Source organism: Theropithecus gelada, chromosome 1, assembly GCF_003255815.1.
Source record: "Theropithecus gelada isolate Dixy chromosome 1, Tgel_1.0, whole genome shotgun sequence".
Lineage (NCBI taxonomy): Eukaryota > Metazoa > Chordata > Mammalia > Primates > Cercopithecidae > Theropithecus > Theropithecus gelada.
In genome coordinates this window covers 204,648,701-204,718,584 of record NC_037668.1, presented here as the reverse complement: position 1 = coordinate 204,718,584, position 69,884 = coordinate 204,648,701, and the positions used below count along the sequence as shown (strand labels likewise).

At 47.2% G+C, this 69,884-nt stretch overlaps 1 protein-coding gene and 1 long non-coding RNA gene across 4 annotated transcripts; one reads left to right on the top strand and one right to left on the bottom strand.

The window, feature by feature from the left end:
- Positions 1-14,794: 14,794 nt before the first annotated feature.
- LOC112608497 lies at positions 14,795-19,011 on the bottom strand. Its single transcript, XR_003116001.1, has 3 exons — positions 18,704-19,011; positions 18,292-18,552; positions 14,795-15,019 (listed from the first exon to the last, which is right to left on the bottom strand). It is a non-coding gene; the product is annotated as an uncharacterized LOC112608497 (long non-coding RNA).
- A 5,172-nt stretch (positions 19,012-24,183) lies between these two features.
- C1H1orf198 (chromosome 1 C1orf198 homolog) lies at positions 24,184-54,853 on the top strand. Of its 3 annotated transcripts, none has more exons than XM_025355578.1 (4): positions 24,184-25,563; positions 37,989-38,039; positions 49,351-49,893; positions 53,385-54,853. In XM_025355578.1, exons 1-4 carry the CDS (start codon positions 25,231-25,233, stop codon positions 53,439-53,441), a joined length of 984 nt encoding a protein of 327 aa, XP_025211363.1. In that variant the 5' UTR covers positions 24,184-25,230; the 3' UTR covers positions 53,442-54,853. The 3 variants fall into 3 exon arrangements, with proteins under 3 accessions (XP_025211363.1, XP_025211353.1, XP_025211370.1); XM_025355585.1 differs by lacking the exon at positions 24,184-25,563 and adding an exon at positions 37,669-37,829; XM_025355568.1 differs by lacking the exon at positions 53,385-54,853 and having other exon boundaries at positions 49,351-50,368.
- Positions 54,854-69,884: the final 15,031 nt, after the last annotated feature.

The window sequence follows — 69,884 nt, the reverse complement described above, 5'->3', positions numbered from 1 at the left end:
GGAAAAAGCATATTGGTGACTGGCAAAAAGATGATTCTCAGACCATCACATAGGAGACAGGAGTCATGGTGTCTATGTAACAGAGATGAGAAACAGATTCTGCTATGAAAACCTTTCTCTACACTCTTTTTTCAATGTTACAAGTGTCTTTCCAATCCAAGAAAAAGAAGAAGGAATGAGACGGTATACGGAGCACTGACTACATAAGCCTGTCTGTTTCCAGCTCATTCATTCATCCCATCTATCCAACTAACAAATGTTTATGGAGAACCCACCATAAGTGCCTGGTGCTGAGCTAAATGCTGGGGAACAAGAATGAGAAAGACACAGTCTCTGCCCACTCATAGCCAAATTAGGAAACAGACAAATAATAATAATGAAAACAATAATGATAGCTCCTGGTTGGTGAGCACTTACTATTTGCCAGGCACTTGCTAAGCATTTATTTATGTTATCTCGTTGAATCTTCGTGTGATATGCATGGAATGGGAAATAAAACAATACCTGTGGGCAAATGGAGGAAGAGAAAACATAAGAAAATGACCTGAGGTTGAATGGTGGGGCTGGGATTTGAACCTAGGCAGTCCGACTCCAGAGCCTGGGTCTTTACCAGCTTCACCTACTGCAGAAGAAATGAATAATTATGAACGAGTGAGATAAGAGCTGGGACACAGGGGCAGAGGGACTGCGGGGCACTGACATCCTGCAATCCTTCTTTGAAAGTGCAATCTTAGCTCCCTGCAGCCTCGAACTTCTGGGCTCAAGCAATCCTCCCGCGTCAGCCTCCCGAGTAGGGAGGACTACAGGCATGCACCACCATGCCAGGCTAAATTAAAATTTTTTTTTTGAATACAGATGAGGCTTGTCATGTTGTCCAGGATGGTTTTGAACTCCTAGGCTCAAGCTATCCTCCTACCTCGGCCTCCCAGAGTGCTTGGATTATAGGTATAAGCCACCATGCCTAGCTTAGTATACTTTTGTTAGTTTTGTGTTAGAGCATTATAAATAAGCTAGTCATAAAACCTGGGGGAAAAGGCATCCACCAACTTGGTAACTTAGGGCCACAGAGAGATCACTGATGTCAAATAGGGTGGTTCTTTGCCAGGTGTCACTTGGCGGATCCCTGAGGGGCTGCAGAGCGACAGAGGAATTTCTCTTTTCAAAATGACGTGAGGGGCCAGGTGTGGTGGCTCACGCCTCTAATCCCAGCACTTTGGGAGGCCAAGGCGAGTGGATCCCTTGAGGTCAGGAGTTGGAGACCCACATGGGCAACACGGCAACACTCCGTCTTCTACTAAAAATACAAAAATTAGCCAGGCGTGGTGGCACGCACCTGTAATCCCACCCAGCTACTTGGGAGGCTGAGGCACAAGAATCGCTGGAACCCAGGAGGCAGAGGTTGCAGTGAGCCGAGATCGTGCCACTGAATTCCAGCCTGGGTGACACAGCAAGACTTCGTCTCAAAAAAAACCAAAACAAAACAAGACAAAAAAACCAAAAAGTGACTTGAGGAAAGCAGCCAGAGTTGTATGGTCCAGCCAGACTTTAGGACTATTGCCTTGGTGTAGTGTCAAAGTGCCCAGCTTCTCAACAAACAGCTGGTTAGAAATCATGAGAAGCTAAAGATGGCAAATTAACAAAAGAGCAAATCATGGAAGGTTTGAGCATGAGGACTTGTGAACAATGGGGAAATAACTTCTGTCATCCATACTATGGGGTGTGGCTACGAACCCCTCAGAAAAAGAATGAGGATAAACTTCCTGCAGAAACCCCCTTCCACTTTCTTCATGCTTCAGTCCTTTTCTGGACAGACCTCTTACCAGGAAGTAAGGATTTAACATTTAGTTGCTGACATGAGTTTAGATGATGGCAACAGATCCCTAAGTCTACCTCCTCCTCACAAATGGGCTTGGATTACTGCAATTTACAGGAACTGTTCTCTGTTTCAAATTAGTCAGAAAAATTACCCTAGCCTCAGCCTCTCAAAAGGAAAATTGCACTTGTACTCAGGTCCTGTGCCTATGCGCATCAACTATGATGGACAGCACGCACCCAGCCCTGTAAATCCAAGTTAAGTCTCTGCTGATACCTGGCAAATACTTGTTGATACACTTGCTTCTTTCCCTTTGGTAGCAATCAACATTAAACAGTGGACTCTCTTCCAAGCAGAAACTATATCCAGAAGGCTCCTCTGTGCCAAAATTCAAGACGTTTAAAATGCAGAGATGATTTTTCTGGAAATAGGTTTCAAAATCCTTAAAAATGTTCACTCCTTTATTATTAGGTAGAACTCTTTGGATGGCAAGAAACCTATTCAAGCTAACTTAGGCAAAAGGAGTGCATTTCCTGCAATGGCACAGCCTGGCCTCAAGCAAGGACAGGAAGTGGATGTCTGTGGAGAAGCCAGGAACTTTGAGTCTCTCCCTCAAAATCACGTTTCAAAAGAATAGGATTCTCTTTTTCTCTTTCAATCCCTGCTGCGTAGAGATTGTCTGGCCTGTGTCTGAGTCGCAGTTTCAGGTTCCTAAGTAAAGTCCTCTAATTGGCCCTGGCCTGTTCCAAGGGAGACAGGGTTGCATGGTACAAAACCAGCCCCGGTCACACACCGAGGAGAGGGAGGTAGAGTTCCAGGAAAGGTGGGTTTTCCTAAGGGTCTTCCTTCTGGTGTCTGTAAAAGCCCCCAAATATAGGTTTCATTAAATAAATTATGTATCCTTTTATTTGGAATACTATATGGCATTTAAGTAGAATATTTAACAAAGTTAGAAAAATGTTCATAATATTGTTGATTGAAAGGGGAAAGTTATAGTGTAATATTTATTTTTATTATAGAAGGATAACTTTCTTATATAAAAAGAATTTTATTATTATTTTTTGTATGTATACAAGCATGTGGAGAAAAGACCAGAGTGTATATAACAGAACGTTTGCAAAATTATATTTTATTTGTGTCTTCTCCATTTTGCACTTTTTTTTTTTTGAGATGGAGTCTCGCTCTGTCACCCAGCTGGAGTGCAGTGGCGCAATCTGAGCTCATTGCAAACTCCGCCTCCCAGGTTCAAGTGATTCTCCTGCCTCAGCTTCCTGATTAGCCCACCACCACACCCGGCTAATTTTTGTATTTTTAGTAGAGACGGGGTTTCACCATGTTGGGCAGGATGGTCTCGATCTCTTGACCTGGTGATCCACCCACCTCAGCCTCCCAAAGTGCTGAGATTACAGGTGTGAGCCACCATGCCCGGCCTATTTTCTGCATTTTTAATGACGTTTATTATTTTGATCATCAGAACAAAGTTAATTTTTAAATTAACTGACAAAATTATCTGAGATGGAAGAAAACTCATAATTTATGTTCTGAATTTGATATTTTATAATTTTTGTTTTTATTCTGAAGAGACAGGATCTTGCTGTCACTCAGGCTGGAGTGCAGTGGCACGATCACCGCTCACTTCAGCCTCCAACTCCTGGGCTCAAGTGATCCTCTTGCCTCAGCCTCCCAAAGTGCTGGGATTACAAGTGTGAGCCACCGCACCTGGCAAGTACTTTAATTTCTGAAGACAACATGCAAACGAATGCAATAAAGGTTACCTAACTAAGTGCCTCTTTTTAGAAATAGTTTGGAGAAAATAATTCAATACCTCTTATTTATAGTTTTGTAATGTTCTTTTTAAATGCTTCTTACAATATATTGAAAGTTAAGATCTTTCAAGGAAAGATTTTGAAAAGTGTCCTGGTCTGAAGTCATTATGTTTTAGAAATCACGTTTTTAAAACATCTTAAAAAGCCGTGTCTTTAGTATTCGGTGCAAAATTTAAACATTGCCTGCAATTGTGGAATAACAATAATCCTAATGATAGACATGATTGAAAAAGGTGGCCGGGTCCAAAAGAGAAACTTCTTTCGGGGAAAATGGCCATCCCATCGTTCTACATAAACTGCCAGTTTTTCTTTAGCGTGAAGTGAGAGGCTTGAGGACAGGGAAGCATCCGAAGGGAATTTCTTAGTTGGTCATTTCCTAGCAGAGAGGTTGAGTTAGGTGCTTCTCCCTTGATATGGTTCGGATCTGTGACCCTGTCCGAATCTCATGTTGAGTTGTAACCCGTGTTGGAGGTGGGTGGGCTCTGGTGAGCGGTGATTGGCTCATGGGGACCGTTTCCCGGGGTTTAGCACTACCCCGCCTCTTGTTACTGACATCCGGCTGTTTGAAGATGCGTGGCCCCTCCTCCTTTTCTCTGCTTGCTCCGGGTCTGGCCTGACTTGCTTCACCTTCCATTACTTTCCTGAGGCCTCCCCCAACCATGCTTCCCGGGCAGCCTGCAGATCCATGAGCCAATTCAGCCTCTTTTCTTTGTAAATTACCCAGGCTCAGGCGTTTATTTATAGCTGTTTGAGAATGGACTAATAAATACATCCCCTTACTTAGCCAGCCCTTGAAGTTTCAAAAACGAGGATCAAGCCGTGCCTAGGAGCATCCTTTAAGACGTTTGGACACAGGTTTTACTTGGAGTCTGGGAGATATGACCGAATCTGGAAGTCAAAGGAAAAAAAGCCAAGGTGAATCAGACAATTATGTTATCAAATCTCAGGAGAGACGACTAGCGTGTCAACACCAGGGCAGAGCTTCCAGATGCTTCTAGAAGCCTTTCCCACCAGCTACCATCAGTTTCACTCAAGCTGTTACCCATTCCCATGTCTACTGGTAGTGGAACCTGCTCCGGCATTGCCTTCCGCTCATTTCTACCTTAGCCTCTGATCTGACCCCTCCCTCTCCTCTGTCCATGGACCTAGCCTTCCCCTGGCTTCTGCTCTCTTCTGGCTGCTTTTTTGTTGACTGTCTTTTTTTTTTTTTCTTGCTTCCCTGCTCTGGATTGCTTGATCTCAGGCTTGATTCAGAAAGAAGTCATACGTAATAAGACAAAGTGATAACGATTTTAAAAAGCAACATCAAAGTTGCTTTAGGAAAGCCAAAAGGCCCCAATTATTTCCACCCGAGGTGGATAGCTGTGCGGCGGCTATACAGAGGAGGTGTGGAGAATGTGGGACCGCAGAGGCGGAGTAGAAATGTGCCAGGTAGCAAAGGACCTTCCCAGCAGAGGCAAAGTTGGTAGAAAATGTTCAGAGAGGTGAAAGTGCCTAGTGTGCTTGGGATGGCTTGCAGATGCGACTGGAAAGGGAGTGTGGGGCAGAGGGGCTGGTCTTGCCTTCATCCTCAGGAATTTGGACTTCATTCTCTGTATGTAGATTGTAAAGCATAGGAATGACTTGACTAGAATTAGGAAGATCATTTGCCTTCAACACCAAGGATGGCTTAAAAGAAGGCAGGTTTTGCTCCTGCCCCTGATGTGGTTCCTCTCTGCAGCCTTAGCCCTCTCATGCCTCAGTACCATCCTTAACTGGGACCGCATTCCATGGTTCTGTTCTAGGTCTCTCTCTCTCTCTCTTTTTGAGACAGTCTCGCTCTTGTCGCCCACGCTGGAGTGCAATGGCGTGATCTCGGCTGACTGCAAACTCCGCCTCCCGGGTTCAAGTAATTCTCCTGCCTCAGCCTCCCAAGTAGCTGGGATTACAGGCTCCTGTGATCATGCCCGGCTAATTTTTTGTATTTTTAGCAGAGACAGGGTTTCACCATGTTGGCCCAGCTGGCCTCAAACTCCTGACCTCAGGTGATCCACCTGCCTTAGCATCCCAAAGTGCTGGGATTATAGGCATGAGCCATCAAGCCTGGCCAGGTCTCTCTTGTTTCAATTCTTTCACTGACTGTATCTGTTCTCATGGTTTCAACCATCATCCCTGCACCATTTCTAATGCTGTCCTCCCTGCCAGCTCTAGCATTACATTTCTAGTTGGCTTCGAATCCTCTGTACCTACATGGATCACCAGCTCCTCAAACTCAAATTGTGTGCAGCTAGACTCTTCAAATCCTTCCCTCCAAAATCAGTTCTTCCTCCCGACTCATTTCTGCTCTTTGTTTCACCATTCTTCAAGTTATCCAAGCTTAAAACTTGACACGGTGACCTCTTCCCTTTCTTGGACTCTCATCGTTAACCCATGTCCAAGCTCTGTCAAGTATTTCTTTGTGGTATCTGACACCTGCACGTTCCCAGACCTACAACCACCATCCTACTTGAGACCTGTTCCTTGTTATAGAAGCAACAGCCTCTTACCTGGTCTCCTGTCCCTGGTAGCTCTCCTGGGTCATCCTATTTTGGTATAGTTTCTAAAAATCTGTTCTGATTATATAGGGCCATGTATAAGGTAATATTGAGCATAATCAAAATTACCCTTAAAAGTCTCTTAAGGAAGGCTGGGCATGGTGGCTCATGCCTGTAATCCCAGCACTTTGGGAGGCCGAGGTGGGCTGATCACTTGAACCTGGGAGGTGGAGGCTGTAGTGAGCTGAGATCGTGCCATTGCACTCCAGTCTGGGGGACAGAGTGACTCCGTCTCCAAAAAAAAAAAAAAGAAAAAGAAAAAGAAAAATCTCTTAAGAAGATGCTATATTAAAATCTAACAAACTATGTCTCCTGAAATCCCACAACAACAAAATGCATTTCTTAGCTGAGCACGGTGGCATGTACCTGCCCTGCAGTCCAAGCTGCTCAGGGGGCTGAGGTAGGAGGACAGCTTGAGGCCAGGAGTTCCAGGCTGTAGTGTGCTATGTTTGGACCTGTGAATAGCCACTGTGCTCCAGCATGGACAACACAGCACGACCTCATCTCTAAGAAAAAACAAAAAAGACACATTCATTGTCTCCAGCAGGGGAATAGACTGTGCTTTCTTCTGTTAAATGCCAGATAATGTAATTGACTTGCATTTAGAAGGCATTTTTGGAAAAAAAGATGTATTTTAACACTCCCTCCATGTAAGGCAAACAAGAGCTGAAATCGACGAAGAGACTAACAGCAGATTTGTATGTCCTTACCCATGCTCACCTCAGGCATGAGCTTTTGCAAACTTCTTCTGTCCCTCTCCTTTAAAAAACGATTATCAGGCCGGGCACAGTGGGGCTCGCACCTGTAATCCCAGCAATTTGGGAGGCTGAGGTGGGTGAATCACCTGAGGTCAGGAGTTCGAGACCAGCCTGGCCAACATGGTGAAACGCTGTCTCTACTAAAAATACAAAAACTAGCCAGGTGTGCTGTCAGGCACCTGTAATCCCAGCTACTCAGGAGGCTGAAGCAGGATAATCGCCTGAACCAGGGCGGTAGAAGTTGCAGTGAGCCGAGATTGGCCACCAGACTCCAGCCTGGGTAACACAGCAAGATTCCGTCTCAAAACAACAAAACAAAAACCAATAATCATTATTATTATTATGTTTGCTTTTGCTGAATGTATGTAATCCAATGGGTGGAATTAAGTGCAGATACGACAACATTTCTCTGGTGGTTCAGCTGTTTGGGCTGGGGTATCCACATGTCCATACTGAGGCCCTCTTCAGTGCCAGTCAGGGCTGGGTGGGAAGAAAAGGAACCTGGGGCCTGTCCCCCTGAATCCTCAATTCAGTTGAAAGTCCAAGGATTCAGAAGCTTCTCAGTTCAATCCAGGACACCCAGGTCTCTGTGAAGGTGTATTTTTCAAGTCAAGTTGGTAACTTCTGGATATTTAGAGACATGGTATAGGACCCTCTGTTTGTATTCTTGCTTTGGTCCTACACTGAATACGTAGAATGTTTTCTTGAATTGGAGGGAGAAGCAGCAGTGGGGGCTTTCCCACACACCTGCACAGTGCAAACAATTTCAAATTGTTGGGAAGGCTCGCAGCCATTCTCACTGTCTCTCCCCAAGTCTCCTGGGCTCCTGCTGTCTCCTTCTCCCAGGCAGTCTCATACTGTACTACAAGTAAATCCCAAATGCTTCTTACTTTCTGAGGTAGAGAATTCCGATGCCTGCATGGCACCTGTTTTCTAGAACCTGCTACTTAAAGTGTGGATCACAGGCCACAATAGCAGCAGAATCAGGAAGCCTGGTGGAAATGCAGCCTCTCAACTGCCTGTGAGGCAGCATTTCCTATTCCTTGGAGCCCTAAGGAACATAGTGGGGAAATGCTGGCAGAGAAGCAGTGGATGCTATAGGAAAATGTGGGACAGGGCAGGCGAAGAGAGGAGCAAAGGTGGGGCCTCCAACCTTGAAGAAGAATAAGAAAATGGAAAAGAAATGGTGAGAAAAGCAAAAACAAATCCAGGACAACAACAAAAGCCTGAATGAAGAGAGTTTTCTCCAGGGGACCAGAACCACCGCAGCCTCCTGTCTCATTCAGCAGAGGGGCTGACGAGGGTGAGAACAAGAGAAAGACCCTACCTAGACTTGACAATCAGGAGGCAGAGTGAAACATGGGAGTGTGTTGAGGGGAGGGCCTTGGCTTGTAGGGATGGAGGGTGGGAGGAGAGGACCAGAGTCTGGAGGTGGTGAGAAAATGGAATGGAGGGGAATCTGTCCACTTTGGAGAGACAGAGGAAACAGGCAGGAAATGCCCCATGTGCATTTGGATGACAAATGGACAATACTGGTTTCTTTCCAGCCAAGCTGCCCCAGAGAGGCAGAAGGAGAAAACACAGCCAGGCAGCTCTGGGCAGAGGGAGAGAACACAGTCTAGTGGTGGAGGGGTAGCTTTGGTCTCTTCCAAGGCATAAGGACCTGACCCTCCTAAAATAGCCCAAAGCCACCCCACACCCCTCTGCATCAGGCTGCAGTGTCCACTGCTGGCTTCTGTCCTGCTGGGCCACATCTCTGATCCTTCAGAGGTGCCCCTAGCTAAGCCACAGGAAGCCCCCAGAGCACCTTCCTTCCTTTTCAGCCTTCCCGGGCTAAGTAAGGACATGCTCATATTTGGAGGAAGATAGGACAAACCCCAGGGCAAGAGGTAGGTGCCATGTGAGGGCCTCTCTGGTGCCATCTCTCTTGCCTAAGGTGCTGAGACCATAAGAGTCCTGGGGAAGTAGCAACTCTCAGGGCAAGCCTGGTCACTTCCAACCCAGCATTCTTGGAACCCAGCCCCTTTTACTGTTGTCTGATGGGTTTTTCTTGCCCGAAGCACAGATAGAGCCAATTTACCAAGACAGCAATATTGTAACAGAGAAATAGTTGAATAAATGGAGCTGGCTAAGCAGAAGACTGGGGTTTATTACTCAAATCAGTCTCCTCCAAAATTCAGAGACTGAGATTTTTAAAGAATTATTTGGTGGGCAGGGGGTGAGGGAATGGGTGCTGCTAATTGATTAGGGATAAAATCACAAGGGTGTGGTCTTCATGCCCCTCTAGGTGGGGGCGAGAGGACCCAGTGGGGTCAGTTAGTTGTCAGAAATGCAAGTTAGAAAAACACCTTAAAAAAAAAATCTTAGGTTCTACAATAGTGGTGTTATCTACGGGAGTAATTGGGGATGCTACAAATTTTTTGACTTCCAGAACAGTGCTGGTTCCATTTAACTATGCCTACGTCCCTCTCATGACCCTAACCTTGTGGACTTTCATTAGTTTTACAAAGGCAGTTTAGTTTTGGGAAGGGTTATTATCATCCTTGCTTTAAGGTTAAACCATAAACTAAATTCCTTTCAAAGTTAGGTTGGTCTATACCCAGGAATAAACAAGAAAAGCTTGAAGGTTAGAAGCAAGATAGAGTTAGGTATGTTAGATTTCTCTTACTGTCATTATTTTGCAAAGGCGGATTCATTGCCTCCAGGCACTCAGCTCTGCTCTGCACTCCCTCCCTGTTGCTTGGGCTGGCGGGCTCTCACCCTCCCACTCTCAGCCTCCCTTCCAACTATTTCCCTGGACTGCTCGCTCCTTCTCCTCACACAGCTGGCTTCAAATCTAAATTTAAAAACTTAACCTAAATAAAAAAATCCTGCAGTGGTTTTTTTTTGGAATTACTATCACATTTGACGTACGCAGAAACTGAGGCACAGGAGGTAGTCTGTTGGCGTCACACTCCAGAACACTGGTGCTGGGGTTGGAATGCAGGTGGCCAGGCTCCAGGGCCCCCTCTGTGCCTCTTTGAGGAGACAATTTCCTCCTCAGCCTGAGACCTCCTCCACCACGCTCAGGCAAAAACCTTCATGGCCAGGGAATCATTTGCCCAGGGGAGGGAGTGTACAGGGGTGCCCAGCAGAACGCAGAGGTCAGCTGTCCTTTTCAACACATTTCTAAACTTGGCCACAGCAGCGAAGTGGCCACCCAGCATACTTTGGACTTACATGTGCTTGGCTCTGTGTCTGTAGGAGAAAGAGAGGTGGTTTTGCTTTTGTTTTATTTTTAATTTTTTTTTTTTTTTTTGAGATGGAGTCTCACTCTGTCGCCCAGGCTGGAGTGCAGTGGCGCAATCTACACTCACTGCAAGCTCCGCCTCCTGGGTTCACGCCATTCTCCTGCCTCAGCCTCCCCAGTAGCTGGGACTACAGGCACCCGCCACCTTGCCCGGCTAATTTTTTGTATTTTTAGTAGGGACGGGGTTTCACCACATTAGCCAGGGTGGTCTCGATCTCCTGACCTCGTGATCCATCCGCCTCGGCCTCCCAAAGTGCTGGGATTACAGGCTTGAGCCACCGCGCCCGGCCCGCTTTTGGTTTTTAAGTTCCACAAGCTTAGCTGTGACCATCGTGAGGCAAATACAGGAGAGGCAGAAGACAGTGTGGTGAGATAAAGCCAGTTCTTCACCCCAAAAGGAGTGGAGCCAGGGAAGCAGACGAGGAAGCAATAGAGGCAGCTTCTGATGTAATGTGGACCCTCCAGGTCTCCACCACTCCACCTTCCCGGCCCACACTTCCTCTCCTTTAAGCGCCCTGTCCAGGCGGTCGGAGTGATCCCTGGCCCCGTGCTTTGTCTCTTCTCAGGACTGAGAGACTCTGTCGTCTCTTTCTCACCATGCTTCCCCTACCTGTGTGCCAGGTGAACCTCCTTATCCTTCACCCTCTGTTCTTTTTCTCCTACAAGAAAGTTATGGATTTCCTCTGCAGAGCCCACTGTGGCTTCTGCTTATTTCCACTGTAGCCTTTATCTGCCTTGTTATCATGCTACCCAGGGCAGAGAGAATGTCTTTCCATCCTAGGGTATGGTCCCTGGCTAGGGCTCTATCCTCAGACCCGTGGTCACAGACCTAGGTGAAGACAGGGATTTTTATTCTCCTCCCAAACGTTGCATTTCCCAAGACCACCTTGGCCTGCTACGTCCCCATCCTGTGCCTATAAAAACCCCGAGACCCTAGCAGGTAAACACACAGGCGGCTGGACGTTAAGGGCATATTCACAGGCACCGGCAGGCCGGCAGGCCATTGACCAGCAGAACAACTTGGAGTTTAGCTGGGGTGGTCAGAGAAGAGTTGGCCGCTCAGTAGCCTGACTTCAGGGGAAAACCTTCCCACTCCATCACCTTCTGGCTTCCCCCATCTGCCAAGAGCTATTTCCACTCGATAAAACCCTGAACTCATTCCCCAAGTGCAGGTGTGGTCTGATTCTTCCAGTACATGAAAGCAAGAATCCCAGGATACAGAAAGCCCTCTGTCCTTGTGATAAGGCAGGGGTCCAACTGAGCTGACTAACACAAGCCGCCTACGGACGGCTAAACTAAAAGAGCATCCTGTAACACATGCCCACTGGGGCTTCAGCTGTAAACCCTCACCCCTCGATACTGCCGTGGGGTCAGAGCCCCACAGCCTGCCCATCTGTATGCTTTGAGGTTTGAGCAGCGGGGCACTGAAGAAGCGAGCCATATCCCATTGCATGCCCTGTGAGGGACAAGGGAACCTTTCCCGTTTCAGAGGCACCTGCTAATGCTGCTGCTTTTTTTCTTTTTGTTTTTCTTTTTTTTTTGAATCTCATTGTGTCACCCAGGCTGGAGTGTAGTGGTGCGATCTTGGCTCATTGCCACCTCCGCCTCCCGGGTTCAAGTCATTCTCCTGCCTCAGCCTCCCGAGTAGCTGGGACTACAGGCATGCACCACCATGCCCAGCTAATTTTTGTATTTTTAGTAGAGACAGGGTTTCAACATGTTGGCCAGGCTGGTCTCAAACTCCTGATCTCAAGTAATCCACCCACCTCAGCCTCCCAAAGTGCTGGGGTTACAGGTGTGAGCCACCACACTGGCCCCTACTAAAGCTTCTTAACTCTGCTGTGTATATACTGCTTAGAATGGGCATATTCTTTGGAGCTGGAGTTTGGAGAATGTCTCAAAGCTTCCTAAGCGTTGAAGACAGACACCATTCCTTCCTTAGGCTGTGCTGCCCACCAGCCTCTTCTCCTTGATGAACAGGGAAGAAGAGACACAACACTAGAAGGAAAAGGGAGTTCTGGCACAGTCCTGGTGTTTGTCTGTCCTTCCGAGATTGGCTCTGGGAGTGTGTGGACGCATTTTGGCTCCATGGTGAATGGCTGTTGGAGGGAAAGGATAGTGTGTTTAGATTCCTGCTCTGTCACTTGTGAGTGGTGAGGCCTTGGGCAAGCACCTGACCTTGTAGAGATTCTGCTTTTTTACTTGTAAAAATACTTTCTTCATAGGGATGCTATAAGAACAAATGACAGGCACCGTAAGGATTCAATGGATGCTTGTTTCCTTCATAGCACTTAGCACAGCCTAGCGCTTTTGTCTGTGCGCTTGCTTTTCATTCTCTTCCTCATCTATTAGATGACAAGCTTGATAAGAGCTGGGTCTTATGCTCATTGTTCCTGGGAGCCTAGCACAGTGTCTGGCACACAATGAATGAATGAATGAATGAATGAGTGTGCACTGAATAACATACAGTGATAGCACACTAGTTTGAGATTCCAGCCTCTGAGTTTTATTCTCATCACTAACACTGAGATATTCCCTGAGCTTGAGTAGATCACTTTTTCTCTGTCTCTAGACTAGTTTCCCCAACCATTAGGTGAAGTAAATTTAACCTCTTTCTTCTTAATAGGAATATTATTAGGACCTACGTGCTAACGTGTCCAAAGTACTTAGTTCTTCTCAGATGAAGGTTTCTATTAAGTAGGTACGATTAATCTCAGGGAGTTCCTTGATTTTCCCCCAAATACAGGATGCATGGCAAGGGTGGTTTTTGCTTTTTCTGAGGAGATTGGGAGATTTTGCAATAGTGGATCCCATATAGCGATTGTTTATTGATATAGGAACATAACTAATGTTTCTGAAATGTAGCTTCCTTGATTTGATCTCTATTTTATGATGTTTTCAAAAGAGCTTAATCAGAACCCTCCATATTTCTTTTTTTGGCAATAGGAATGCCCTGTTGCTAGGAAGTTCACATGGGCATTGCGGAAGGTGACAGCCACTGTAGGTGCCAGACCCAAAGGGAGAAGGGGGATGGGGACAACATGCGGCAAGGAGGTTCTCTGGGGACTGCTTGTCCATGTGGGCACACTGCCACCTGTGTCATCAGGTGACCTCCTTGCAGCAACTGCTCAGGGGTTGCCAGAGCTGCGTGACTGTTGTCCTTATGTGGCAGTCAGTACCCACAGTCTGCTTCCCGCTGTGGCCATGGCAGCAACAGTGGCCATAGCATAGAGGAGAGGGGATGTGGCAAAGGTCGGTGAGATGGCATTTAATCCAGATCTTCAGAAATTGGTAGAACTTGGACAGGCGGGCCTGAGGAAGAGCAGCTTTCTAACCAAATGGTCTGATGCAAACCAAAGCACAAAGGTCACAATGAGGATGGTCTGTACCCAGGGCTTTGGTGATGCGCTGTCACTGGTGACGGCTGGTGAAGGCCAGAAGGAGCTGCTATCTAAAGTAATAACAAAAATAGAGACACCCAACCGGAGGGTCTGTGAAAGAGGAGGAGGTCAGCAGAGGGACACAGGGTGATTGTAGAGGAGGAGGCCTGCAGAGGGGTGCAGGGTGATTGAGGAGGGGGAGGCCTGCAGAGGGGTGCAGGGTGATTGAGGAGGGGGAGGCCGGCAGAGGGGGGCAGGGTGATTGAGGAGGGGGAGGCCGGCAGAGGCGGGCAGGGTGATTGAGGAGGGGGAGGCTGGCAGAGGTGGGCAGGGTGATTGGAGAGGGGGAGGCCAGCAGAGGGGGGCAGACTGATTAAGGAGGGGGAGGCCGGCAGGAGGGGGTAGGGTGACTGAGGAAGGGGAGGCCAGTGTGGGGAGGGCAGGGTGATTGAGGAGGGGGAGGCCGGAGTGGGGTGGGGGCAGGGTGATTGGAGACGGGGAGGCCTGCAGAAGGGTGCAGGGTGATTGAGGAGGGGGAGGCGGGCAGAGGCGGGCAGGGTGATTGGAGAGGGGGAGGCCAGGGGGGGGGGGGCAGGGGGGGGGGGGGGGGCAGGGTGATTGAGGGCGGGGAGGCCAGCAGAGGGGTGCAGGGTGGTTGGAGAGGGAGTAACCTGGAGTTGGGAAGACCAGGCACTCCAGATAGACAATTCGACCTGGAGTATGCTAGTGGCAGTGGAAGAGGAAAGAAAAGGACGGCATACTTTGAAGACCATTGCAAGCATGACATAACTTTTTCCTTGAGTAGACCTGCAGTATGAAGCCATGAGCTGAATTACTAATACAACATGACATTTGGGGGCCAACTTGTAGGCAAGATGCCCTCCTCCATCCACCTCTCATTTAAAAAGGATTAACTGAAGGCTCCCCTGAGGCTCTGGCCAGTGATTTTCATGGACCCGAAGGTGGGGAGCGGTCTGAGAGGGAAGGCTGTCCTCCCTTACTTCTCATCTTGCAGAAACTTCACAGACAACTGTTTTCACTTTTCTATATTTGTTCCCATTCTTCATAACATCTTGGTATTTTGATATATTTCAGGTTAATGGAATTCAAGAACATAAATTCAAGCGGATAATATAATGAAAATACTACTATTTCCATAAGTCAGTCTTTTTAACTGCCTAAAGTTTTAACCAAGTCCCAGAGCTTTGGCTAATGATGAAAGAGGTAACAGAACAAACTCAAGTCTCTCGTCGAGCAGATGGAGCTGGTGGATTCCAGGACACTCCCCAAGGGGAGCCAGGGGTGACCATCTACGGATCTCAAAGTGGTGACATTTGCAAACCAGGACCCAGGAGCCCATTTAACAAATGTCAGGGCGGCCTGCAGAGAGGAATGGAAGGAAGAAACATGCATTCCACATCTGGGAGTGTTTAGAAGTTGGAAACCGATCATTTAGAAGAAGAGAGGAATTCCCTTTACTTCTCAATCAATAAATCATTGCCACATAGTTTAATAGCCTCCTCTCCGTTGGCCTCTTATTTTTAAATCTCCCTCATCCTCCCTCTCTCTCTAACTGCATTTATACACGGTTATTAAACCAAAGATTTATATGAGTTTAAAGCCATTTCCACATGTATAATGTGGAAATGTTGGCATTATTCTTTCCAGGCCACCAAAATTTATATGAGGTCAAACTATAAAGGAGACAAACTGTCTCTTTTGTGCCTGCCCTCCCTCTGTCTCCAGGGAAGAGCTCTTTTGGGTGGAGGTGATCATGAGCTCTTTTGGGTGGAGGTGATCATGAGGACTTCCTGGAGGAGGGGGCATTTGAGCAAGGTCCTAAGGACAGGATTACTGTAGTTGGAGATAACCAGGTAGGAATTCCAGGTGAAGGGAAAAAAGAGTAAATAACTGATTCTAGAGTTATTTACAGGTATACCTTGTTTTATTGCATTTCACTTTATTGTGCTTCACAGATACTGTTTTTTACAAATTGAAGATTCACGGCAACCCTGTATCGAATGAGTCTATCGGTGCCATTTTCCCAACAGCATATGCTCGCTTTGTGTCTCTGTCAGCATTTTTTGTCAATAAGGTCTTTTTAAAATAATGTATGTACTTTTTTTAAAGACATAATATCATTGCACACTTAAGAGGCTATAGTATAGTGCAAACACAGCTTTGATAAGCTCTGGGGAACCACAACATTTATGTGACTTGCTTTATTGTGATATCTGCTTTATTGCAGTGGTCTGGAACTGAACTTGAATTATCTCTGAGGTATGCCTGTATATTTTTATAGAGGCTAATAATCTTAAAGGCCTGCCTAAATGTAAACATTCAGGTAGGTAGGAGATGTTTATTGCTTCTGAGAAGTTGTTTAGCATTTTTCACAGAGCAGTTAAGCCTGTTGTCTTTGCTAAGTATGGTATAGACAGAAAGAAGGGTCCAGTTTTGAGTCTCATGTGAGTCACGTGGTTTTGCCCAGAGAAGATGATTCTGTTCCAGGCTGTAGGTGCAGAGAGCACCCCAGACCCAGCATCACTTGCCTTGGTGACAAATCAGTGTCTCAGGGAAAACTCTCCCTACAGTTGGAAAAAATAGCCCAAAATATTCAAAGCACACTTTATGCCGAGAGTAGTTTGGAACATCATCTTCTCGTCTTCCCTCACTCGCGCTGGCCCTCCTTTGTCTTGCCCATGAACACTGCTCTCCAATTACGCAGTGACTCCCCTAAAGAAACCAAAGCTCACTCTCATGCACTCCCATGCTGTACCGGTGCCGGGGGTCAGGAGAGCAGAGAACAGTCCCATTGCAGGGCAGCATCTGGAATAACCAGCCACAGATGCAGGCATGAGTCATCGTCCTCTGGGAGCCTCGCCCGCATCCCTGCTGAAGGCCCACGCGGGGCAGGCCAGCTTGATCTACTGCCCATTGCCCTGCCAGGGCTCAAGGCGTCAGAAGATTTCCCTCCCCAGGCTGCCATGTGTTTGCCACAGCGCACGGCACTTCACCAGCAGTTTGGCAATGGGCTCACGCAATGTTGGAGCTGGTCTCTCAGCTGTAAGAAGCAGGCTAGGACGCTGCCTGTGGCTTCTCCATGGCCGTGCGGGACATCTCCACAGAGAAGAACAGGCTCACAGATGACTGTTTTGAGACAGCAAGTTCACTGGACACCCATTTGTACCAAGGGCATAATTGGCATTCAGCTGTGTAGCAGGCACTTTGGGATGGGTGACAGAAAAAGAACCCTGCCCTTATCTTCAGCTAAGGTAAAAGACCTGAAATAGCCATAGATAACACTGAGGGACCGTACATGCAGGCAGACATGACAAATACAACAGCTGTAAGTGTCGAGTGGACACAGAGTCAGGGACGCTGGGGTGGCTGGTGTGTGCTGAGGGAGGGGCCTTCGCATATGTCACTTCTGTCATTTGACGCTACCCTAGAACGTGGATAGTTACCCCATCTTAAAGAGGAAGAAACTGAGGCCCAGACAGGTATTTAGCAGAAGATTTTTGTGAGCCATACGTCACCCCTTCGCCCACCTCTGTGGTGGGCAGGTGAGTGATGACGGCGCTCCACCTCCAACACAACTCACTTCACTGTCTCAGGGCCTTTCTCCAAAGCCTTTGGGTCTTGTCAGCCCCCAGGGGTGCGCCTAGGGCAACCTTCAACCATGGGGGATAGGAGTTGAGTCAACAGATAAAGATCCCAGCCTCCTATTCTTTGGGGGGCCAATTCTGAGGGGCTTGTAACACGGTTCACAGAGACTGCCCCGTGTGACTGATCTCCAGTAGCCCACAGTGGCAGTGGGCTCAATGACACATAATTGTTTGATTTTTCCTACTTCCCATCCCTCATTCCGGCTTCCCTGGATCACTTCCCAAATTAACTACACATATCCAAGTCCATATCATAGTCTCTGCTTTTAGGGTAGCCCAAAGTAAGATAACAGGCTAAGGAGCTTGTTTAATGTCATCTATGAGGCTAAGGAGCTTGTTTAATGTCATCTGTGAGGCTGCAAAGTGTCTGAACCAGGACATAAACAAACCTAGGGCTTCTGCCTCCCACCTAGGTTCTCTGTGCCCTGTGTGACCCTGTCTCCCTGGAGGGGAAATTTCCCAAGAATGCTGAGTTTTTTTTTTTTTTTTTTTTTTTGAGACGGAGTCTCGCTCTGTTGCCCAGGCTGGAGTGCGGTGGCGCGATCTCGGCTCTGCCTCCCAGGTTCACGCCATTCTCCTGCCTCAGCCTCCCGAGTAGCTGGGACTACAGGCACCCCCCACCACGCCCGGCTAATTTTTTGTATTTTTAGTAGAGACAGGGTTTCACTGTGTTAGCCAGGATGGTCTCGATCTCCTGACCTCGTGATCTGCCCGCCTCGGCCTCTCAAAGTGCTGGGATTACAGGCGTGAGCTACTGTGCCTGGCCGAGTGCTGAGTTTTGAGCCAGACCTTGAAGAAAGTAATGGATGTCACTGGCATGGGAGAAAGAGACAGTGTTCTGGGCAGCATGAAAGACCTGATCAAAGGCACAGAAGAGAGACCCAGAAAGCTTTGAAAGGGACAGCAAGAGGCAGGCTCCCTGGATGTTGGCTGCACAGAGGTGAGGGGAGGAGGTGACAGATGAGACAGCGACTGCTCTACTCTTACCAAAGTCACCCGCAGCTCCTGAGTCATGAAATGACATGACACTAACAATATCCGGGATATGATGAGGTGGTAGAGTGCAGAAAATGGATTTGAGTAGGTTGGGACTCAAAGGCAGTGATGCTGGCTCTTGTCCTTATGAACAGTTGTCTACCAGGCCATTTTGATTTCCTATGAGGCAGCGAAGGGTACCCTGGACACAAGTTTTGTTTTAAGGCATCCTTGTTTGTGCTCCTGGATTGCTGGAGGCTCCGGTCTGGTAACCTGTCCTTGAGTCATGACGGGGAGCAACGCTGTATTCAAGGGTGGTGACATGTTACCCTAGAACACTGGTATAGTTACCCCCATCTTAAAGAGGAAGAAATGGAGGCACAGACAGGTACTTAGCAGAAGATTTTTGTGAGCCACGCCTTACCTTTGAGCCCACCTCTGTGGTGGGTAGGTGGGTGATGGCAGTGCCCCACTTCAAGCACAGCCCACTTCCCTGTCTTGGGACTTTCCACCAAAACGTTTGAATCTTGTCAGTCTCCAGCCTTCCCAGGGAAGACCCTAGGACAACTTTCAACCATAGGGAAAGGGAGTTGAGTCAATGGATAAAGATCCCAGCCTCCTATCCACCAATTTCAGAGTGTGGTCTCAGGACCAGTAGACCAGCATCATTTGGAAACTTGTTAAAAACTAAAGTTCTTGGCCAGGCACGGTGGCTTATGCCTGGAATTCCAGTGCTTTGGGAGGTCGAGGTGGGAGGATTGCTTCAGTTTGAGACCCATGTGGGCAACATAGCAAGACCCTGACTCTATTAAAAAGAAAAAGAAAAAAAAAAGATTCTTGGTCCCTACTGGGGACCTACTGAATCAGAAACTGCCGGGGTGGCGCCCTGAATTTAACAAGGCCACTCTGCCATGCTTGAGCTTCGGAAGCACAGCTCGAGGATATGAACGTCTCTGCCAGTGTGTTCTACTTTAGCTGCTGTTTTCATCCTGTTGTTCTTAGTCCTAAAGTACTCCTTTAAGCCAAGCTGGGAAAGAAAACAGAAGTTAGTTCTTTGATAGCAGGTTCTCATTAAAACATAGACAAAACATCTAATAGAAAAATGTCTGACTAATGGACGACATCTGACTAATGTGATTTCACAGTGCCTGTTGCAGAGGAGATGCTCAATAATGTCAATTTCACTTTTCTAAGCAGGCAGATAAGATAAACATGAGAATATGGTAAGCAAATGCCAAAGAAACAAATATATAATGAATTCTTTTAAATGATAAAGTGAATTTCTACTGGAAGACACCAGAAAGACATGAGTAGAACAGACAGCATTTCCCTGTTGTTGTGCTCTGTGAACAGCCAGGAGTGCAGACAGAAGGGGGAAGACCGTCATTCTGTCTTTGAGGGTGAACAGGTTGGGCTCAAACAGGGTGTGGCAGTTTTCTTGTAGAGGTTTATTTCTCTTCCTCGAGACCAGCCGGCCTTGCTGTCTCTCTCTCTCAATAAATTTTTTTTGTTTTTTAGAGACAGGGTCTTGCTTTGTCACCCAGGCTAGAGTGCAATGACATGATCATAGCTCACTGTAGCCTCAAACTCATGGGCTCAGGCAATCTTCCTGCCTCAGTCTCCCGAGTAGCTAGGAGTACAGGTGTGTGCCACCATACCTGGCTAATTATTTTATTTTATTTTTGTAGAGATGGGGTCTCACTATGTTGTCCCGGCAGGTCTCAAACTCCTGGCCTCAAGCCATAGTCCTGCCTTGGCCTCTCAAAGCTCTGGGATTAATAGATTTTTTACATGGGACTGTTCTAGGGAGTAGAGTTCCAGGGCCATGACTGTGAGCCAAGATGTCAGACGTGTAATGGGAATGTTGGCCATCACTTTGGGTATTCGATTGTTACACTGAAAAATTAGTGCTATGTTTGACTTGACTTCCAAATGAGTGACTTGGAAACTTTAATACATCGTGCCGTTAGGGTCAGTTTTTAATATCATTATTATTATATCCAATGGTTAACCTTAGACACATCAATCCAATGTTACAGATTTAACAAAAGACAAAGGAACCCCTGTTCCGTGATCTCAATTCCGCCCCAAACTATGAGGTGAGCGGGTGGTCGCGGACAAGCTTAGGTGGGTCTCTTCTGTTGATGCCTCAGTTTTCTGTAGACAGGGAATTAATGATGCCAATTATGGAATACTTATTCATTCCTTCATAATTCATAATTCCTTCACTATGAATAAGGCATTATTGTTTACAACAGTAAACAAGACAGATAAGGTTCTCCTTATTGTAAAGTTTGCATTCTAGTGGTCACTCAAGAACATTTCTGAGGAAAATGACTGAAATGGCACTACACAAGGAAGAACTCCACAGCTCAGGACACCAGAGACAGTTTGACTCAGTTAAAGCACTTGTTGCTATGTCTCCCTAATTTTTTTTCTTTTTTTTGAGTGGGGGAGGCGGTGGGGACAGCTCTGTCACTGAGGCTGGAGTGCAGTGGTGTGATTTTGGCTCACAACAGCCTTGACCTTCCTGGGTTCAAGTGATCCTCCCACCTCAGCCTCCCAAGTAGCTGGGACTACAGGTGCACGCTACCACACCTGGCTAATTTTTATATTTTTTGTAGAGACGGGGTTTCGTCATGCTTCCCAGAGTGGTCTCAAACTCCTGGGTTCTAGTGATCCACCTGCTTTGACCACTCAAAGTGCTGGTATTACAAGCGTGGGCCACCATATCTGGCCTCCCTAATTGCTTAGAAAAGCATTCCAGGAACGAATACCATGTTGTCTTAGTCCATTTTCTGGTTAAAACAGTACACTTGAAACTAGATAATTTGTAAAGAAAAAAAAGGTGGGAGGGGGTAAGTGATAAGAAATTCTTAATGGGTGCAATGTACCTTTTTCAGGGAATGCTCATCACTAGGCGATATATCCATGTAACAAAATTGCACTTGTACCCCCTGAATTTATACAAAAAGAAAAAGAAAAGGAATTCATTTCTTACAATTATGGAGGCTGACAAGTCCAAGTTTGAGTGGCTGCATTTGGAGAGGTCTTTCTTGCTGGTGGGGACTCTCTGCAGAGTCCCCAGATGGTGCAGGGCATCCCATGGTGAAGGGCTGAGCATGATTGTTCATATTTTTCTGCTCTTATAAAACCACCAGTTGGTTGGGTGCAGTGCCTCACGCCTGTAATCCCAAGACTTTGGGAGCCCAAGGCGGGTGCATCACGAGGTCAGGAGATTGAGACCATCCTGGCTAACACAGTGAAACTGTCTCTACTAAAAATACAAAAAATTAGCTGGGCATGGTGGCAGCCCCAGCTACTCGAGAGGCTGAAGCAGGAGAATCGCTTGAACACAGGAGGCGGAGGTTGCAGTGAGCCGAGATCGCGCCACTGCACTCCAGCCTGGGCGACAGAGAGAGACTCTGTCTCAACAAAACAAAACAAAACAAAACAACCCCCCCAAAAAAACCCCACAAAAAACAAAAATACAAAAAAGCAACCAGTCCCACTTCTATAACCCATTAATCCATTAACCCAGTATTGGTCCATGAATGGATTAATCCATTCATGAGAGCAGAGCCTTCATAACCCAATCAGTTGTTAAGGGCTCCACCTCTCAATACTGCCACACTGAGGATTTAATTTCAACACGAGTTTTGGAGGAGACAAATATGAAACCAGAGCACTTATGAAAACCTGAGGCTGCTTACACAGACCTGGTAGAGTGTGCTCAAAGCCCTGGAAAGCCGATCTTGTGTGGGACCCTGATCACTGAACTAATGCTGTTCCCACACCCTTTTCATCTCCCCCCATACTGCTTAACAGAAAGTAGCAAATGCCTCAGTAAAATGCTAATGATTAAAGGAATGCTCTTTGGACCACTGCAAGGTTTGAAAGCATTTCCATGGGTCCGGGACCACGTGTTAGCCTCTTCATTTTGTGAACAGAGAGAGTCTACTGGCCAAACCACATTCACAAAGAAAGATCATTTAGGCGGCCTCCATCCAAATTCTTACCTAAGAAGATGTTACAGACTAAACACTTGTGTCCCCTCAAAATTCTTACGTTGAAACCCCACCTAATACCAATGTGATGGTATTAGGAGGTGAGGCCTGAAGAAAGTAATTAGGACTAGATGAGGTTATGAGAATGGAGTCTTTAGGAAAGGGATTTGTGCCCTACAGGAGTCATAAGAGAGCTTGCTGTATCCCTTTTCCCACCATGTGAGGATATAACAAGAAGCTGGCAGTCTGCAACCCAGAAGAGGGCTCTTACCAGAATCTGATCACGCTGGCATGCTAATGTCAGACGTCCAGCCTCCAGAACTGTAAGAAATACATATTTGTTGCTGAAGTCACCCAGTCTATGATACCATGTCCCAAAGGGACTGAGACAGGTTCTTAGTACTACAGCAATCCCGCACTATTTTACTTGAAGTCTTGGTCTATTCGGGCCACTATAACAAAATACTATAAACGGAGTGGCTTATCATTAATAGGAATTTATTTCTCACAGACCTGGAAGCTGGGAAGTCTGAGATCAAGGCATCCGCAGACTTGGGGTCTGGCTCTGCTTCCTGGCTCATAGGTTGTGCCTTCTGATGGCACCTTCTTGCTGTCTGGTCACACGGTGGATGGGGCAAGTGAGCTCCTTTGAGTCTCTTATAGGGGAACCAGTCTCACTCATGAGGGCTCTGCCCTCCTGACCTAAACATCTCCCCAAAGGCTCCACATCATCTTACCAGTTAGGATTTGAACATATGAATTTTGGGGGATGTAAACATTCAGATCATATCACTTAATTACATATTTGGAATTTGGGTTTTTTTTGTTTTTGTTTTTTTGAGACTAAGTCTCCCTCTGTCGCCAGGCTAGAGTGTTGTGGTGCGATCTTGGCTCACTGCAACCTCCGACTTCCCGGTTCAAGCGATTCTCCTGACTCAGCCTCCCGAGTAGCTGGGATTACAGGCACATGCCACCACGCCCAGCTAATTTTTGTATTTTTAGTAGAGATGGGGTTTCACCATGTTAGGCAGGATGGTCTCAATCTCCGGACCTCGTGATCCGCCCACCTCGGCCTCCCAAACTGCTGGGATTACAGGCGTGAGCCACCGTTCCTGGCTGGAGTTTGGCTATTTTTATTCCCTCCAGGAGTAGATAAAGATATATGTAAAAAAAAATGTTTCTAATTTCAGCCAAGTCATCTGTTAGAGCCATATTTTAATTCCCCTGGGTTTCTTCTTATAATCTGGAAGAATTTTTCTTTTAGTTACCCCCTTATCATTCAGATCACAGACTTTACATACTTTGGCCAATGTCCCTGAATTATCTCACGCTTTTATTATCTTGAAAACGTCTTTGACAATCAATTATTGCCAGACCCAGAACACCTCATGGGGTTGTGTTTTTTTCTTTTTGAAAGCAACAATTATCTCTACAACTGCTTTGAAAACATCATGAGACCAAGTTTCTAAGGGTACAGGCAGCTTCTCATGTGAATATCAAAGCAAGCCTGGGGATGTTAATTAAATTTCAAGAATACATCTTTAAATATTACCTACATTATTAAACAAGGATTAGAGGAGAGAAATCAGTGGGGTTCAGGTCAGTGTACTGAGTCTCTGTAGCATCAACTTAAACAGAAGATCATACCCCAAAAAACTGTCCTTAAACTTCCGGTCTCATAAACAACCCGCCCCTTACTGTGGAGGCTATATTTGGTGGTTCTTGCCTTTCCCTGCTTCAATATATTATGTTGTGAACACTGTTGATAATAATGTCTTTAACTGTAGAGCCTGCCACATTCATGACATTCCAAAAATATTCTGAGGATTTCTGGGCCGGAAGATGAGGCCATCTCACATTTAAAATAGGACTTTGCAAGTTATTTCTACTCTGTGTTCAGAATTATCCAAGCAAAGACTCTAAGTAACAGCTGAAATGCTGTTTTTTAATTTTTTTTATTTTACGAGTGGACACAATTCTCACCTGAGTCCTGTTAGTCTTGTTAAAATCAGTCAGACGGAGAGAGGGGGCTGGGGGAAGTAGGGGCTCTCTATAATTTTAATTTTGTGGTCTGGGACACACCTCAAAATTACAAACCCCGGCCCCCTACTGTTGGGATGTCGCCTCTGAGTCTAAAAACTTTCTGCTCCTCTTTGGTTTGTTTGCGAACATCGAACTGCCAAGAGTTCTGAGCTCCTTGGGTTGGGGAAAGGCACCTGGGCTACCGGCTACTTCATGCACACTCCCGGCCCTGAGGGGGGAGGCGAGGACCAGACGCCCCGCACGGGTCTAGCCTTCCACGTCTCCCTCCCGCCTCCGGGCTGCCCTGCGGCCCCGGCTATCTGCAGCTCACCGCGCCAGGCCCCGGGCCCAGCATCCCGGACTGGCCCAGAGAAAGCAGAGAAGGTGTGGCTCGTCCGGGAAAGGGACAGAAGGAAAGGAGTAAAAACAGAAGCCAGGCAGCCAGCGGCTCGGCCCGAAATGCTGGGGCTTTCTTAGGCTCACTGGAGGTTGAAAAAAGTTTCCTTTGTCAAGCAGTGGCCACGTGGCGCTATGGCGGTCACTACCGGGAATTAACCACGGCCACACTCTCAGGGCGCCAAGCGCCGGCTCGGGGACACGCCGGCCACCACCTCAGCCGGCTAAGGGGAACCCGAAACCTGCTGGCACCGCGGGAATCCACTATGGAGGCGTAAAGGGGGACCCATTGGGGTCCGCGAGGGGGTGGCAGGGGGAGGGGAGCGGAGGGAGGAGCTCCCGGGGAGGGGGCCGCGGAGGGCCGGGGTCCCGGGGCTTGGGGAGATGGGTTGGCTTGGAGACCCGGGTCCGCGGCTGTGCAGGGCGGGGTTCCCGGAGGGGGCGGGGCTCTGGGCGGCGCGGGGCGGGGCGGGGGCGGGCACAGCGCGGGGCGGGGCGCGGGCCGGGAGCGGCAGGCAGGCCGGGCATGGCGTCCATGGCGGCGGCTATCGCGGCCTCGCGCTCGGCGGTCATGAGCGGGAACCGGCCTCTTGACGACCGGGAGCGAAAGCGCTTCACTTACTTCTCGTCGCTGAGCCCCATGGCCAGGAAGATCATGCAGGACAAGGAGAAGATCCGCGAGAAGTACGGGCCCGAGTGGGCGCGGCTGCCGCCCGCGCAGCAGGACGAGATCATCGACCGGTGCCTGGTGGGGCCGCGCGCTCCGGCGCCCCGAGACCCCGGGGACTCGGAGGAGCTCACGCGCTTCCCCGGCCTGCGCGGGCCCACGGGCCAGAAGGTGGTGCGCTTCGGGGACGAGGTAGGTGCGGGCCTGGCCGCGGACCCTCTTCCCCGCCTGGCGCCCCGAGGCGCCCCGGCCCGGGGGGCACATGCCGGCGTGAGGCCGCCCCAGCTGGTAGGGGCTGGAAAGGAAAAGGCAGGAATGGCAGTGGGTGGGAGGGGAGCCCCAGAGCCGAAGGTCGGGGAATGGGAGTTCCGCTGGGGGAGTTGGTTAAGAGATCGCCGAGAGGTGGGGTCGTTAAAGAACCTCCATCTAGACCTGATCCGCCGGCTCGCACGGACTCCAGAGACTTCTCCCGGAGCTGTCGTAAGCGAGGCTGACCAAAGTGGAAACAACAAGCAGTTTTAAACCAGACAAGCCTGGGTTTTAATCCAGCTCTGCTACTTACTACCTGTATGGCGGTGGGTGAATTAACTTCTTAGAGCCTCAGTTTCCACTGTGTAAAACAGGGATAATAACGCCCATCCCGTGCCTGCCCGTGAAGGCACTCAGCATATGATATATACTAACATGAATACTTGTGATGAGATGTATGGGGAAAGTAAAATTGCCAAGCCAGGCAACAGGAAAGAAAAGGTGTCTTCCAAGCTAAGGAGGGAAACCCATCCATCACCCTAAGATGTTTTCCAAGTGAGCACGATGTCCAGGGTATGTTTTAGGGGTGAGCATGGTGACCCTGTTTTCCACCAAAAAACTAAGGGATGATAAGCTTAAATGAGCTCCAGTAAGTCTTGGCCACATAACAGGGCATGTTTAGGTCTCAGATCTAGGCACCGTCCAGACTGCTGGAGGGGCAGTAGAAACGCCGAATCTGTTCCAGAAAAAGCTCAGGGATGACCCACACTTAGACACAAAGGCCTGAATCTTCTGTGGGGTTCAGAAACTTGGTCTTCTTTTTCTTAGAAATGTGTTTAACCGAAGCTTGTTTGGTGCCATTAGAATTTGCACTGTGGCTCTTTGGCCTTTCAAACTCAACTTTTGCCATGAGGAGCAAAGTCAAGCAGAGCAAAAAGTATGAGAATGAAATCGCTCGCTGTTAAGGCTGTTTCTTGGGCTAGAGGGGAGAGAAGCTGGAAGAGTTTTTTTTCTGAAGAAGTTGTGGATTATGGATGGAATTCAAGTTAAGGAGGTTTAGATCAGATTTTCAGGCTTGGGTGTGCTGAGACATTTGTTAATACGAAGTGTTCGTGGTCATAAACCCACTTTAACCTGAGGGAAATGTGAAATGACTGAAGGATGATGCCAATGTTGCTCTATTCTGATGGAATCAAAAGGAAATTCTCTACTGGACTTCAAATTCTGATGGCTTTGCCAGGAAAAACAGGGTGTGGTAAACTGGGGAGGGGAAAATATAGGTTTTAAAATGTATTCCTAGAGCCGAAACATTTTCAGTGGGAAAATATGCGTATTTATAAAGACATGTGTGCAGTGTTTGCGCCCAGATTTGGGGGATGAAAAAGCAGGCAGCACTCCTTTGGAAGAGTCACGAATAAATATGAGAGGAAGTAAACTTCTAAGTACTTACAAATGTTGGAGAGTGACTGTCATTTTCCCTTAGCTTGGTGTCCAGCTAAGAATATCTACACGCCTACTCATGATCAAAAAGCCCATGTCATAGAAGAGCCCAGTATCACTGACGAGGAAGAATATGGCCAAGTTAATTTTTTATTCTCATTCCTTATCTGGTGCCAGACTGAGCTGTTTCTTAATTTGTAAACTCAATGTGATTTCAAAGCAAGTGGGACTGTACTGTGCTGTGGTGCCTGCATGTCCTTCCAGGAGCAACTCAGGAGAATTGAATCTCAGCTTTGCAAAACCAGCTGAGAGCATGTTCTGAAATGCTTCTGACCAGCCTCAGCTCAGACGGCAGAGGGGCAGATAGACCCTGTATTTTAACAGAGGTACATAGGAATGTGGCCCAGGGTAAGTTTTTGCCTGCAGTGGCTGTGTAGGTTAATAGCAGTAGGGAATTTAAATTCCCCTGGACTGGGCCAGAGGTTGGCACCGAAGTGGAGTCAGTTGTCTCATTGTTGTCCCCACGAGATCATTCATGGAGGAGGGCCAGCTCCTAGGCACAGGGATGATGGATAAGGACAGGGTAGGCTGCTGAACAGAGGTACCCACCAAATAGGTGACCCCAAGTTTGTCTTAAAGGACTGTAAACTAGATAGAGTGGGGCCCTGTGTCCCTTCCCACTTGATCAGTCTTCTGATGTGGTCCTGGGGCCTCCACAGCCCTTTCTGCTGCCCTGAAGGACACTGACTATTTCTTTGAATGGTGTCTTCTCCCCCATTGCCAGTAGTGTTTTTCTATCTCACATAGCAACATTTTAAGTCAGAGCATGCAAATATAGCCTCCAAATGTGGTGACCATCTTCTAGACATTTCTTGTGTGTTGCAGGAACAAATAGAAATTGATTGTATGATGCTGATCACAGATCTTCATGGTTTTGAATGTGGTCAGGGGCTCAGTTCACTCACTGAAGTTGCCTGTGCATCTGACAGGTGTGGCGTCCGTGTATGTTTTCATCCTCATCCTCTTGCCTGAGGCCCAGATGGCCCTTTGCCTTGATGACTTAACCTGGTTCTCCTCAGGGAAGGAGGCTGCTGCCTTTGAGTACTGAAGCCGTGAAGGGCCCTATCAGTCTTTAGGTTCTTGCTTCCTTGGAAATCAGCTGAGCAAATATTTCTCAAAGCCTGTTATATTAGAGACAAGGCATTCTAGCTTAGGGTACTTCATCCTCCCATAGTCTTTACCAACTCCTTTAAAAATCCCCCCATGTGAACAAATGATCTCAGTAAAAAAGCACAGAAGTATAGCTTCAACCTAGGTCCTAACCCCTTCCCACAGCCACCCAACCCCCTTTTGTGGAATATCTGGAGCTGCTGCTGGAAGAACGTGTCCCAACCAGCAAAAGGAGAGAAGCCTGCAAAGCCCCAAGTCCTGGATTCTTGTCCTGACCATGCCACCAGCAAGGTGTCGTCCCTCTTAAGGGGTAGTTTGCCCCTCTGTGAAGTCTGGTGGCAGAACCAATGGCTCACAGAGTTTCAAACTCGCTGGCCTGGCTTGGAGCAGGCACAGACATTGAGGACATGCACTTTGGGTCCAGTATTTTGGTAAGAACATTAAGGCAGGTTTGCAAATGGATGCTTTTGACGGTCTTTCACCCGCGCTGCTTGATGGCTGCGTTCTTCCTCCAGCAGTAGGGTTTCAGGAATGGCTTACTTTGGAGGGGAAAGTTTTTCATTTTAGAAGGATCACCCTGTCTGCTTCTGCTGTTTCCTGTTATCCCAAAGGAGAAAACCCCACACACCTCTGAATTGTTAAGAATGTGTTGCTCCCTGCTCCTGCCCCCAATCTCCTTGTCACTGATCTAGCGAGATGTGAGTACATGGTGAGAATTACAGGGTTCCACATTCTGTGAGACATTCTTGACTCCAGATGGTCCCTAAGCAGATGACTGGGGAGCTTGGGGCAGCTGGTGCGTCTTGTTTGTGTGGACCTACTTGCCTCTTCCATCTCTCCATACGGTGGAGCTGGGCACGAAGGGTGTTTCAATATCCCTAATTGGGGTTTCACATGTTGTGGAATGTGGATTTTTAGACCCCGGAGCCAGACAGCTCTGTCCCCTCTTCAACAGCTTGGCATGATCCACTGCCGTGTCCTTCCAGCGCCTTCATGTCTGCCCCTCCTACGGGAACCTGGGGACTTGCTGTTGCTCTCTTACTACTCTTGGCCTTAGCTTCCTTTTCTGAAGCTGTTTTTGCCTCCCTATATCTCCTTCATTGCCTGTGGCCTCTTAGTCCTTAGGCTAGAGGACTCCACAGGTGCTGTGGCTATGGGTACCTATGTTTAGCAAACTGCTGAGCTGCTGCACCCGTTCTGTGTGGTTAGGGCTATCTACAGAAGACCCTTGTGCAAACCTAGGAGCCTGTGTGCTGGCCAACCTAGAGGTTTGCTTGCTAAAATAAACCAATTTATTATAAAAGTTTTTACCTGTACATTAATGTTAAAAGTTTCAAACCAGGCAGAAGCAGCATTATAAAACAGCTGGTAGAATCAATCGCTTCAGAACTTTCCTTGAGCATTACATGTTTGTTAGATTTGAGTTTGGCTGCTGTGTCTCCTCATCCTCTTTGCCTTTAGTAGACTGGCCTTTTCGTTTTGAAATCTGACATTAAGAAAAAAAGAAAGAAAGAAAGAAAAAGAAAATTAGGGAGTTGCTTTCTCAGCATTTTGGACTCCTTTTTTAAGGAAGGTGGAATGTTTGATTTATGATTCCTACCTTTTGCCTGGTGTATCCATGGATGTTTTAGAAAGGATGGCAGGGTTTTCTGAGTCCCTCTACCTGGGGCCCTGGGCAGGAGTTGAGATGACCCTGCTTCAAATCCAGTTCCACGGGCTGAGAGGAGAGGGCGGTCGGGCCTGTTCGGTGAGCTTCCCTTTCATGCTGTGGGTTCTCTGCCCCCAGTAGCACCTGGCCTGATTCCCTGGGAGCTAAGGCCTCTCCTCCCCAGGCACCTCTGCTAGCTCCTGTGGGAGGGTGGCCCAGTGGCAGCCAGGGAACAGGTTTAGCAAAGAAATGAAGTGACTTGGTCACTGACATGCAGGGAGGGAGGGCAGGAAGCATGGCGACAGGTGTAGAGTCATCTTTTAATTGACAAGAGTCACTTCTACACTCTAAGCAAGGGATTCCCATAGTACTGGAGAAAATATCTATTTCTTCTTCTGAATGAATGAATGAAGGAAGATGAGACCATTTGTTTAGACTTCCTGTCATATTTTGCTCATTTCCTTAGAATTTCCTCCACCTACTCTGTATCCTGTTCCCATTACCATGCTCGTGCTGAGTTTTTGTTTTGCTGTAATCTATGGAGAACTGAGTTTCTGGATTCGTATTCATGGCGGAAAACATGCCCGGTGGTGAAATCAGGACTCTTTTTCTGTCTTTGGAACTGCAGTGTTGTATTTCCAGTTATGGAAACCCCCTTATCTCAGCAGAGTTAAAAATATTACAAGTCAAAGGGAAAAGCATGGATTCCATAAATATGTAAACAATACATCCTAAAAATAAGCAGTTGGTAAAAAAAAGAACATATTTTAATCATTCTTCCGTACTCTCCTCTTTTTAAATAGACTTAATTTTTTAGAGCAGTTGTAGATTCACAGCAAAATTGAGCAGAAAGTACAAAGCTCTCATTACTTCTCTGGCTCCCCCACTGTCAGCATCCACGCCACAGTGGTGCATTTGTGACAGCTGATGAATGTACATTGACACATTGTTACCACCCAAAGTCCATAGTTTGGGGTTCACTCTTGGGTTGTTCACTGTATGGATCTTGACAAATGAATAATGACATGTACCCACCACTATAATATCACACGGGGGAGTTTCACTGCCCTAAAAATTCTCTGTGTTCCACTTATTTATCCTTCCCTCCCCCCAACCCCTGGCAGCCAACGATGTTTTAACTGTCTCCATGGTTTTGCCTTTTCCAGAATGTAATAAGATTGGATTCATACAGTATGCAGCCTTTTGAGATTGGCTTCTTTTACTTAGTGATACTCATTTAAGGTTCTTCCATGTCTTTCTGTGACTTGGTAGCTCATTTCTTTTTCTTGCTAAATAATGTTCCATTGTCTGGATGTATCACAGTTTACTTATCCAATAACTGAAACACATCTTGGTTGCTTCTAAGTTTTGGCAATTATGAGTAAAACATCTGTGTGTAGGTTTTTTGTGTGGACCGAAGTCTTCAGTTCATCTGGGTAAATACCAAGGAGTGTGATTATCTCACTCCTGTAACATATTTATTTGTGGAAAAATAAATATAGAAATAACTACAGCAGAAGCACTGTTGAATTTGTGCATGGAGCTGTGGTTGGGAGGCTCTCAGTTGGTCAACATGTCCAGGGTGCTGTCATTATCAGTGACAACAACCAGTGTTGTCACCTGGTAATTAAGCCTTACAGTTGATCCACAGGACAGGCTCTGGCATCTCTGAGGGAGTGATGGGCACGACACAGCTCACCAGGAACAATGTGTTCCACCCTGGGTGAGCCAAGATACCCAGGCCACCTGGCATCACTACAGGGTGACACACTCTGCAACCTATGGGACTTTCTGTCCTGCTCACATGCTCTGCTGTCTAAACCTTATTTCTCTAGCTTATAGAATTTCTCAGTTTACATTTCTTACCTTCAAGCCAAGATGCCACAGGTGTCAACCAGAAACTCTCCTTATTTATGGACTTCAGGCAGACGAGGACCATTTCTGGCGTCAATATGTGTGTTGTCGTGTTCCCAGATCTTGATGCTGTTTTAGAATCACCCCAGAAAGCCTCACTCCCTGCCCAGCTGTTTTTCCTGGAACAGCTTGTGGAGGCCCTAAGGGAGCCCCCATGCTGGACAGCGCCCTCTGCAGGCGCTATCCATCCACACAGCAGAAAGAAACACTTGCGGAATGTGATGAAATATCAGGATGTTTGTTATGGTTGTAGCCTGTGGTGTGCTGGTAAATATTTAACAGCCGGCTCTGGCGGAGTGAGGCGGACTAGCCCTGACTTCTAGCATTTGCCAGTTGCCATGACCAGATACTCCACCGTGGCCTGTTCCATGCTCTTGGCGTGACTAACGGGATGCACAACTGGGCACCGCGCTATGTGGTATTTCCACCTTATACATACAATGGCTGCAAATAACCTCAAGACCATGGATAATAGTAACTGTATTGAAATGTTGAGTTTCTAGTGTTTGTTACTTTTTTTTTGGTGGGGGGGCACACTTTAAAAAAACATTGAGTTTTTAGAGTAGTTTTAGGTTCCAGCAAAATTGAACAGAAGGTACAGAGAGTTCCCACGCAGACCTTTCCCAAAATGTGCACACAGACATGCATATGCGTGCAGCCTTCCCCACCATCGACATCCTAAACCAGAGTGGTGCATTGATTGCAATCAATGAACCTGCATTGTTTTTATCATTGTCACGCGAAGTCTCTGGTTTACACTAGGGGTCGCTCTTGGAGGTGTACACCATGATGGTATCATACGGAGGGGAGCCACTGCCTTAACAGAAATCCTCTGTGCGCCACCTGCTCATGCCTCCCGCCCCCCAGGCTCTGGCAGCCACTGATCTTTTTACTGTCTCTGTAGTTTTGCCTTTTCCAGAATATCATATAGCTGGAATCATACAATATGTAGCCTTTTTAGATTGGCTTCTTTCCACTTAATAATATTCATTTGAGGTTCCTCCGTGTCTTTCCACGACTTTTTATTGTGGTAAAATACGTATAACATAAAATTCACCATTTTAACCACTTTTCTGTGTGTAGTCCCAGGCATTTAGTATAGTCACAATGTTGTGCAATCATCATCACCATCCATTTCCAGAACTCGTGTATTATTTGAAGTGAAATTATATCCTTTAAAGAATTAAACTCTGTATATATTAAACAATAACTCCCCATTTCCTGGCCTCAGTCCCTGATAACCTCTGTTCTACTTTCTGTCTCTATGATTTTGCCTACTTACTCTAGGTACCTTATATAAGTGGGATCATATGATTTTTTGTCCTTGTGTCTGGCTTAGTTCACTAAGCATAATGTCTTCAAGGTTCATTCATGTTGAAGCCTGTATCAGAATTTCCTTCCTTTTTAAGACTGAATAATATTCCATTGTATGGATAAACCACATTTTGTTTATGCATTCATCTGTCAGCGGATACCTGGTTGCTTTCATCTTTTGGTTATTGTGAATGGCGCAGTTACAAACATTGGGGTATAAGGGTCTCTGAGCCCCTGCTTCCAGTTCTTTTGGGTGTATACCTAGGAATGAAATTGCTGGAACAAATGGTAATTGTATGTGTAATTTTTTGAGGAACTGCTGAAGTGTTTTATATAATGGCTACTTTATTTACATTCCCACCAAAAGTGCACAAGGGTTCCAGTGCCTCCACATCCTCACCAATATTTGCTATTTTCTGCTTTTTGATAGTAGCCATCCTTGTGGTGTGAAGTATATCACCTTTATTTTTAATACAATGGATTTAATTTCAAGTTTATATAATTCACCTTTTTAATCACGCAGTTAAACAACAGGTTCAAGAAAGTCCTCAAAATTTTACAATCAGCTCTCGTTAGTTGGTGCAAGCCTGCTCCAACACACCTCTGCTTGCAGCCTTGCAGCCTCCAAAAATAAAAGTGTCTAGGAACCACAGAGTTCTTAAGCCCTCCAGTATCCATTTTTTATCAACAAATAAAGAAGTAAATGCTGGCGATACGATTCAAACATGTATTCCAGCACTATGGAAAAAAAAATGCTTTATTATTATTATTTTTAAAATTCTGTTTCATTTAGAGTTTAGGAGGTACACACTGAATTGGATGAACATTTCCCAGAGAAGAGCAAATACTCAAGGTCTCTGGGATGTTAGGGGAAAAGATTGTTTGTGTGTGTGTTTATCCCAGAGTTCTTGGAGCTGCGTGGGGACTGGCAGAGCCTTTTACGTGTAGTGCTGGCCTCTGATAATTGCCAAGTGCTCTGTGTTTCTGGTGGCTTTCTATAGCTTCCCCTCTGCTTTTTGGCTTTCTCCTCTGGGATTTGGTGATCCGAGGCATCTTTCTGCCCTACACTCCAAAGAAGACATTGTTTCTGGAGAGATTCAGTGCTGCCTTTGGTATGGATGCCTCTTACGGAATTTGACTCTGAGGATAAGTCCTGGCCAACAATGAAGCCCACTCTCTTGTCGTGTGGCCTAAGTAACAGATGTGTTTTGGCACTTAGATGATTTCAGATCCTAGGCGCCAGAGAAGGGGGTGGGAAAGCCTTCCAGGCAGTCCTAGAAAAAGCATATGTGATTGGTCCAAGAGCATGTGCCTGGCCTCATTTTGGTTGCCTGCTGGTCACCATGGGAGTAGAAGAAAGGATAGCATTGTATACGTGTGAGTGGGTGCCACCACTTTGCAATTCTGATCCCATTTGCATCTAACAGCCTAGGGAGCCTGTTCTTGCCACCAGTGCTTTTTGTGGCTAGAGCGTGCAGTTGAAGGCTGACATCAGAGCTTCCATCACATTTTTGTTTGGCATGTTTATTTTTGTTAAGCACTTTATTGTTTTTTATGAGCTCAGAATTACAGAAACCCAAGGAATCTGCCCCTTGACTTCATTTCTTGCTGGAGCAAACAAAAGACTATTGACTCGACACTAAGTTAGGGAGAAATCACAGTGTGACCCTTTCTCCTCCTGCGACCCCCTTGGAATTTCAGCTAATATGGGTTGCCGTCACTAGAGAGTTGGCTGTCTCCAAGCTCTGGGCTAAGTCTTTGTTCCTCAGAGTCTTATATACTGAGCCACCTTCCAAAGCCAAAAGCCTTATTATTTTAATCTTTGCAGATTTCAAAGGGACTCAAGGTATATAATTAATATTTAGAATCATGTCAAGTAACAGGGGAGTCCAGCTACATCATGCCCCGCCCTGGCCAGCGTTCCTGCCCTCTGCCTGTCCCGCAGGTGTTCATACACTTCATCTTTCCATTTGGGTGGCCAGCGGCCTGTTCAATTCTGGATGGAAGGAGCACCTTTGCCAGTTGATTTCCATTTACCTTCTTCCAAAGATCCAAAGCCGGGTCTCTACTCTACCCTGTGGATGGCTGGCCATTCCTCCTGGGACTAAGAGCTGTGAAGAGCCGGTGAAGTCTTAGAGGGAGTGTGAGTGTGGGGTGTGGAGGCTGGGGAGGAAAATCAACCTGTGAAAATATACAGGCTTGTGCAGAGATCATTTATTCACGAAGAGTTAATGAATGATTAACTAGAATAAATGATACTTATTCCATCGGCCCCTTTTATTTTTCCCATGTGAAAACAAAGCCCTTCTTGGTTTGATTACTTCTAAAAGGAACTCAGAGGGTTCTGAGGATTTTAGGGACTTTGGTTATTTAGCTTAACTGTACCCCTAGCATACACACAGAGACATGGACCAGGAGCCCCCTACAGCTGAAGGCTGGCCTTCTCCCTCTGCTAGGAGACATCTAATCGCAAAGCCTTGGTAACTCACATTCCTTCAGGCATCCATTTCCATTTTTGGAGGAACGAAGTTTGTGCATTGGGAAGTAACTTGAGTGTAACTGAAATTCCAAACAAAATGAGGTTCCTCTCATTTTTAAAGGTTTTGCTTGACAGCCATGAGGCAGTGCATACCAACCAGTTCAGAAGTCAGGATCATAAGCAAATACCATTACAGGAGAATGACTGTAACACTTTGAGGATGGGGGTCACCTTACTGTGCACACGGTCATCAATTGCACACACTACATGGTTCTCAGAACTGACTGATACACTTTAATGCAGCTTGACCCAGTTTGTAGGGCTTTCCCCCCACTTTTGTAATTCTTAATATTTATAACTAGTATCTTTGTTAGTGGTGTTTTTTTCCTGATATAAATATGTTTAGTCCTTTTATATACACTCCTGGGAAAATAAAGACCTAATTCTGGCCTTTCACACTGCCTCCTCTCTGGGTTTTCCTTGCTCTTTACCCCCAGTATATGTGAAGTATTTGTGCCACAAATGTGCCAGTCCCTACTGCACAGAACCAAGGCACACAGCACAGCCATCAGGACACAGAACCGGATCTCTACCCTGTCGATGGCCAGCTCTTCCTCCTGGGGCCAAGAGCTGTAAGGAGCCTGTGCCCCCACATTGGGAAGTCTTAGGGGAGTGTGAGTGTTGGGAGGGGGAGATTGTGGGGGAAAATCAACCTGTGAAAGGATCTGGGCTTGTGCAGAGTTTGTTTATTCACATATTCTCAAAGAGTGAGTGAGCGTCCGCTACGGGCAGTCACTGAGTCTTCCAGGCACTGGGGATAGAGGAGTGGACAAAGGCCCTGCTCTGTCACCGTTGTCATCTAGGGTTGGCCGTGCTTGGGTTGTGCTGGAGAGTCATCACACACTTCCTTCCCCATCCCTCCTTCTTGGGAATAGGCCTTTAGCTGCCCAGACCCTGGCATGCCTTCGTTATTCGAGTTCAAAGACTGGCCTCCCACTGGCCGTTCATGTTAGGAGGTTTTCTGCAGAGAGAATGCACGCTCAGGGTCTGGAAGGCTGAACGTGTACACTTACATGTTGGTGAGGCACTCCCCCTGCGTGGGCCCTGGCATTTGCCCCCAGTGTCTGAGGCTAAGCTGGGGTGGCAGAGGCTCTGTCAGAAGCTGAAAGAAGAGGGTCTGTGGGCAGAACTGGTTTGCCCTGTAGATGAGAGGGAAGCCAGACCACTTGACTTAGGGGCACAGTGTCAGTGTATCTCTGGGTGGGAAGAAAACAGTTATCCAGGGATACTTAGGGAAGGACATAAATCACCTGGAGTTTTGGGGAGATGTGGATATGATCTCAGTTTAAAATATTTTATCCCATTTTCGCCTGTATCACCCAGTGTGTCCTGATTTTTCATTCTGAAAATAGTTCCCAGTAGAAGCAGTCAGACCTGGTGCACACCTGTAGTCCCAGCTGCTCTGGACACCAAGGCAGGAGCATCGCTTGAGCCCAGGAGTTTGCGTCCAGCCTGGCCAACATACTGAGACCCCATCTTTTAGAACAAACAAACAAACAAACAAACAAAAGTTACCCAATTGAAGCTGGACACAGATGAGACATTTGCTAGCACAGGAATAACTGCAGACAGAGGGTGGGACCTAAGGAAAGGTGACTTCTCCAAGTTATTTGTGCAGGCCAGTGAACAAAACATACTGGATCCAAGGTCAAATTCCTAGTGATTGTTCTGTAGGGCTCTTTCTGTCCTGCTCTGTTTGGTGGGGGTGGGGCGTGATTTCAGAGTTCTTGTTATAATTAGTCACATGGATTACATTGGCGTTTTTCTTCATTGATTCTGCTGATCCATGCCCTTGAGCTCTCCGGTAGGCCTGTTGGGGAGGAGGGGAGCTCCTGTGTTGGCATTGACTGGCAGATTATGGCCTGGCATTATTTTCCCAGATTACCTCATTTAATCCTTATAACAGCCCTGCAAGGGAAGTATCATTCTACTTTTACAAATGAGAAAACTGAGGCTCAAAAAGGCTAAATCATCTTCCCATGGCCACACAGCTAATCATTGTTCAGGGCTGAGTCTGTGCCTGATTCTGCTGAGACCATCAAGCCTTGGTCCACTCCTACTCAGCTCATCTGTCTGAGTCCACTGGGGGGACTCACCGGCATATACCCTGTTGTCTGTTTGGCTGGGGAGGGGAGTGTCTGGCAGCCTCGGCGGGAAAGGTGAGGGAGCAATCTGGCCAAGATGGTCAGCACGTTATATTGAGAGTGTCAAAGCATCAGGCTCGTTTAGAGCCAGCAGTTGGGATTATTCCTAAGTTTTGGTTCCCTCGTGGTCCTGGGTGGATGTTTGCATGGGATATGTCTAGGTTTGGATTTCAGATTTATTCTTGAATTTTTATTTCAGGATCTAACTTGGCAAGATGAGCACTCTGCCCCTTTCTCCTGGGAAACAAGGGTAAGTTGGATTAAATTTAGATCTATTTGTTCCTTTAAAAATAATTGAATAATTGTATATTTTTCTTTCAACATTTGATGGACTCAGAAGACAGCCCCCTGACTGCCAGGCTGCAGGGGATGTGCCCATTGTTGGTAGAAAAGGAGGGGATGGGAGGAGCATGGTGAGGAACTAGGAAACTATTGTGTGTGGTTTGGTGATAGAGTTCAAAGTAGTAGTGCTTTAGCCAGGGTCCAGTGAGGCCCCATGATGCCCATTGATTAAGGGGGCCAGCCCTCTTGGGGGCCCTTTCTCTGCTCATGCCTCTAGTCCCCAGCACTTAGCACCTTGGTGAGAGATGCCCATAAGACAAAGTTTTGAGCAAATGGGAGGCGAAGAGCCGGTTGACAGACATAGACATGCATTTAGCTAATTCATCCCAACTTGGATCACTATTCTGTCTCCCAGCCATTCTTCTTCATCATTATCATCATCATTGCCAGAGCTGCTTAAAAGCATCAAGCTTCACTGATGTTAATTCATTTTCCCCTCTCCTAAGTTGCCCCAGTAGAAGTACATTCATAAGCAAAATGACTAAAAGACAGGTGTCTTTAACCCAAGGAACAGAAATAAAAGACCAAGATTTTCTGGATTCTAGAACAATTTGGTGGTGTGTGTTGGAGGGTTCTTTACATCATGAGAGTGTGTTACAGACAGAGACAGTGGTGAGCCTGGAATAGGGCCTGGACTCCTGGGCAGATCAGGGTTTTTAAATACTGAAACTTCAAAGTTTTTTGTGGTTTTTCACTTGTCCACATCATTGCTGATCAGAGCCCTCATCCCAGCAGGAGGCCTATGAGCAGGGTGGGCCCGAGTGAAGGACCCTGAGAGGCCCTTATGTAAGCGACTGTGTCTTAAAATGAGATGTTGCCCAAGGGTTCAGATGGACAAGGACCGCTGGCACTGTTCTCGGTACACAGACAGTATTTAGTAACCTATTGCCAATTGCCCTGAGTGAAGCGAGCTGGCCTCAGGGAATGGGAGCATGGGACAGTTGAGATGATTGTTAGAGTTAAGAGGTGATTTTGGGAAAGACATGGCATTAATTTAGTCTCCCTAGGGATCTGGGTACTGGTTGCAGGGGTGACCAACATTGTCTTGGGAGAGAGCACAAGATGTTAAGGAGCCACCTGCAATTGGAATAGCTCCTAAATCCAACACTGGATCCTGTGTCTACTGACATTGCAAAGGAAGTCATAGGTGGGTAAAAAGTGCATCATTACATGGATTCTCAGCCGGGGCCCTCAATATTCCTTTTCTATGGGCTCCCAAAATGGGTAATTGTGAGAAACACTAATCCTATAGATGGTATCTAGTGGTAATAGCCAGATAGATTCTCTGTGTGTTGGAAATGAGCAACCTTGGGTGTGGTGGCCCAGAAAGCAGTGCAGATTTTCCTGGACTGGGTCTGTAGTTGATGATATCACAGTGATAAAGGCAGAGGAAAGTAAAAAATAGTTAAAGTGTCCTAAGACCTAAGCTCATCATGTTCCCCATAAGAATATCTATTCTCTTAAGAATTTACCTTGTTAAATGTTCCCGAATCAGCTATTTGTGGGACAGGACATTTCATCTTTTATTAACTTGGCATAAAAGACATTCTGGGACAAGGTAGTGCAGCTCCTGAAGTGGCCACTGATACAGACACAGCTGCTGGGGCCAGAGTGGGAAACAGGTGCCCGGAGAAGTTCTCGAGAACAGAAAGAGCAAGTACAGTCCACTTGGATCACACTTGTGCTGAGAGACTCATTGTCCACAGATGCCAGCATATCTGGTCCCTTAGGAACCAGTGTAAATTGAGGAAGCTTGCTAAAATCCGGTTAACATGTGTCACCCATCATAACTTGCATGCTTTTAGTAAAGTGTAGTCTTCGTTGCTCAGAGTTTGCAGTTTCATTTCATGTTCCTGTTAGATGAGAGTTCCAGTTTGTTTCACAAACTGTTGGGCCCACTCTGTGTCCTCACCTTCCTCTTTGATCTCTTGAGGTCAGACTTACTATAGTTTGCTATTAGAAATGTCTAGGGGCAAAATAGAGGGTATCTCAGAGAGCAAGGGAGCTGTCCCTTCCTCCTTCTTCACTAGGCAGTGCCGAGTTTTAGAAGCCCATCACTCATTCCTCTTTAGTCTTAACCCTGGAGTGCCCTGCCACCCTGCTTGAAGAGATTTGCCAAACTCTTCTTAAGACTTCAAGGCTTATAAGATCCTCATTGGAGAGCCACAAACAGGAAGTGGCTTTAGTGAAGGTAGGACCCCTCAATCTCCAGTTGCAGGAATGGAGGGAGACTTGGACCCCATTTCTTGTTACCTCTCAATTGATGCCTTCCTAACTCTATCAGTTCTCTATAGATGCATAACAAACTTAATGGCTTGAAGCAGCATTTTATGTGTTGATGATTGTGTGGGTCAGTGGTTGGAGCAGGGCTCAGCTGGACTGTTCTTCTGTCGGCCTTGCCTGGGATCACTCATGTGTCATCTGATCTCCTGATGGGAACTCGATGCTCTGAGAACCTTGCTCATGTATCTGGTTGGTGCTGGGTGTTAGCTGGGCCCCATGTCTCCAGCAGCCAGCCTGGACTTCTTCACACAGAGGTGGAGAGATTCGTGTGCAGGAACAGAAGTGTACGAGGACTCTTTTTGAAGCTTAGGCTGGGCAATTGCATAGTATCACTTCTGCTCTGTTCTGCTGGTCAAATCAAGGCACAAGCCAGGCCAGATTCAATGTGTGAGGGAAGAGATTGCACCTCTTGATAGAAGAGCTGCGGTGAGTTTGCACCCATTTTAAATCTAAGATTCCATGCCCTAGTAGCTATGTCATTCATTCCATGCTTAACCTTGGTTATTTCTTTCCATTTTTAATTAATCACTCATCGATTTTTTTAAGTTTTATTTTTAATTGTGGCAAAATACACACAAGATAAAATTTTCCATCTTAATCATGTTTAAGTGTATAGTCTGGTGGCATTAAGTACGTTCACATTTCTGTGCAAACATCATCATCCATCTTGAGAACTCTTTTCTAAAATTATTTTTAATTGACAAATGAAAAATTATATATATTTATGATGTATGACAAGATGTTTTGATATGTGTACACATCGTGGAATGATTAATCCACACCTCCAGAACTCATCTCACAAAACTGAAACTCTGTTCCCACTAGAGAATGACTTCCCCCGACTCCCACTAGCCTGCGGCAGCCACCATCTATTTTCTGTCTCTGAAATCATTCATTGATTTTTTTTTCCAGTAGACATTTATTGTGTACCCTGTTTATGTCAGACATTATGCCGCAGGCCCAGAGTTGAGCATATGCCACTTCTGTGCTCGAAAAACAGCTCAGTGAGTGGACAGCTGTGTTTGGTGGCAAATCTCACTTAGGACAAAAGCTATAGCCACCAAGTCACTCCAGTCATTTTCCCCATTCATTTAACCCATATTTGTACACATGTTGGGTAGATGTAACCTCATGCCCTCCTTCAGCTATTCAGTTCAATAGGCATTTAACGGATGCCAGCAGAGTGCCCAGCTCTGACTTCTCCATCCTCTGACAAACCTACCTACACAAGGGTAAGCCTGACCCAAGGTCACAGCCATGGGCAGAATTAAGAATCACAGGGATTTTTGGTTTCTCACCCAACTTTTGCACCTCCGTATGGGTTCCTTTCTCTTGGCCAGCCCATGACCGTTCCACCTCCACAGAATGAGCTGCAGTTGTGCTTGGGACTGGTGGTCGCTGCCCCCATGCAACGCAGCTTTGATCAGGAGAGCTCACTGTGGCCTCACTGTAGCAGCTGTGCGCCTGCCTCATTTTCCAGCCTGTCCCCCATGCCTCAGTTGCCTCCTCTGAGGCTGATGCTGGCTGTGGTGCCTCTGTTGCCCAGACTTCTTCCATCATGGAAGGGAGGCCTGCCGGTCCCAGAAGTGGTGGGGGTGGTCGTGATTGTCATCTTTTCCACTCATCTATCAGCTTGACAGGCGTGCAGGTGGAGAGGGGGCCAGTGGGGACCTAATGTTGCATTCCTATCTCATGCTACTGCTGTTTTGAGAGGAAAAAACTCAGCACTTAGAAGGCTTCAGACGGGATGAGGAGGCAGGGAGTGGAGAGAGGATTCTTTACATTCCCCAGGCGGCCTGGGCTGGAGAATTCAGAGGAGAAAATGCCTTTGGGGCAGGTCAGGCCCTGTCTCAAAGTTGGCTGGGCTCTTGGGACCCCATCCCCAGCCTTGGTTGGCTGGGCTCTTGGCTGGCTGGGCTCTTGGTTGGCTGGGCTCTTGGTTGGCTGGGCGTTTTGACCCTGTCCCCAGCCTTGCCCCTCCTCCAAGCTGTCTGTCTGCTTCTCCTTTCTGGCTACCCCATTCCTTCACCTGATGTCCAGCTGCCTATTAGGACAGTAAGTAGGTTGGGCTGGGGATCGGTTTCTTGATTTGATGGATATCAAAAGATCTCAGGGGGCCAGTATAGATCATTCCCAGAGTAGGGAAGCCTTCCAGAGCCCTCCTTGGGAAGACATGTAAACATTTATGAGCACAGGCCCTTCCTCCGTGCTGTGCCCATGATAGGGATGTGTGTGCACTTTGAATTCTTTCACTCTCGGGAGGCTGGTGTCCCTGTTCACGCTGTGGATCAGGACACCAGGATGCAGGGGGTCAGGTGCCTGGCAGGTCGAGTGGACGAAGAGCAATTGGAGCTCAGGTCTATCTGTGGCTTGCAGGGCTTTGCTGCCTGTGGTGGGACAGAAGGGCTGTTTCAGCAGGATGTTCCTGGACATAGAGGATTCACTGGCTCTGCTCGGTGGTTCCTCCTCACTACCAGTCACAAGGTTTCTGAGAGGCAGGGCACCCTGGGGTGGCACCCACCCACCCGCAGCTTGGTCTCTGCGCTCCTCACCGAGACCCCCATCTCTGCCCAGCAGTCCCCTCCCTCCCTCCTGCCCTTCCTCTGGGCTGTGCCTCACCCCTTCCTGAGACAACAGTGGACCCCTGTGGGCCTCTGCTCTCGACCTTTCCCTGCTCTCCATGTGTGTGGGGTGATGTATCACTCGCTCAGCCCTGCCCTCACCCTGCACTACCATCCCACAGGCTCTGTTCTCGCCCACCTCAGGGACCATGTTCCCTTGAACCTCAGTGTTTTGCTTAGTCCCTTGACCCCCATCCACCTGAGAAGGCCCCACCTGCCCTCCAGACTCAGCACAAAGCCTCTTTTCACACTTGTCCCAATCAGGAATCTCACCACGTGCCGGGTGTGTGCTGAGCACCCTCCCTGCATTGCAGCATGTAATCCTCACAACAATCCACTTTACAGATGAGGAAAGCAAGGCATAATGTGAGGATGTGAACCAGGCAGTCGTAAGCCCAGGGCTGGGCTCTTCACCCCTGTGCAGCTTCCAGAGTTGCCCTCTTCCTTGTTACCGTTAGGAAGCACTGTGATAGAGGAAAAACAGGGATCGTGCTGATGAATTCCTTGTTGGTGCATCTTCGTCCCTGTGAGATGATGAGCCCAGAATGGCAGACACAGTTATTTGTCCCTTAACCTTGACATCCCTGGGGCCTGGTGCACCTCTGCACCCATGCCCTGTTGGGCCTCCGCTGAGTTCTCCCTGGCTGGTGTTTGTTGCCTTAGAGGCTGACGGGGCGGGTGTTTGTTTGCTTACATTCATTGCCCCGTCTCTTTGGGCCCCTGGGTTTGTCTCTGCCAGCTGCCACTTCTACTGAATTTGTGATTTGAAGGTTTTGAGTGTCCTCCCGCTCATCTTCCTCCTCTTCCCTCTTTGGAGGGGAGGTGGCAAGAATAGGTGTTAAGTGGTTAGTGAATGTATTAGGATTTGCTCCATTAAATGGTGATCTTTTCTGACAAGGCTTCTGTAGCCTTTGTCTCAACAATTTAGATCTGTCCAAGGCTGCCAAGCCAAACAGTTAGTTTTGGCAGCCTGCCCTCGTCTTTTACTGAAATATTACACATTCCTCTTCAGTGAGTGGGACGTTAAAAATAGACACTGGGCTCAGTTGTGGTCCTTCTGTTTTTAGAACAGACATGGCCAACTGAGACCCAGCTCCCCGCATGGGACGACTGACGCCCAGCCCTGGCCTGGCTGGAGGGAGTCCGCCCAGCAGAGCCTCCGTGGGCACTTGGGACATTGAGGCTGGGCTGTCAGTGTTACTGTTAGGAGGGACGGTTTCCTTGTGGGCTCTCCTATCTCCCCTGTCCCACTAAGTTGAATCCCCAAACCCCAGCTTTCTGTCTGTGGCCAGTGCCCATGAGTTGGCGTTCCGTGGCCCATGGGTTCCTCCCCTTCATGAGCCTCATCCTCCCGCCAGCCCTGGCTCCCTGTTGCTCAGTGCCGTGGGAGAGGGCTGACATGACCTCCTTTCTCAAGAGCCCAGCTCTTTCCACACCTGTAGAAAACGGATTTTTGTCCTAGGAAAGTCTAGGACGTGCCCTGGACTGGAAGACGGGGAACGGCCAACAGTGTGGAGTCACCGAAGCAAAAAGCAGTAAAACTTACTTTGAAATGGCAAAAGGGGCTCTGCCTTCCTGTGGCCTGCATGTCGGTGTGTCTTTGAAAATGAGCTTGGAGCCACTTTTCGCTCTGTCCTGGTGCTGCGTGCACAGACACCAGGACAGGTCCCGCCCGGGTAGAATGAGGTCCCTGGGCGGGATGGGCTGCAGTACCTGAGAGATGGGCTTCATCTCCCCAGGGCCCCCACCTGGCCCTGCTGGAGTCTGTTTTTATTATAGTTCCTGGAGTTTTTAGAGCTGAGCAGAGTTGATCTAGACAGGAAAAAAGATTCTTCCCCTACCCCAAGAGGTTTGTGTCTAGAAATTCTAGATGACAAACCCGTTTCCTTTGGGGAAAGCAGTGGGGAAGAGGCCTAGCACCCAGCAGGGTGATGGATGAGGGCAGGTTTTTTTTTTTTATATATAGTTGTTTGAAATATTGATGGGGTACATGTGATATTTCGTGAAATCATAGACTGTATGTTCACGTTGGGGTATTTGGGGCATCCATCACTTCGAGTATTTATCATTTCTATGTGTTGGGAGCATTTTACATCCTCTCTTATAGCTATTTCAAAATACACAGCACACTTCACTATAGTCACCCCTCTCTGCTATTGAACACTAGAGCAAACGCTTACTCCTTCTATCTCCTTAACCAACCTCTCTTCATCCCCTTCCTACCCACACACCCTTCGTAGCCTGCAGTATCTATTTCTTCTACTCCCTGTCCTCATGAGATCATCAGGGCTGTTTTGTTAAAGGAGATTGTGGTTATACGTTATTTGCAAAATTATGAACAGCATACACATACATAGGGAAAAAGACTTAGAAGCAAATGCATTGGAACTTTTTTCTTCTCTAAGTTCTTGTCTTCCCCATAGTCACCTCCAGACCCCCTAAACTAGGTAGCTGCTTCTGCCAGCAAAGCCGTCTCCTCTAGCCAGATGACACCCTCCTCTGAAGAGCTGTTGCCAGGTTTCCAGGTCTCCTGTTACCCAAGCAGGGATGGGAGCAACCTCTGTCATTCTGTTTGAGGAGGTCACACCCAGCTAAGTGCTGCCTGGTTCCCTTCCCGCAGCACCCCTGCAGCAGCCCAGGAACCACTGTGATGGGCGTCTCCCCCCAGCATCCCTGGCTCTGCCCACTGCTGCCCTCCACGTACACAGGAAGTTCTGTCTCACCTTCTAGAGGCTTCTGAGCAAAGACACCCATGGGAGAAGTTGCTGATCCTAAAAAAGCCTGGGGTTTGACGAAGTGCTCGGTTTTAAGTGCCGTCCTTACACTACAATTTCCAGAGCAAAGTCAACTCTGTCCCCTGAGCTGGGCCCCACTTCTGAGCCATTTTTAGTGATTCGCCTATTTCAAGAAACCGTCCCCTCTATCCCACAGTTTTTCTGTATTCTGTTGTGGAATTTGGAAATACGCAGAGTATTCAGAATGCATCACTCAGAAACAGTCCTTTAAAATCAAATTAGATCACACACATACATAAAGAAATCCTACTGTGTCCACTGCTCCTGGTGGCTTCCATGGGTGTCGTACCTGGTGTTATTTTGTAATGCAGGATGCCCAGCCATGGATTCAGGCTTGGAATCTCTCGATCCAGGTTGAAATCCCAGCTGCCGATCTCCTATTGGGCTGGTGACCTAGGACAATTCTCCATTTTCTCATTTGTAGAATGAAAATAATAATAATTTGGAAACAACATTCCTGACACATCAGGCACACTGAGTAATCTACATTGTCTTTAACCAGAGCTCCTGGAAGAACCAGTGCTTTGATGGCTGTCGCCCAGGCTGGAGTGCAGTGGCACGGTCTTGGCTCACTGCAACCTCTGCCTCCTGAGTTCAAGCGATTCTCCTGCCTCAGCCTCCGGAGTGGCTGGGATTACAGGCGTGCATCACCATGCCCGCCTAATTTCTGTATTTTTAGTAGAGACAGGGTTTCACCATGTTGGTCAGACTGGTCTCAAACTTCTGACCTCGTGATCTGCCCACCTCGGCCTCCCAAAGTGCTGGGATTACAGGCGTGAGCCACCGCGCCCGGCCCTTGGGTTTTCTTTCCAATAACATTGAGCTTCAGGGCAGCCTAGGCTTGCGTTTTAAAGTTGAATTCTTCATGGCCTCATGATCTCATCTCCCAAGCCTGGAGGGAAGACGTCTGGCCGTCAGAAGCTGGGCTTTTAGAAGTCTCAGACTCAAGAGAGCGTGTGCAGCTCTCTCTGTTCAGGGCCTGCAGTTCACACAGGAAAAGCAGTATTTCCATCCTTGCCCTGACAAATACGCCCCTGCCTGTTGGCGAGAATCCTGGGAGAGTGCTGCTGTCTGCAGAGACTTAAAGAACTGAACAGACCATTGATTACGTGAAAGACTGTGCATGAAAGGCACGAAGAACCATGTTGTGTATCTTAAGTTAGCACAGGCAGTTTCAAATTATTATACTCAGTGACTGAAAATGCTACTGTGATGTACATCTGGTGGCATTAGAAATTGGGGCAGCTGCTAGAAAGCAGATTTGATAGTATGCATCCAAACCATAAAAAGGAAAGGTTTAAATTGTTTGTATTTTGATATTTCACTTCTAGAAATCTGTCTAAAAAATTAACCCAAAATGAGGAAGAGATTGTATGCATGAAGATGTTTATGGCAACCTTAATTATAACAATAAGACCTAGAAATAGCAAATTGTCTGATAATAAGAAAATGGTTAAGTAGGTGGTGTGACAGCTACTGAAATATTTTTACAACCATTAAAAATAATGGTTATAATGACTATAAACAACATAGATGATGCTTATGATTAAGTGGAAAAGCAATACCCCAAATCACATGCCCAGCAGAACTACAGCCTCATTAAACACATATATGAAAATGGTTACATAGAAATAACAAAAAGCAGTAGTGATTATGGGAGGAGGGAAGGATTGTGACTGATTCTTCTTCTTTTTTCTATTTCCCAAACTTTTTGTCATGTAGTTTTATTAGTTTTATTTATTTTTAGTATATATTTTCTTTTTTCTTTCTTTTTTTTTTTTTTATTTGAGATGGAGTTTCACTCTTGTTGCCCAGGCTGGAGTGCAATGGCGCGATCTCGGCTCACCACAACCTCTGCCTCCTGGGTTCAAGCGATTCTCCTGCCTCAGCCTTCCTGAGTAGCTGGGATTACAGGCATGCGCCACCATGCCTGGCTAATTTTGTATTTTTAGTAGAAATGGGATTTCTCCATGTTGGTCAGGCTGGTCTCGAACTCCTGACCTCAGATGATCCACCCGCCTCGGCCTCCCTAAGTGCTGGGATTACAGGCGTGAGCCATACCGTGCCCGGCCTATTTTTAATATATTTTTTGAGACAGGATCTTGCTCTGTTGCCCAGGCTGGAATGCAGTGGTGCAATTGTGGCTCACTGCAGCCTTGGCCTCCCAGGCTCAAGCAATCCTCCCACCTCAGCCAACTGAGTAGCTGGGGACCACAGGCATGTGTCACCATGGCAATTTTTTAAAAAAAATTTTAGCAGAGAAGGGGTCTCACTTGTTGCCCAGGCTGGTCTTGAACTGGACGCAAGCGATTTTCTATCCTTAGCCTCCCAAAGTGCTAGGATTACAGGCGTGAGTCACCACATCTGGCATATTACTTTATTTTAGAAAGAGGCAGGGAAGTATGAGGGAGCAGAAATGGTGAGGGAAGAGAGAAGTCTTCAAAACTGATTTTAGAAATAATTGAGATTACAAATGGCTTGTTCTGCAGAGCTTGGAAGACAACATTCTACTCCAAAGAGGTGGTTTAGGTTCCCGTGTAATGATTTTGGTGGTCAAAACAGCTCAGCAGTATCATTTTTAGAGATCACTGTGGTTAGCAGCATCCAGATCAAGGAAAGCATTTTGTGGGTGCTCAGATGTGGGGCATGGGCTGTGATGGGTGCTGGGCCCTGCCCTCTGGGTGTTTGTGATCTGAGGCTGGGTTCTGACCCTGGCTGCGGAGTGGCCTTTTGTTGCAGTGTGCACCTTTCCTCATAATCCTCCCAGTGAGGGTCGTCACCTGCCAGGAAGGTGCTAGAACCACGCTGGAGGAGACAGGCGGGTGCCCTGTTTACCAAGCAGAGAGCCCTTACTCATCGGTAATACTCAGATGCCTTGAGCTGCATGTAGCATAGTGCATGAGGGGGTGTATTAGTGTGTTCTTGTGTTGCTTTGAAGAAATGCCTGAGACTGGGTAGTTGATAAAGAGAAGAGGTTTAATTGGCTCACAGTTCAGCGGGCTGCACAGGAAACATGGCCTCGGCATCTGCTTGGCTTCTGGGGAGGCCTCAGGGGGCTGTGGCTCATGGTGGAAGGCAGAGGAGAGCAGGTATCTCAAATGGTAGAGCAGAAGCAAGAGGGAGAGAGGCAGGGGGAGGTGCCACAGTCTTTTAAATGACCAGATCTCATGGGAACTCACTCTCATGAAGACAGCATCCGCCACATGATCCAGACACCTCCCACCAGGCCCCACCTCCAGCACTGGGGATTACAGTTCAACATGAGATTTGGGAGGGGAGCCCCACCCACACTCTGTCATCCGGCCTTGGCATTTAAGCTTCTGATGCATTTCAGGTGTGCAATGGAAGTCCTGACCATACCCACCACTCAGGACAGACAGTTCCAGCACATGGGCAACAACTCGTGTGTGGCTGGCATGCGTCCGCATGCTGAGGAAGGGGTACGTGAGCTGGCACACCTGTAATGGTCGATTCTCAGTATCACTTTCTTTTTTCTCTCCTTTCTCACATCCCACCCTAGAGTCAGATGGAGTTCAGCATCTCCGCCCTATCCATCCAGGAGCCGAGCAACGGCACCACTGCCAGCGAGCCCAGACCCCTGTCCAAAGCTTCCCAGGGCTCCCAGGCCCTCAAGTCCTCCCAAGGCAGCAGGTCCTCTAGCCTGGACGCCCTGGGCCCCACCAGGAAGGAGGAGGAAGCATCCTTCTGGAAGATCAATGCCGAGAGGTCCCGAGGGGAGGGGCCTGAGGCCGAGTTCCAGTCGCTGACCCCTAGCCAGATCAAGTCCATGGAGAAGGGGGAGAAGGTCTTGCCTCCCTGCTACCGGCAGGAACCTGCCCCGAAGGACAGGGAGGCCAAGATGGAAAGGCCCAGCACCCTCCGTCAGGAGCAGCGTCCCCTTCCCAACGTGAGCACCGAACGTGAGAGAGCCCAGCCCGTCCAGGCCTTCGGCAGCACGCTGCAGGAGGCCGCCCCCTCCCAGCTCGAGGGGAAGCTGCCGTCTCCTGACATGAGGCAGGACGACGGGGAAGACACCCTGTTCTTGGAACCCAAGTTTGCACAGGTGGGTGGCCTGCACCAACGTGTTCTCAGGCAGGGTTGCACCTTCTTCCATGGGGACTGAGGGGGTCCCCTACAAAGCAGGCAGGCCACAGGTGCCCATGCTCTTTTTCCTCTCCCCCCTCCTTCCTCCTTCCCCTGCCTCTTCCTCAGAGGATGCCTAGGCTCAGCGTGCTGAACCACCAACACATAGGCAACAAGACAAGTTTTGCGAGTCGATCTGGGCGCCCTGATTTGTGTGCCAGTTAGTGGATTCCGTGGCCCACTGCGCTTTCCCGGGTGTGGGGGCTGCTATCAGAAGAGGCCCCCGGAAGGCGCTACGCCCAGGGCTGTCACAGCTCAAGGCTGTGTTAGGCCTTCTTTTTGGGAGCTATCCATAGAGGCAATGGTCTGTTCTTTAGGATTGGTCTGGATTTGGGCCAGGGGAGCTGCCTGCTGGCACGGCGGGCAGGCACACTTAGGAGGCCACACTGAGTCTTGCCCCTCTGTGGGCCTTGCTGGACTCCTGGCTGCCTTGCTGAGGAGTGAGCCCAGGATGCAGTTTCCTCTATGTTAGCCGCACCCGGCCTCCTGTGGCCCTTGAGACTCCTTGGTTCTTGTGGTCGCTGTTCTTTTTTTTTTTAAATTTTTTATTTCCATAGGTTTTTGGGGAACAAGTGGTATTTGGTTACATAAGTTTTTTAGTAGTGATTTGTGAGATTTTGGTGCACCCATCACCCAAGCAGTGTACACTGAACCCAGTTTGTAGTCTTTTATCCCACACCCTTCTCCCACCTTTTCCCCCTGAGTCCCCAAAGTCCATTGTGTCATTCCTATGCCTTCGCATCCTCATAGCTTAGCTCCCACTTATGAGTGAGAGCATATGATGTTTGGTTTTCCATTCCTAAGTTACTTCACTTATGATTAGAACAATAGTCTCCAATCCCATCCAGGTTGCTGCAAATGCCATTAATTCATTCCTTTTTATGGCTGAGTAGTATTCCATCATATATATATACCACACTGTCTTTATCCACTCATTGATTGGTGGGCATTTGGGCTGGTTCCACATACTGAATTTTAAAAGTTTTTTTATTATGATAAAATATTATGATAAAATATTATTAATATAAAATATTATTATAAAATTTACCATTTTAACCATTTTACAGTATAAATTTGGTGGCATTTGAGTACGTTCTCAATGCTGTGTAACCATCACTACCATCCATCTCCAGAACTCCTTTCAGCCTGCACAACTAAAGCTCTGGACCCGTTCAACACCAACATCCCGTTCCTCCCTCCCCGCAAGCTCCTGGCAAACGCCATTCCACTTTCTGTTTCTGTGAATTTGACTCCTCTAGGTACCTCATATAAGTAGCACCATATAGTATTTACCCTTTCGTGACTGACTTATTTTACTTAGTGTGGTGTCTCCAAGGTTCATTCATTTTGTAGCATGTGTAGAATTTCCTTCTAAGGCTAATACTCCATTGTGTGCTTAGACCACATTTTGTGTATCCACCCATCCATCGACAGACACTTAGGTTGGCTATTGTGGTCTGTTAGGAATACTGCTGCTGTGAACGCATATGTACGAATATGTCTTCCAGCCCCCACTTTCCCTTCTCCTGGGTGCATACCCAGATGTGGAATTGCTGGATCACATGGTGGTTCTATTTCTACTTTTTTGAAGAACCTGCATCCTATTCGCCACAGCAGCTGCATCATTTTACATTCCCATCAACATGGGTTAGAGTTTCTCCACTCCCTTGCAAACTTGTTATTTTCTGTGTCTTTGCTAGTGCCATGCGAAGGGGTTTGAGGTGGTGTCTCGCCGTGGTTTAGACTTGCCTGTCCCTGATCATGAGTGGTGTTGAGCCTCATTTCATGTGCTGATTGGCCATCTGTGTCTCTTCTTTGGAGAAATGTCCAATGGTCCCTTGCCCATTTTTAAATTTTTGGTTATTTTGTTGTTGAGTTGAGATCATCACTGATAACGTTGAATGTCACCCAGAGCGGGTTTCCAGTGCTTCCATGCCTCCCTCGGCAGATGGCTGCACGTGCTGTCCTCCTGAGGAGGGAGGATCCAGCAGTGCTAGTACCTTCTCCCCACCTCGGCTCCCCATCAGCGCTCCAACCTGTGCTCCTCTTCATGTTTCTGCACCTTCTTAAGCCAGTGCTTTCAGCCCTCTCGTTTCCTGCCTCCCCCGGTACCTGCCCATCTCTCCGTTCTGTTTTCTGTCTACATCCTCCTGCCCATCAGCTCCTCCTTACAGACAGGCTGTGTTCGCTGCCTCCCTAACCAGCACTCTTCTCTGAGACTCTGCACTGGGGGCTTCTTCTGAAGGACGTATTTCCATAAAATAGGTGATAGTCCCTACTCTAAAGAGAAGCAGGAACGTGTTTCTGTGTGGGCAGTGGAGAGTAGGAGACAGCACATGAAATTCCTTTGAGAGAACAGATTTCTGAGAGTAAAGCACAGTGAAATGCCACTGCATTTAAGAAACTGGAAGGAAACCAGAATAAGGAAAACTGGATTGCACCTCTTCCATTCTGCATGTTTTGCCTCACTCTGCACCAGTCTCACATGCAGCCAAACTGGGCCTGAGACAGGTGTCAAGGGCAAGCCCCTTAGGCCATTGCCTGCTCTTGCCGCCACGTATGCATTTTCTGCTTGCCGGCTGCTTGGAGGGCGGAGAGTCAAGGTTTCTTTGCTCAAGAGGACCTCAGCGCACCAGGTAAATGTCTGCCGGTGTTAGGCTAGAGGAAAGGGACATTGGAAACGGGCTGCTGAGTGGAAGCCAGTCAGAAGGTTTATGAAAACAGCAGCAGCTTGAGACAGCCTGTGCTCACAAGAGGGGACCTGTCAGTCAAGCCCTTTCCCCTGCAAGAAGAATGAAATTAAACCAGGCCTTGTGGTGCACACCTGGTGCATGCCTGTAGTCCCAGCTATGTGGGAGGCCGAGGCGAGAGGATCAGTTGAGCCCCGGAGGCTGAGCCTGGAGTTTGGGAAAATCACCTCATAACCTTTCACAAGATCTGAAAGAAATAAGCTTCACATTCTTTCCATGCTTTGTTTACTTTCTCAACTTTGCAAGTTCTTTTCTGTTGTGTTTGCGTGTGATGTTTGTTTTATATTTGAAGGAATATCTTTATTAATTGTTCTGTTATTTAGGATGAATACATTTAAACATGGCTGTCATTCAGAAACATAAAAGATTTATAGAAAAATACAGAGACATTGTTCTTTTCTCCGTAAGGTCTGTAAGCTGCTCCCAGACGCGCCTGGGGTTGAAGAGGGGTTAGTGTTGGATGCCGGCAGAGCGTAGATTGCATTGAACTTTATTTAATCTTCTGATTTCAAGCACTGAGATAAATGGAGGTCAGGGAACCTCTGAGACAGAAGTAGGCTCTTTTATCTGGGTCGTTTTAAATGAGATGCTGTTTTTAGATTATGCATAACTGAAAAAAAAAGGCTCACGTCTGTCTTCCATGTTTTTGTCCCTTCTACAGGTCAGCTCAAGTAATGTCGTCTTGAAGACAGGATTTGATTTTCTGGACAATTGGTAAAATGTATTAGAAAAACGCAATGAAGAACCCTAAAATGTTTTCCAAAGTGGTGTGGTGAAGGAGGATAAAAAGGGCCAGCTTTTCCTTTGTATTTTCCTGGTTTCTTGACACTCTTTTCTTAATCATTTGGAAACTGGTCAATATTGCAGATTTTTTCTTTTTTGGTAGAACCAGATATAGATGCTATTTTCAGTGATTTGATAACAGAAGTTTTACATTTGGAATTTTTAAGGTCTGTTAATAATTCAGGAGATCTTGTAAATAAAACTTCTGTTCCCAGCTCCACCCAATTCTCCCCCTCCTCAAAGGATGTATTTCCACCAAGTCACAAAAATCGTAAAAGTGATTTCCATCTCCTTCTCCATGATTTCCCCTCCCCCCTCCCCTTTTTAACATATGGGTTCCTTTTGAGGGATGATTGAGGGTCATGTTATCAGCCATGACATCAGCGTGCTGGCCGTGACCCCGGAAAGATTGGCCCCCAGAGACCTTCTTAGCCAGCGCTCGCAGCTGTCCGGGACTTCTCTGGCAGAAGCCACGTCTCTCACATCATGTGCCACCCTCCACTTTCACGCCATTTCCAGGGAACAGACTGCGGGTATGTGGCAGCGTAGTCTTTAAGCTGCCCTGATACGTATTCAGAGTATGGATCGTAGTTTTTAAAAAGAGTTGCATGTTTAAAGAGTTTTGTATTAACTTTTCATTATTTTGTATCTAGATGATCAGCAGTGGGGCTACCACTTTCTTTGGTTTTGTATCCGTTTCCTCTTGGAAGTTCTTGTTGCTTATGTGACCTGTTGGTTGTTCCTTGGACTGGGCACCTGCAGGAGTCAGGGCAGATGGCAGGCGTGGCTGGAGGACAGGGCTCTTCTGCTTAGTTGTGTTCAAGTCTTCCGGCGTGGGACTGTTAGGAGCAGTGGGCATTCTTTTTCCTAAGGGCTAGCCAGGCTGCATCATGACGGACCTTCCCCAGCCCTGACCACCACCAGAAGCAGAAGAGTGGAGTTCGTGATCACCTCAGCAGCACCCGTGGAGACCTGCGTGGTGTCATAGCAGCAGTATCTCTTGGAGCTGGTGCAGACGCCGAGGCTGCCCAGTGGTACAAGGTGGCCCACCTCCCCTAGGGAAGCTGCTGCACTCACAGGCTGCCCTGCCCAGTGGCCCTTGAGCTGTGTGAGCCTGCAGGAGGCATCCAAGCAGAGCCTCAAGCCCGGTATGACGCCATCTCCACGTCGCCATCACTGCGTTCTCACCTGAAGCCTTAATCTCGGCGACCCCGGCCAGTGAGCGCTTGGTTTCAATACCAAAGTGTGTCTTTTTTTTTGTAAATGCGTGTTTCATAGGACCTTCTGAAATGATTTCCAGAATATTTTATCTGGCTCCAAAATAAAGCACATCGCAACTCACCTCAACCCCTCATCACCTCCAGGAAAGTTTCTGCCAAAGCTGTGGCATAGCCAACATTTGGTTTGGTTCTTGCCAATTGCTTTATGTCCCTAAACCTCATTTGGCTCCTTGAGGTGTATTTTATCTTTCTCCTTCAGTGATTTACTGTAACTTTCCAAATATGGTTCTTTCTGTACCACTTAAGTATAGTCGATATATGCGAGGCAAAAAAGGTTTCAGCACGGTGGTGAGGGGAAAAGGAGCTTAGAAATCCCAGTTGGCACAGCCTGAGCAGGCGCCAGCTCCCCTTGGGGCTAACGGCACTGTTCACACAGGGATCCTCAGAATCAGCGGCCACCTGCCTCCACCTTCTGCCTGGAGAGCACGGGGCTGTTACAGAATCTATGGTAGCAAATGTATATGTATACGTTTGTATTCTGTAGTGTTGTTGTAGCACAGAAGAAAGACCTGTGTCTTAGACACTAGGCCAAGGTTATCTGCCTCTTCTCTTGGAAGAAATTCTGATTTTTTTTTTCTTTTTTTGAGACAGAGTCTCGCTCTGTCACCCAGGCTGGCGTACAGTGGCGCAATCGCGGCTCACTGCAAGCTCCACCTCCTGGGTTCACACCATTGTCCTGCCTCAGCCTCCTGAGTAGCTGGGACTACAGGTGCCCACCACCACGCCCAGCTATTTTTTTTTTTTTTTAGTCGAGACGGGGTTTCACCATGTTGGCCAGGATGGTCTCAATCTCCTGACCTCGTGATCCGCCCACCTCAGCCTCCCAAAGTGCTGGGATTACAGGCGTAAGCCACCGCACCCGGCCAGAAATTCTAATTTCTTTCCCACTTTCTCATAAAGCCCGATATTCTCTCCAAGTTCTTCTTGGTGCTGAGGGCTGTGGATTTTATTGAAAGCTTCTGCCTCACTTAGTACCGACTGGGGCCCAGCACCTAGCAATGTTAACTCTAATAACAATGTTTCTTAATGGAATAGCCTCCTGAGATTAAATGTAAATCAAAAATTAGGAAATCTTGGAGGGAGTCCTCAAGTTGTATTGCTTTGCTCTGCTTTTTGAAGAAGGGACGACCCGGAGGACACAGGCTCGTGTGTGGGTCTTCATCCTGCCTGACCGGCAGATCTTCCTCTGCACCTTGGGCAAAGTCTATGCAAAGATGGTTTCTTAGCTCTACATTTGCCATGTTTTTCCTCCCATGCATCAGGAGGGAGTTTCTAAATCCAGGAGTTTATATTTATTTTTTAGAAAATACACACTTTTCAGGAGAAACCTGAGCATGATTTTGGATTCTCCACCTCCCCCCGGTCTCTGCACCTGGGATTCAGCTCAAGGATTCAGTGTCTTCATTTTTACAAAAGTTCCCCCAAGAAATCAGCAACCAGCCTCTGTTTCATCTGGGGGCCCCTCCCTTGGCCCCCTGGGTTTGGGGGTGCAGCCCCACTGGGAACAGTGGGGGTCCGTCACCTGTCTGAGCCGCACCCTCTGTGTGGATGTCAGGAACAGCCTCTCTTTCTTTGGGTCTCCCTTTCTTTAATTAACGTTTTCAAAAATAATAAATTCTTACTGACGACTTGTAACTTAGTCATATTTTATACTCGTAGCCTTTAATAAAGCCATTTAAAAAATGCTATTTGTGTCTCTGATGGGCCTCTGCTGGTGTCAGGAACCCTGTGGAGATGATTGCAGTTGAACGCAAAAGAGAAAAAGGGGCTCGTGCTAGTGAAAGCTAGCTTAAGCCACTTCCCGAAGCCTGCTTTGCAGTCTTGGCGCGGTCCTCTCTGCAGGTTTGTGGGAGGTGATGGGTCCTAGCAGGAGGGGTGGGCTCTGTCCTGGGGGGCGCTTGCACAGCCCTCGGGCAAAATGGAAGCGTTGGCAAGGCTTTCCAGACAAGCTTATTGTATTGGGTGAGTGGCTCTGAAAAGCTGCCTCCCTGAAAGCTTTCATGTTGCATCTAGTTAAAGTTGATTTTTGGTGGGAGGATGGGGAATAGAAATGCAAAATAAAATATGGCCAGTCAGTCCTATTCCATTCATTAAAGTGTAGATGGTAAATTACCAACTATAGATTAAGGAGATGTCAATTTCCCATATTAAATAAGCTTTTAAGGCTAAAAATGGTGAAAAATGCTGACTTAGGTTGGCAGACTTCTCCTAACTTATGCACAGTGGGACCTTGCTGCTTTTGGGACTGGAGATTTCTGGGAGAGTGAGTAATTGCACCTGCCGACTTAGTAGCATATAGTATTTGTGATGAAGTTTGTGGATTGTCAGTGTTGGATGATTCTATCTACATATTATGAGAGGAAACAAAATAGCTCCCAAGCTTCTAGGTTTGGCAGTAACTGAGTATGTGTTACTAACACATCTTTTAAAAAAGTGTTTCTATGCAAGAGGGAGGAGCCACTAACATAGAGGCCAAACCTACCTGGGTGTATTCAGCACTTTGCAGCCAGGGAGGGAAAATGCTGAATCCGGAGGTGCGAGAATGCTAGTTGTTGCGGGGTGGGACTATTCGTGGCCTTTTCTGGCAGTTTGTTTTTTGTTCCAAGGCAGTCTTCTGATGAACTTGCCAGCTTTCTGGGAACATGGGTACCAAGAGGGAGCTCCCTAGGAGGAAATCAGTGATTCTGAATCACACCCAAACTTGGGTAGAAAACAAGTGGGCAACCCTGGATATAAGATAAACTTTTAAAATTAAGAGCAGGGCATTGGTTTGCTAGGGAGGCATAACAAAAAGCCACGGGCTGGGTGGCTTCGACAGAAGCTTATTTTCTCACAGTTCTGGAGGCTGGAAGTTCGAGATAAAAATGTCAGCAAGGTTGGTTTCTGAGGCCCCTCTTCCTGCTGTGTCCTCACCAAGGTCGTTCCTCAGTCTGTGCTGTCTGTGTCCAAATCTCTTCTTATAAGGACATCAGTCGTACTGGATTAGGACCCACCCTAGCCACCCCATTGTAACTTAATTACCTGTCTAATGGCCCAGACTCCAAATAGTCACATTCTGAGATATTGGGGGTTAGGACTTCAACATAAAGGAATTTGGGGTGGAGGAGGGACAATTCAGTTCCTAACAAGCAGCAATTTGAACTAGAAACAAACAAATACCCCTCATAATGACAGGCACAAATACAGTGTCCAGGAGTCAGGGTAAGCGCACAGACTTCTTTAAGGAAAACTCTAAAAGTTAAATAGAAAAATTAGAAGAAGATCTGAATAATCTTGGATGGGTAACAATATTTGAAAAGTTACTTCCCAAATCATTTCATAAAGTTAGTGCAACTTTTTTTCTTTTTCTTTTTTTTTTTTTTTGAGGCGGGGTCTCGCTCTGTCGCCCAGGCTGGAGTGCAGTGATGCGATCTCGGCTCACGGCAAGCTCCGCCTCCTGGGTTCACACCATTCTCCTGCCTCAGCCTCCTGAGAATTAGTGCAACGTCAATAAAAATTCCAGTTGGATAGTTTGAGAAACAGGATAAACTACTCTAAGTTATAAACAGAGAACTAGTTCACTAAAGAAGTGAGGGAGGGGTGGCTTGCTCTGTGATGAAAGCATGTTACAGGGCCATGGAATTTCAGTTTGTGGGTATTGGTGCAAGAACAGACAACTGGAGGAATGAAACAGGATGGAGAGCTCAGCGACAAAGCCATGTGTCTTTGGGAACCTAATTTACAATCAAAATGGCACCACAAACTGGCAGGGGAAAGGAAGGATTCTCACTATATGGGTGGATGAATTTGCACAGAGAGATGTAAATGTGGGTTCCTACCCCACACTATGTAGAAGGTGAGTTCTATGGATTAAAGACCAGATTGTCATAGGTAAAACTGTAAAGCTAATAGAGGAAAAAAGCTTGTGACTTAGGGCAAGAAAGGTCCTTAATAAAACTTCAAAAGCACAAGCCATAAAGCAAAATAACCTGATTACATAAAACTTTAGATTTTTATCAGTGAAGATGGATAGAGTTAATTAGCTGAGAGAATGGAGAAGATGTTTGCTATGTCAATTCCGATAAAGCACAAGCATCAAGAACATAGAGGGCACTCCTGTAAATTAACAAAAGGAGGTCAGTGATCTCAATGGAAAATTAACAGAGAAAATCCTAAAGACCGTCAGTCTATGAAAAGGTGCTAAAAATAACTGGTAGAGAAAATAAAATAGAGAGCTGGATCATGCCAAGTTTTGGCAAAAATGGGATAAAGCAATGGTTCTCAACTGCAGAGACTTCCCCCACCCCAGAGGGTATTTGGCAGTGTCAGGGGACATTTTTTATTGTTACAGTTGGGGAGGGAGGTGCTACTGGCATTCGGTGGATAGAGGCCAGGAATGCTGCTAAGCATCCTACAGTCCACAGGGTATTTCCCCACAACCAAGAATTATCCAGCTCCGAAGGGTAATAGGGTCAAGGCTGAGAAATCCTGAGGTGGAGGAACTGTGCAGCTAGCACGTCAAGAGTAATCTGGTACTATTTTGCCGGATTATTTATACGTATATCCTGTGACCCCACAATTTCCCACATATATATCCCTTAGTAGTTCTCACACAGCTACTTAAGGGACCTGTTCATTGTACGGGGCTGTTCACTACAGTGCTGTTCGTTTGTGGGAGTTGGAAGCAAGCTGGATGGGAGGAAGGAGGGCTAGGTGCACCCACACCATGGAGTATTGGGTACCAATTAACAGCAATGAATTCGATGTATACATAGGAATATGGATGGATCTGAACAAGCATATTATTGGAAAAAGGAAAACACAAAATGGAATATTGTCTTAGTCCCTTTTCTGTTGTTTATAACAGAAGAACTGAAATGGGGTAATTTATAAAAGAAAGGTATTTATTTCTTACAGATATGGAGGCTGAGAGGTACAAGATTGAGGGGCTGCATCTGGTGAGGGCCTTCTTGCTGGTGGGGACTCTCTCCGGAGTCTCGAGGTGGTGCAGGCTATCACATTGTGAGGGGACTGAGTGTGCTAGTGTGCTAGCTCAGGTCTCTCTTCCTCTTCTTATAAAACCATGAGTCCCACTCCCATGGTAACCCATTAAATTAATCCATTAATCTGTTAATCCATGAGATTAGTCCACCATAAGGACAGTGCCCTCATGATCCAATCATCCTTTAAAGGCCTCACCTCTCAATATAGCCACATTGGGGATTAAATTTCAGCATGAGTTTTGGGTGGGGGGGAGACATTAAAATCATAGTATATATAGCAACACCACTTGTGTAATTTTAAATATATGCAAATAAACAAGGTATATTGAACAGAATAGAATGGTAGCCTATGGGAGGAATAGGGGTGGAAATAAAGGTGGCAGGAAAAAAATGTAACAGAGGGGTCTTAACTGGACCAATGGTAATCACGTGCTAGTAGGCGGCCACTTGCAAAGAAGTTTGATACTGTGCATCACCTAAGTCTGTTGCTGAGCTCTCACATGAGACAGCAGTCTCATTTATTTAGCCAGCTTGTTAGATCAGAGGTGGTCCTTGGCCGACATTGATTCAACATTTTGTGACTTGGCTGTTTGGCTGCAGTTGGTGTCACTCTCGATAGTTGTGTGACTCTATAGTTCATCAGCTGACATGTGTAAAGCTTAGTGGATCAATGCAAGTGGGACCTGGTGCCTGTTCCTTGGGGACAGAAGTCACACAGGCTGTGTGAGGTGGGGCAGGGCACTCTGCAAAGGAAGAAATGATTTCATCAATTGGCCAGTGGCTTCACCACAGCAACCTGAAGTTTACTCCAATGAAGTTTGTCATGCAATAAAATCATAGACAATAATGTGTGAGGATTTCTGAAATTATTTTAAGTTTTCTAACTACATTACAGAACGTGTTGGAAAATATAGTCGAGTGCGTTAACACAATACCAGCATTTTAAAGCATTTTATTATGAAAATAGTCAAGTCCAAATGAAAGGCATGTATCTCACAGGGACAGCCCAGATTGGAAATGAGATCCAAATGCAAATCTGGAAACCACATGGGCCCTGGCAGTTCTCTTTGTGTCATGCTCTCTGTTTCCCTCCCTCAACCCCCTCATTTCGTTCTCCTTCCCTGATTCATCCAGCCCCAGAATTATAATACTGTAATGTATTTTTTATTCATAGTCTTACTGTGTTGCAGCCTGGTGCTGGGTACTGGGGATTCAGCAGTGTATAATACAGACATAGTTGCTACCCTCATGGGGCTTATATTCTAGTGGAGGAGACAGACTAAATATATGACTACACAAACAATTTTATAGTTGAAAGTCCTTAAAAGAGGATTTCTGCTTCTGGCAATGACAGAGCAATTGGGACAAGGCTTACCCTCTTGTTATAAACAACTAGAAAAGTGTACAAAGTATGTGAAACAACTGTTTATAGACTTTGGACAACAGACAATGTAGAACTGTGATCCTTGGGAGAGAGGACATGAATGAGATAAGCCTTATGATTGTCACGGCTTTCTGGCTTGAGACATTTTCTCGATTGTGTTGTAGGAGGTGGGGATTCTAAGCACAGCACGCAAGTTTCTCTGAGCTGAGGAGAATGAGTTTGGGCACAAAAAGGAGGCTGGGATTTGCATGAGGGAACTGTGCAGAAAAAGAGCTCCAGAAATATGCATTGGAGTCTCCTTGAGAGTGTTGCCAGTAATTTCTGGACTGTAGCATAGGAGTGGGGGAGAAGTACAGACAGAGCCTGGCAGTTTTGCTTTGCTAAGGAGGATGAGTTTGAAGTTGGGGAGGCCAAAGGGGCTAGAATAGACAGGGCAGAGTTCCAGAAAGGAAGGTTTCCAGAAATTTGCATGGAGATTTCCTAAATCTTTGGCCAAAGACCAATCTGTACATGTGTGAAACTTTAGTGCCTGGACAACATCAACTTCCAACGAAGCAACAGTTATCAGGGAGCTACAAAAATGAATAATTCCCAGAGTTTACATGAGGCCAAGAATCACTCAACCTCTCTCCAGCCACAGTGCAAACCAGGTTGCATATGTGGGGCTCTCATCAGAGATGCTAGAAGGGCCATGCATTAGAAGTGGGGTTAACTTTGCCTTAGAATAAAGAGTAGTCTAGATCTGCCCTAAAAGAGTTTTGAAACAAGGCATGAAAGTATTAAACCGACTCACAAATGATTTAGTTGCTACCAGAATAGGCCCAAAACTCTTTATAAAAATATCACAATGGACCGGGCATGGTGGCTCGCGTCTGTAATCCCAGCACTTTGGGAGGCCGAGGCAGGTGAATTGTTTCAGGTCAGGAGTTCGAGACCAGCCTTACCAACATGGAGAAACCCCTGTCTCTACTAAAATACAAAAAAAAAAAAAATTATTAGCTGGGCCTGGTGGCAGGTGCATGTAATCCCAGCTACTAGGGAGGCTGAGGCAGGAGAATTGCTTGAACCCAGGAGGTGGAGGTTGCAGTGAGCTGAGATCGTGCCACTGTACTCCAGCCTGGGCAACAGAGTGAGACTCAGTCTCAAAAAAAAATCACGAAATGTAGCACTAAACAACATTAAATTCACAATGTTCAGCAACCAATCAAAAATTACTTACTAAGCAAGAAAATGTGACTCATATACAGGAGAAAAATCAACTGATAGACCAACCCAGAAGTGACAGAGATGAGGAATTAGCACACAGGAGATTAAAAAACTGTGATAAACATTATGCAAATGCTCAAGGATGTGAAGTAAAATGTGAAGATGATGAAGAGGGTAATGAAAGCTGAAAGGACAAAGCAATATATAAAATAAAAATTTCCTGTATCAGATTAAAATTAGATGACACATTGCAGAAATTATTGAGCTAAAAGACATAGCAATAGAATCTGTCCAAAGTGAAGGACAGAAACCAAAAGACTGGGAAAAAGAGGAATAAATCCTCATTGTCATGTGGGGAAATATTACAAGATCTAATGTATGAGTAATGAGAGTTCCAGAAAGAAAAGAGAGAGAGGAAGGGATCAAAAAATTTGAAGAAATAATGGCCAAACTTTTTCAAAATGTGATAAAAATTATAAACTTACAGAAGAAGTTCAATGAACCTGAAGTAGGGTAAACACACACACACACACACACACACACAAACACACACACACACAAACACACACACACACACGCGAACATACCAAAGCATGCTACAAATAACTGAAAATCAATAATAAAGAAAATCTATAGAACAGCTAGAGAAAAAAAAGATGTATGAAGTACAGAGAAGGAAAAAAAAATACAAAAATGACTACAGATGTTTCACCCCCAAATATACAAGCTTAAAGTAAGTGGAACATTGCACTCTGTCACCCAGGCTGATATGCAGTGGCATGATCATGGCTCACTGTAGCTTTGACCTCCCTGGGCTCAGGTGATCCTCCCACCTCAGCCTCCTAAGTAGCTGGGACTACTGGTACACACCACCATGCCTAGCTAATTTTCTTTCTTTCTTTTCTTTTTTTTTTTTTGACATGGGGTTTCACCATGTTGCCCAGGTTGGTCTCAAACTCCTGGGACCAGTCTGGCCAACATGGTGAAACCTCATCTCTACTGAAAATACAAAAATTAGCCAGGTATGGTGATGCATGCATGTAATCCCAGCTACTGGGGAGGCTGAGGCAGGAGAATTGCTTTTACCCAGGAGGCGGAGGTTGCAGTGAGCTGAGATCGTGCCTCTGCACTACAGCCTGGGTGACAGAGCAAGACTCTGACAAAAATAAATAAAAAAATTTTAAAAAGCCTACTATTTGATGTCTACAAGAAAAACACTTAACATTTCAAGTGGGAGCTTCGGGGGACACCTTGGAGAGAGGCCTGTTGGCTGGTCTGAGCCCTTCAACTGGAGAGCTCTGGGTTCGTTTCTTTCCCACCTTGAGGGTTTGCATCCAGTTTTTGTTGGGAAAAGGTTCTGGTGAAAAGACATAAAGGTGGAAGACCCCTGGGCAGTGAAAGTGTTCGAGTTGCTTCCACGGTTCTTGTTCTCTGTCTCTGAGCAGTTCTCTAGCTCCTTCGAGTCGGCCTTGTGGATCCTCATAGCTGCCCCAGCTTAGGAGTAGGCTGGCAGGAGTTACCTGTCCTGCCATTTGACAGACTGAGCTGTCCCAAAGAGTTGCCACCGGCCACATGCAGCTACTGAGCACTTGAAATGGGACTAGTGCTAACTGAAGTATGTGGAAGTGTAAGGTACACACAAGATTCCCAAGACTTAGTATGAAAGAAGGCAAAATATTTCATTGATATTTTTGTTATGTTGATTACATGTTGAAATGATATTCTGGATATATGGGATTAAATAAAATATAACATCAATGAAAATTAATTTCACTTGTTTCTTTTTACACTTTAAATGTGGTTACACCTATGTGATAAAAATCACATATGTGGCTTGCATTATATTTCTGCTGGACAGCACTGCATAGAGCTTCACCCCCTTTTGGAAGGCCTTCTGTACATTCTTTCATTTGACTCGTATCACGGCTCTATGTTAGGGTTAAGGTACCTATTGTATGAAAATGAGTCATGTAGGCAGAAGACTGAAGTCTTGTCCCCACTTACTTCTGCGACTTTGAATAAGTCTGTTTTCTTCTCTATAACACAGATGTAATCATCCCTTCCCTGCCGGCCCCATTGGGTTCTCAGGAGACCAAGTTAGGAGACTCTCAGGGAGTAGAGTTGGTGTTCTTATTCTCATGAGGGGGAAGGGAGAGCATATGCCCCGAGAAGTGAACTAGCTTGTCCAGGCTGGGCACAAAGCATATCCCCCTGGGCCAGCGTCATTTCTCTCCAGCAGGGATTCCACCGCTAACCTTTCAGGGCCATGTTCCCTTCCACCCACTGCTCCATCAAGTCATCAGATTAATTTGACAGGAGAGGCCCCTGCAAAGGGCAGGTTTGCCTTTTGGCCCACCCCAACCTTTGGGGATTGTGAGCCAGGAAAATAAACAAGATCGACCTCAAAGAAGCGTACAAAATGGGCCTTGGGTCAAGCAGCTTATTTATGCAGCAGCTTTTCTTCCAAATAGCTGATGGGTTTTGAATCTTTACCAGGCTATTTCTTCCAATGACTCCTTCACCCCTTCAAAAAATGATGACCATATTTCTCTCTGTTTTCCAGTTGAAGAAATAGAAGAACATAGAGGCTGAATGTTCTATTCAGAGGCATCCAGCCAAACAGCTGCAGAGCCAAGAGCAGCATCCCAGGGCCAGGGGAGTAGGACCAGTGAGGTAAAAAGCAGGGTTGTATGCAGGAGGCAGAGACGGAGCAGCTGGCCAAGAGCAGCCCGTGGGGAGGGGGTGGACAGGCTGGCTGCTGCCCAGACCCAGGGGCTTCTTCAGAGACATGGTGCACAGATGAGTGGCCATGACTTTCATATGAATGAGTTCAATGAATGAGTTCTCATTCAATGAATGAGCGGTCTCTTAACCACAGATAGGCCGGGCACATTCTCTGCTTTGGGAGTCAGAAGTCCTTTTCCTGGGTGAGATGGCTTCCCTGTGGTAGATTCAGGCCTCATGCTGCACTCAGCTTCTCCCATGTCTAATGGCAATGCTGACCACTGACTGTGCCAGTGTCAGGGCCTGGAGGATCACGTGGCCTTGCCAGAGCATGATGTGGGTTTGATTGTTGCCGGAAAGCAGGTTGAAGCCATCCAGAAAACAGCCACATTCTCTGTAGTGTGGTTTCTAAAAGAGCATCACTGACTGCTCACATTTGGGGTAGGGGTGGGGTCGTGGATGGGGAAGACACAGGGAGTGGCAGGAGGGGTGAGCCAGTCTCAGTGACCAAAAAGTGCCTGGGCCCTACACATCTTGAATCTTAGATCTGAGCTCCAGGGGCCTTGGCACGGTGTGTGCCTGCTCCACACTCGGCTCTCTTTCCTTCTAGAGCACAAGAGTAAGAACACGGGGGTCTCCAATCCTCAGTTGCTTGTGGGACCCTCCTGGACAGCACCTCTAGTCTCAGCTTGGGGAGCTCCAGGTGAGGGTGTGCAGGAGGGTGGGGGGTTAAGAATGGACTTTGAGTTGCACAGACTGAGATTCCTTCCCAGCCATGTGATGTGATGGATTCTATCATCTCTCTCAACCTCACAGGGTTGCTGAGAGGATTGAATAAAATAGCTGTAAACATAACGCCCGGCACACAGTAAGCATGCCATCAGTGACAGTCGTTATTTTATCAGCAGTTGCACAATGAATCGGGGGCAGCTGGAGGTGAGGGGGCAGAAGGTGGCTCCCTGTGCCAGTGCCCCAAAAGGCTTCTACATAGCTAGCCAGACTCTTGTCCTCCTTCTTTGCCACCACCTCTGAGGCCATGCCTGTCCACTGAAGAGGGTGCCATGCCTTTGATGACTTTGCTCCCATTTCCAGGCCCCTCTTGCTGTGCTCTTTCTTGTGCATGCCACCTGACTCTGCCAGCTCCCTGCAGTGGGATTCGCTACCTCTGTTTTTCTGACTCCCCAGGGGCTGACTCCAGAGGGGGTGTCGAGTGCCTGGACCTACGTTATGCTCAAGTTCCCTCCAACACGCCAGCTCCCACCCTCCAGCTCTCATTCTACTCAGCTCTTCCTCCAGGTGCATTCTGTGCCTGGCAGCACCAGAACAGGGGTAGTGGATGAGGACAGTGGCTGAGAAGCCCTCCTGGCCTTGGGCAGCTGGAGAAGCAGGTGCCCAGTGTTGCTCCTGGCAGACCAGCCCTGCATACTCTGGTTTCTGTCTTCCAGCCCTTGCATATCCAGCTCTGCTCTCCCTGGGGCCTTTGCCCTCCTCCAACATGGGCTCTTGCACAGGTAGTGCACTGAGGCAGACGGTGCAGTTTTAGGGCCCCATGGGAGGCAGGCAGAACAGCTGATTTCTCCTGGAATCACTCACTTTCCTTGCATCAGCTTGCATCCCAGACTCAGTCAGCGCTGATGCAGGGTTTCTGTGATCAATAAATAGCCTGCACTTTGGACAGTTTCTCTCCACTTCTCCTCATTGCCAGAATCCCAAATCCCTTGGGATTCTAGCCACAGCCACTTTTGCAATGCCATTTAGGAAAATGTGCTATTACGTGAATGACCTGCTTTCTAGAACTGGACCACTCATGAAAATCCTCCCCTACCCATTGGTTATGTCCTGTCAGGGGCGCAATTACAAATTGCTTCAATTACCCCAGAAAGAGTTTCCATTTCTAAGTGCCTTCTTATCAGTAAGTCACATAAGACATGTGACTTAACTTTTCTTTTTCCCAAGTTCCTCATCTGTAATACGGGTAAAACAATAGTTTTGTGTCATATGGTTGGTATGAGGACAAAAGGAATAACACTGGCAGGCACAGTCAACAGAGACTGGCACGTAGCGGAAACCTCACCTGTGTTGTTTGTCATTATCAGGGAGCTCATTATCAAAGCAGCCCGAAAGCAAACTCTGGTGCCCTTTCCTTCCCCTGAAACTCGGTGACAGCTGCATCCTATAGCTTGGAGAGTTGCTTACAGTTTTGTTGTATCAGTGTCTGTCTTATGTAGCAAATGCAAATCAGAAGCAGGGATAGAGGTTTAATGCCCTCCAGGCATTAGGGTTACAACATGTCCTTTCTCCCCACAGCCTCCTGATTCTTTGCTCAGCAAACTGCCATCTACCCTGAAACACATCTCCTGACTGGTGACTCATATAGCTATTTTTGGATTTTCTAGATTAAACTGTAATAAAAATCGACATAGATAGCCATCTCTGCTCTCTATGATCTTAATAATCAAGTCATTTTACAAAGCACATTCATCTTCCGGCTGCCAGATAAAAGCATCCTTGACTTGCATGTCCAGTAGACCACCAGCTCCTTGAGAGTCAAGGCTCTGCCAGGCTTGCAGAATGTCCGGTCTCTGGGGCAGTGTCTGGCACCTGGTAGGCATCACTTCTGCTGGCCTTGCTGCTGCCGGATGGCTCTGGCAATTCATGTCCTCCCTCTGCACATCCTTGAAAACCCCATATGTTTGTGGGGGGCTATCTGGGGCTATCTCCATGGCAGGGCAACAAGAGAGACCATCGTGAGAGCCACTGGCCCATCCACTGCCTGGAGTGCAAACTGGACACCCAGAAGCTAGCTGGGCCTGAGCTGGACATTTAGTGCCAGAAAGTGAGTCACTGCCCCTAAGAAGAAGGCCTTAGGGAATGGTGGAGATATTGTCCAAAGAAGGGAAGAGGAATTTCAGAGGTAGTACAGTTGGAGAAAAAAAAGAGCATTATTTCCCCAGTGAATACAGTTGACCTAATAAACCGGTTTCATTAGTTTAGCTCAGGCTATAATTTGGGCCTGAAAAATACCCCTTCTATTTACTATGTGACTTTTTTGGGACCCTGTGGCCTGGTGGAGATGAGACCTTGAGGATGAGGCCTTCTACTCTCTCTCCAAGCCCAGTGTCTTCGTGGAGGCAGCAGTTCCTAGACAAGTCTGTTGGCATCCAATACCTGGCTGACCCTGAGCCACTCTCCCAGGGGCATGGGACTTCAAGCCATGGATGCAAGCCTTAGAAGTGTGAGGGGGCACAAGGGGGTCTCACTGGGGTTCTTGATTCGGGGGGGTGCTCACTGGAGTTCTTGATTCGGCGGGGGCCTCACTGGAGTTCTTGATTCAGGGGTGAATGAAGTCCAGATTAGAATCAACACAGGGAAGTTTCCATTCTCCAAGGCTCTCGAAAGGCTCTGAAATCTATCAGGCAGATGGAGGCAGTGGAAGAGAGATAAAAAAGCTCTGGGTTTGGAGTTCTGAAGTCCAGTCCTGCTCTGCACACTATTAGCCACATGTCACCTGCTCAGGGAGACAGAGGAGACAGGAACTAACCCGCAGTCCACAGGTGGTCAGGGAGTCTGCGCACGCTCTGAAATGACACACACGTTCTTATGTGTCTGTGCATGTACTGGAGGGACAGACTCATAACTTTTTTTAACCAGATTCTCAAAGGGGTCCCTGATTCAGAAAAGTGAGAACCACTCCACAGAGGGCCTGCTGAGATTCTGACCGTCACAAGCCTTCTGAAGTTCTAAATGGTGCTCCTGTCAGTCCCCTCCGTGGGGCTCTATGCTGTAGAGGCAAAGCCATGTGTCCTCGTCCTGCCCTGAGCCTGGCAGTGTGACTGAGAGGGGAAGCCAGGATGGGGTTCCTGTTGGATCCCACATGTGTTTCCTCCCTGGCTTGTGGAAGAAAACGCGTTCTCCAATGTGCTGTGCTCTTCCTAATTGGAGGCAGATGCTCTGTTAGAACCGTTTCCTTTGGCTCGCTGTCCAGAGGCTCTGGGCGTCTCCGAGGATGGATGCAGTCTGGATCAACGTCTCCAGCACCCCGTTACTGGGCAAGATCTGGTCCAACTTTGGCACCATATCAGGGGTGGTGGCTGCCCAAGCCTCAGGGCCCATTTGCTGGAGGAAAAAGACACCACCTGTGACATTTCACAGTCCGTGACACTCTCGGTCTTCTAGATACACAGAGACAGTTTTGTCAGCTTTCTCTCCGAAACCTTATTGTCTTTAGGTGGGGTCAGAAATTCATAAATGGACAGTTTGGATCCTGGGGAATTCAGTCAAACGAACTGGGCAAGGTAGGCAACAAATCTCTGCTGATGGAGCTCTTTGACTTCTTGCCCTCTTGCCCCAGGCACCGCCAACCTTTTTGGGGGAAGACCCAGACCAGGCCACCAAGGTCAGCCACCAGGATGTGGAGCTAGAAAAAGAAATGCTTAAATCTCCAGAGGCAAGTGACCTGAAGCGTGTGGTCCCCCGGCTTTTCCGGAGATAAAGGTCCCTGTGAGCAGATCTCACCACAGGCTATTTCTAGAAATCCAGGCCAAACCCATCCTTGGCCCACCGGGCTGGACTGCAACCGCCGCCAGGGCTGCTGCTGCTCTGAAGGGTTCACGCTCTTGGACAGCTCATTTTTTGGTATATACTTTGCTTCTTCCGGGCCTCTTCTCCCCTCTTTTAAAAAAGGCCTGCTTATTTATTTAGAGATGGATTCTCACTCTTTTTGCCCAGGCTCGAGTGCGGTAGGGTGATCTCCGCTCACTGCAACCTCTGGGTCCTGGGTTCAAGTGATTCTCCTGCCTCAG

Excerpts from the sequence above, each read along its gene's own strand:
- C1H1orf198 (XM_025355568.1), top strand. The coding sequence starts at position 25,231 with ATGGCGTCCATGGCGGCGGCTATCGCGGCCTCGCGCTCGGCGGTCATG. Across the intron at positions 25,564-37,988 it reads TGGTGCGCTTCGGGGACGAG|GATCTAACTTGGCAAGATGA; the intron begins GTAGGTGCGGGC and ends TTTTTATTTCAG. Across the intron at positions 38,040-49,350 it reads CTTTCTCCTGGGAAACAAGG|AGTCAGATGGAGTTCAGCAT; the intron begins GTAAGTTGGATT and ends ATCCCACCCTAG.